The sequence below is a fragment of the Diprion similis genome, chromosome 2 (genome assembly GCF_021155765.1).
Source record: "Diprion similis isolate iyDipSimi1 chromosome 2, iyDipSimi1.1, whole genome shotgun sequence".
NCBI classification, from domain to species: domain Eukaryota; kingdom Metazoa; phylum Arthropoda; class Insecta; order Hymenoptera; family Diprionidae; genus Diprion; species Diprion similis.
Window position 1 is genome coordinate 15,306,020 of NC_060106.1, and position 51,496 is coordinate 15,357,515.

The 51,496-nt window shown below is 39.2% G+C and overlaps 2 protein-coding genes across 3 annotated transcripts; both read left to right on the top strand.

The window, feature by feature from the left end:
• The first annotated feature begins 14,935 nt into the window (after positions 1 to 14,935).
• Positions 14,936 to 45,382, top strand: LOC124415931 (substance-K receptor-like). 2 transcript variants are annotated; one of them, XM_046896685.1, is made up of 10 exons: positions 14,936 to 15,128; positions 33,347 to 33,462; positions 34,157 to 34,359; positions 34,849 to 34,997; positions 38,550 to 38,671; positions 40,408 to 40,625; positions 42,402 to 42,502; positions 43,362 to 43,452; positions 43,966 to 44,084; positions 44,882 to 45,382. In XM_046896685.1, the coding sequence occupies exons 2-10, from the start codon at positions 33,354 to 33,356 to the stop codon at positions 45,150 to 45,152; spliced, it is 1,383 nt and encodes a 460-aa protein (XP_046752641.1). In that variant the 5' UTR covers positions 14,936 to 15,128; positions 33,347 to 33,353; the 3' UTR covers positions 45,153 to 45,382. The 2 variants fall into 2 exon arrangements, with proteins under 2 accessions (XP_046752641.1, XP_046752640.1); XM_046896684.1 differs by having other exon boundaries at positions 44,867 to 45,381.
• A 3,460-nt stretch (positions 45,383 to 48,842) lies between these two features.
• On the top strand, positions 48,843 to 51,277 carry LOC124411578 (trypsin-1-like). The gene is made up of 6 exons (XM_046890784.1): positions 48,843 to 48,962; positions 49,187 to 49,257; positions 49,662 to 49,750; positions 49,826 to 50,078; positions 50,156 to 50,308; positions 51,047 to 51,277. The coding sequence occupies exons 1-6, from the start codon at positions 48,926 to 48,928 to the stop codon at positions 51,191 to 51,193; spliced, it is 750 nt and encodes a 249-aa protein (XP_046746740.1). The 5' UTR covers positions 48,843 to 48,925; the 3' UTR covers positions 51,194 to 51,277.
• Positions 51,278 to 51,496: the final 219 nt, after the last annotated feature.

The window sequence follows — 51,496 nt, forward strand, 5'->3', positions numbered from 1 at the left end:
AACGTGAGTGCCATTTACGAGTTTACGAGCCTTTATGCCTGGCCTGCACGTTGATGGATATGAAATCAGCTAGTTTAAAATAAGGTACAAAAAAGACGCAGAACGAATTCGTCGGTTCATGTAATATCTATCACTGCTGTGCCCATAAATGGGTAAACTGTTCATTTTCATTCGGAATCGTATTCCTTTTCAAAGACTTTAGTGAAATTACTATTCTCATGTTCACGGTGAAATATACGGTTTACTAGTTTCATCCTTTTTTCCACCCATCACGGTCGTCTCACGATTAGCATTCCGTAGTCAAGGTACAACGAGTTACTCAAGTGACGCCGAAACAAAAACCCTTGTAGACTTAAATTACACGTGCGTGCTTGTGGCTTTTGTATCTGGCACGGAGTATCGGACTATCTTGACTTCAAGTTCTAAAGTAAATAGTAAATAGTGACCAATTGTCCTTGCTCGAGATATAAAGTGTACCTGTATTTCTAATACGTCCCAATTTTCTGATTGGTTTATTTGCTTACGTCAGAGCCATACCACGCAGGCCGAAGAATTTAACAGTTGGAGGTAAAAACGTGAGTCACGTCGCACCAAAAGCACGCGTGACCATCGTAAAATATCCCGATATTCAATTAGTGTTCGAGCGGCATGCTGGGAAGTGATAAAAAAAATAATTCACCGTGAGGGGATGAAAACACAACGGTGTGTGAATTTTTGATAGGATATAGAATTAATGATAGAATAAATGAGTATTTGTTGACTCACTAATTTATCGAATCGTTTCAGGTGCGGCCAGCCACCGCTATAGATGACTGATTGTTGTTAAACAACATTCGTACAAACGAAACCTAATGACTCACGTGTGTGGTACATCCTCGACTATCAAAATTTGTTTGTAAATTAGCCAGTATGAAAGACTAAAATCAACGAATCACACCACGCATGATTCGATAATACGTTTGTGGAGTCTCCAGTTGCGAATATTGACGTTCGGTAGACAGGCTATTGAACGAATATGGTGAAGTGGATGAGAGAGTCATTATTTAAATGGCGTTCAGGTTTGACGGTACTAATGCGAATAATCGTTAGTTGTACGTTAGCGTGAATTTTGTAGAAGAAAAAACTGAAAATTGATGGCTGAAGAAAAGGAAAAGAACGATGTAGTTATATACAAAAAACTACTTGTTGCCGAAAATTTAGTTCCCGAATGTAGTTTGTTGAGCTTACAGCTTTATGCGCATTCCGTCTTCTTTACAACTTGCCCGAATGGAACGGTGTTCTGTGGTAATTTAAGTCTCCATGCTACTCGTGCTTCTCTTTTTTTGTTTTTATGTATTATTTTCTCTCCGGCTTATCTCTTTACGTGGAAGTTCTACTTTCATATCAGAGTTCCAATCTGATTGGGCAATTTTCTCAACAATTTATGAAATATCCGTAGCTGACGTTATTATTTGGGTTATCTGGCGGTATTATTGTTCAAGAATTCTGCCCGAAAGATTTTCCCTCATATCTCGTTTGACCAAAGAACCGTGAGCTTTCCCACAGGGTTGACATGTACGGACAAAGGATGTCAACCAAGGAAGAGGGTATGACGCATGAGGTGGGAGAATTCATCGCCTGCGCTAGATAAGGTACCTAATTGTTAGTAAAAAGGTTTGTAATTTGATATTTTACGTTTGCAGCAATAGAACTTGAAGTATATTGTAGAAGTATAATGTAGTGAATTGTAACGTGAAAGCTTTAACAATAAGAAAGGTCATTGCCAATACCTAATGGAATTTATTATAATTGCGGTTATTACTGGTTAGTGCGTGTACCGAAACCTTGAATTGTTTTTGTTATGGTGATGGAACAATTTTACATTTGTAAATTATATTACCGCATTAAATGGCTTATAAAACTAGCAGTGATAGTTTATACAACTCACGTCACAATAAACTTTTGAGACGTCGAACGAATCCGCTGACGACTTTCCTTGCAGACGAACATATTAAATTGTTTGAAGCGCTCTCGAGGCGAGGTGGAATGTTGAGAAGTAGAGGCAGGGGTTGATTACCAATTTCAGTCACCAACTTTGAGTCGATTAAGTTGACCGATTATTGGCATTGTTTTGTGACTATTGAAATGGCTCTTGAATTTGAGCTTGTACTCTCTGGTCAGAAGCTACAAGTTAACCCGTGCAGCTTTAACAAATTAAATTTCACAAGCGTGAAAGTTTGGAATCGCTTTCCGTTGCGTTGTGAAGTTGGTTAAATTGGGTACGTCTTTACTGGTGAGCGTGGGAGGGATTACAACTGCGGAAAACACGCGTTGCTATTGAATTTCCGCGGCTCATCTCGTGGACGTTAACGGTTCGATTAACTTGTTAGTTTCTGTAACGGGGAGAAAGGTGCTGACTAAGGGAGAAAGGACAGCTTGTTGTTGAGACTACCGGTATAAAGTTTCATCTGTCCAAAATTGGGAGAATAATTCGTATGTGAAATTCTGGTGAAGTTGCTAACGTGAGGGTATAATTTGACAGGCAAGGCCCTTTGTGAAGTAGCACAACGCAGCTGTCTTTCGTAAAGCTCGCCCTCTTCACCCGGGGCGTAGATTCGCCACCGGGGAAAGGAATTCCACCCTGAGTCTGTGAACAGCATAAGAACGCAGCAAGCTACCCTCAGTAATTAACATTCGCAAGCCTAGGTCATCCAGATGTTAGCCATGGCTTATAAGCTTTGTGTTGGCTAGGCGCACCCTCGGCGGGCACGGTTTGTTACACGCTAATGGTAATGCGATAAAGCCACCGCACACTGGCTACGATACATATAATGTTATAGTTCAAGAAGTCATGTGCTCGCACGTCTAGGCCAGAAGCAATTACTTACCTAGCCAAAGGAGGATTGATATACACCTAGAAAAACTGAAACTAGACGCGAAGACATTCGAGGCACATTGTTCTTCCAAGTTTTTCCACGATCACATTGCTGTCTTATTATAGCAGAGGTGAATGGCTTCGCAGAAATTTTGCTTTTCTCGAAGGCTTCATAACCGAATAACTATCTAGGCCTTCACGAACCTTTAAATGGTTTTTATGAGTCTGCATAAATTCCCTAGAATTAATAATATCTGTCTTAAATGGTTCTTCGAGCTCTGGATTAATAATAATAATAATGGTAATGAGAATGATGATGATGATAAGGTTAAAGGGGTACCCTGGTCGATTTCAACAATTGACGTTATGTATTTAGAAATATCGAAGTCCACGTACCTCAAACGTGGAAAATGGCCTAACAGAATGATAAGAAATGGATGAATTTTACGAATTTGCAACTGCAATTTCGTAGGAACCATGCGTTTCCTTTATTTCAGCGTCAAATAAAAATGTATTGGAATGGTTTTGTCCAGAATTGCATACAAAATGGGGCCGTTGAGCTCTTTTCTACGTTTGAAATACGTGGAGTTCGATATTTAGAGATATACTATACGACGACGTCGATATCCACCAGGCCATCCCTTTAACTTGAGTAGGAAGAGAAAATCCTGATCCTAATTCTTACCCTGATTAAAATTTCTTCTCAATGTACGCGTTTTCGCTAAAGGATTGACAGTTCATTTATAGTCTATTCTTCAGCTCGTTGCGTGAGAAGTTGAAAAAAATAACAAAAAATAAACTGCACACATAGGTTTCAATATATAAGTTCAGGTATTTTATGAATTGTTTAATGGAAATACAGTTCCGATATTGAAACAAAGACGCAATACGTTTCAGAGGACTTGATTATATGCGCCAAAGTGCAGGTCCAAGTTTTGCCCACGCGTACACGAGGTTGAGAATACTAAGGCGCAATCTACACGCTTCTTTAATGCACTGCAGGTATGCTGTATAGCGTATACGTTTGACATCGTGAATTGATAGATATTTTCGCCAACGATATTTATTTTATCTACTCGAACGATTATTATACGATTATAATTCAACGTCTGGCTTGTTACTAGCCACCGGTGCTAAGCCATTTTGAATGATTATTATTCTGTTAGAAACCATGTAACTTGCTCATCACTGTGATGAGTATAAGCGAATTTTTAAATAGCTTGCCACTGATAGATCATGCCGGCAATCCTCACTAATCTTCCAAAGTCCTGGCTAAACGGCAATTTTTTGACAATTTATCTTGATTATTACATTTCATTTGTATCCATTTTCGCTCTTTCACTCCCGTGAGTATATCGGCTGCAGAGTTCCGAGCCGAGTAGACCGGTAATTTGCATATTTTTCAAGAGTGGATGAGCTGGGATATTCGAATACTTCACTGTAACAAATCGTAGAATAATCAATTTGTCATTGTAGCCGGCAGCGCGGCATTCGTTTGTAGAAATGCCCGTAACATCGGAGGAAATAAAAGTATATGAAAATAAACTACATCGAACAAGGTTTAAAAATAGCTCGCGCGTTGCGGCCAAGCTTTGAGCAGATTAGCCTTCGATGGAAAATGAAATTAAAAAATTCATCCGGCGTGGCTCTCTTTGTGTAGATTAGTTAGAAAGTAGACGAAACCACTGTACCAAGTTAATTACTTTACTTTTTGTTTTCATTTGCTCGATGCGGTTTCAGTTTGTCGAGAACCTGTAGTAACCCATGACAGCAACACGTCAGGGTCCGTTTCAGAAACCGAACATACCGCAGCACATGAATTAAACGAGAAACTCGGCCTGAATATCATTTGAGACAAATATTTGCACCGGTTCTGGCTACGGTCACCGTTCGTATGTGTGCATAAACGCGAATAAGGTCGAGTAGGATACGGCGCAAACCTTGCCGGCTTGTAATAACTAACGATACTAAGTGTATCTTCAAGCTGGCACATTTTTCTCCCCGTTCTATCTAGACGCAAGTTGCATGTGCAGAGATAAATAAACGCGTTGCATACATTGTGGATAAATATGTACGCAAATTTGCCGACGCGTTAATCCTCACCCGAGTATCACGCGCAGTGCAAAGAGAGCCGGTCTTTAAACAAGCACGCGTAAATGCGGAGCTCCAACGAGTCTTATTAAGCTCGACCCAAAATTTGAATGCTAAGCTTCAATCTTCAATCTTCGCAGAAGCTGTAAGTGTGGTGACCGTGTAATTATTTATGCCTAAGCACCGAACAGAATGTAAGTTACTAATCTCAAGCCCGAGAAATGGCTCTTGTTTCTGAGCTGGAGATGGAGGAGTTGGAGGAGTTGGAGGCACTGAACCCCCTGAAAAGCAGCTAAAGTTCAAAGTACGTATCTCGAGTAAAAAATCTCCGAAGAACCAGTGTCAGGCTTGAAAGTTTGAAAAATCATTATATTTAGGAAAGCTCTGTAAAAGCGTGCTGAGCGCAACAACTTGGATTACGCTGAGCTGATAATTTCACAGTTTTTGGTCTGCATTCAGGCTGAAGAGTCTTACCGTTTGACAGGCTGCTCCAATTTAAGGAACAAGGGTGAAAAAAACAACGCGAGAAGACCAGCAGCCGGTGGTCTGTTATCGGGAGCAAATTGTATCTTTCAATTAGAAAAACAACAGGTTACCGAAGGTAGACAGGAATCAATTATTTCCATCCATTGTCAGAGAAGTCGACAACGACCCATTTTGTAATTACGATTATGCATAGTCTGCAGGAAATTAAGGGGACGCACTTGCTGTCTGAGTAGATTTCAAAGAATTTTCCACCTCAAAAGCGAGCTTCTGAAGATTATCGGCTCCGACTGTATCCGAAATCAGTAGGCGCTGGATAAATTCCTTGATTCAAAGACTCGTAGACGGGTCTTTTCAACAAAAAGCTATTATGGCGAGACTCGAAACCCGAGTATAATAGGTACTTTGCAATTCGTTTGTTTGGAATACTTTTCAAGTACGTACAAGATAAGCTCCCTACAAAGAATTCGATCAATTATCGAGGTATTCAAGAACCAGAGGAATGAAATCTTGCTAAGAAATACAAGCAACGTAGCGAGTTATAACTTGTTATTTTTTCCGAAGTCGTTCGGGTGACAAAAACTCTCATTGATGATCTGACATCAAAAACCTTGAGGTATAGAGGCAAAGTATGAGAGCAAATATGTGCTTGGAATTTGAAAATTCTATTTCCAACTCTTCTTAAAATTTAGTTAGTTTTCCTTCGGCTCGAGAGCTTGGCTCAATGGTCCGAGCAGGCATTATTCACGCAAAAAATCTTGTAAGTGCGCCCGCTCAGGCACATTATACCATTGAAGAGTGGTTGAACCTTTGTGGATGCAAAATGCGGAAATGTTGCCACGACGTGCAAGGCCGACCTTACGGTCCTGAATGTTCATTGGGGTCTTTCACGTGCGAGCTTAATATCGAGGGGATCTTGTGAAGACCCTGCAGGTATTCGCCGAGAGCATTTGAAACATTCTAAGTACGATCCCAAAAAGAACCCGGATGAAACCTTTCCTTCCTGTTTACTCGTCCCTTGATATTTCTGGCTCTGCGTATTTACTCCTACGGAAACCTTTTGAATTTTGATGACATCAATTCGTCCGTTGGTTTCACCTGAAAGCTTTCGTGAACTCGTAGAGAAGTTCGCGCAGAGTTTTACTTCATCTTAACTTAGGATTTACGCATTCAGAATTTGAAACGAAGAGATGATAGGCAGGCCAATATCATCAGTTTCAAACGACGAGTCCGTACCCAAGAAAAAAAACTACATTAAAACTTGTTCAGATTTCCGAGTAAGCTCGAATTTCTTCGCGCCTCTAACATCAATAAATTACAATTTTAAATTTGTTCATTGCTTCAGAAATTTCATCCATTTTCTTCGGAGAAGAAATTTCACCCGTAAGAATTGCTTGAGATAACGTATTTTCTGTCCCAGATCAAGCGCCAATTTGCAGAAAAAAATATTTTACAGGCATGAAACGAATGGTGAAGTAAAAATTAACTTAAAGGGAGAGAATTCGATATCATTGAGAAAGTACAGGAAAGCGCGGAAGGGGGGGGAGGGGGGGTGCAAAGTGGCCGTAACATTTATTATCCAAGTACCCATAAAGGGACCCATTAGATTGGGAGAAAAAATTTATTGGCCGTCTACACGAAGTGAACAGGTGTCGCGAACTGTTTTTCATATCGAGACAAGGTGCTGATCGCAGGATATCTCACTCTGAATTAGCCTGCCGAGTTCTAGCTTTTGTGCGGATGTCTGGCAAGCATGCCTTATTAATGTGCTCGAGTTTAACACGCGGTCTGCATGAGCTGTTTGTTTATTCGCAACTTGGCGTGCTTTACTGTTGAACTTCACTAATCTCTATCTCTCTCATTACAAACTATTTAACGATCTCGTTTCGCAGACCAAGGGGACGTAATGCGCATGGGGCTGCTTACGCATCGAAAATCCATACGGAGCAGAGGACACCGAATTGTCATGGGAAATCTAGTTATTTTCTGGATCTCCCTTTGTTTTCGGCGTTATTTTAGTGACCGAGTTTTATACTGGCAATGGCGCAGGATTGCACGGAGAAAGCACCTTATCAGCGATATCTGGTTATCTTCATTGTCATGCGCTCGCTCGGTTACGCCGCACGTAATCGTAGATACAGATATATCCGACTCGAGTGTAAGGAAATGTGGGCCATGGTGTTTTATGATATACGTGGGTATATTACCCTGCACGGATAACAAGCCTTTGCTCCGATTCCGCTTTTTATTTCACCCATGCAATTCGTATGCCTACTTCTTACATCACGCGAGATTTGCCGCCGCGAAGATTGTATAATTAATCTAAACAGCAAATACGATTAAACGTAAATATTTTCTGCAGCTTGAATTATTGCTGCCCGGCAAAAGTTATTGCATTATATCAGGTAAGCGAGTACATGTAAGATGCGATTAGCATTGACGTTATCGCCGAATTACGCTTGGTATAATAATCAGAGTTTTCACAAGTCGTGCGAGACTGTGAATATGATTAAATTCACTCGCGTGATATCTCGATCACTAGTTTTCTTTTACAAGTTAAATTTTGTGAAATCCCTGCGGAAGCTTATTTGTACGGAAACACGCAACGCCTGCCTTTTCACCCGGTGTGGATGGGATTATTTATAAACGGAAATACGACCGCGGGTAGTTGAGCAAGAATTCATGAGGCGTGGGCGTGTCTCTATTAATGCGTTACACGGCTAGATTTTAACGAAAAATTTTACTCCGAGTAAAACAGCTCTGGGTAGGTTTACCACGTACGAAATGCCCGTGGGCGAGTGATTGGAACGACTTTTTATGTACGTCCAAATGCACTTAAGTCCGGATCGATAGTCTTGGCTTGCATGATGGCAATGAAGCTTGGGTCGGTCTATGCGATGCGGTTAAATGAAGCTCGACTGACGAAGCGACTTCTCCAAGGTGTTGCTATTGCCGACGTGGGCGGGTGAGTCCTCCTTTGGGAGAGTCGACCGATAACGCGGAAGGCGATATGAGACGTTCCTCTTTAAAGCTGGACCTACGCACCTGGTATTGGTATGTAGATACACGGGTCTAAATCCAGATGTAGATTCTTGGGAGCCGAAACTTTCTCCGCCCGTTTAAGAATGTGGTACGTAATAATATTGCCTCACCGGAAGAGTGAAGGGCGCGATATTGCGGGATGTAAGGTAACTTCGTAACTTCGTTCTAACCGCTGTTTTATCGCTTAAGAACCAAGCTCTGCCGCCTTCTTTTGCCGTTTTTTCGCAATATGAGATGGGAAATTTGATGAAAATAGGTATTAGGTACGTGACATAAAATATACGTTTTATCTGATTTTAAGCATCAAGTTATAAAGGGTTCATCTCTGATCGAAGTGATCTCGTGGAAGAATTCACATCCAGTAGCTTGGTAGAATCTGTTTTTGATCTGACGTGCTGTAAATAAAAAAAAAACAATTATTAAAACGAATATTAAACGAAAATTATCTCTCAATTGCGTGGGGTTACGACGGATTATTCACATCGAGTACTTTGCTAACAGCGGCTTAAAGTAGAGGTACGCATCGAAGCTGAGAGTCTGTGTTGAAAATGGCGATGATGTACGATAATACCGTCGTTCTATAAGCTCATCTGCGATCTGTTTTAAGCCGCGTTAAATTCTAGACGCTTCTGTCTTAAAAAACTGGGAAAACAGTGAAAATTACCGGGCAAATCGAGTTGTGCGAAAAAGTGTCTCGACCGAGTTTGTTGCGTGGGTCAGTATACGACGTTAATAGATTGCTTAACGAAGTTGCGAGTCTTTGGTGAATACTTGTTAAGCTTGTGACAAAGCGAGGTGATCTTTTTGCCAGGTAAGAATAGTCCGAGACAGAAAGTAAACATGAATTCGTTAGGGGGAGAAAAGAGTGAGATGACACGATATGCAAACAAGTCTGCAGGTGCAGAAAATAAGAGAAAAGTTAAACAATAGTTTGCTTGGACTTCCAAACTGCGAGGGGAATCCGTTAACACAGAAATCTAATGCCGAGTTCAAAGGACGAAGGCACATCGGTATCTCGACTGAAGAATCCACCCTCCAACTGTGACACCGTCAAACACCTTAATGAGTTTGGAAAGTTAAACTTTGCGGGAGGTTTTGTCGACGATGGGTATTGTAGCGGGGGGAAATCAATGCAATTTCAGATTATGGGTGCAGATATCAAGCCGAACAATGCCTACGAAGACAAAGGATTTCGTCAAATATCCGCAGGATGAAAATAGACAGGCTTAACGGAAATTACACTGAGCGTAAGACATATATACATGAAATTTCAAATTACTTCGTACATTGTAGGTGGAGAATTTCAGCTTTTGTAAATTCGGGGTGTACAATCGGATCAACAATTTTCGTTTCGTTTTTTTATTGCGAAAATTCTAACCAGACTCAATTCATTTTGACGAACCGTTCAATCTGAATATTCTCCAACTTTCCTCATTTCGTCTTCAAACTTTTGGCACAAACTCAACATTCTACAATTTCTTATCACCAGTTTCATGAATCGTTTCATTTCGTAGGCGGCCTGAAATTTTGGTGAGTTCAGTTAGTTGTGAACGCTGACGAATCCATTCAAAATATGGATTCACTCGTGTTGTAACCGTTCCGTGACGAAACCTCGTACCAGAAGCACTCGCTAATTTCAACGAAGGTGGTAGAAGCAGTATGAAATTTATTTCAGCTTTTCGAACATCGGAAGTCGGAGGTAATTCTACAAGAGTAAACGAAGTTTCATTTTTCATGTGAATTCCTTCGTTGTCGGAAGGTTTCGACTCCAGTGTTGGATGAATTTCAATTGTTAGCGTCCTTAGGTATTCACACGGAAGAAGCCTTTGAAATTCAAACACAAGATATTCTCGTGGAAATTCTTTCAACGGAAATAATATCGTGTTTTTAGAAGTTTCCACCTATCGATTTCAACACCCTTAAACCTCTTTATCTTCCATTACCGCATACACAAAAGAGATATAGCTTATAGTCAGCCATAACTCTTCTATTGTGACTGAGATTTTTTATTTCATCTCGCCAAAATAAACTCATCGTACGCCACCTGCCGTGAAAGATATGTCATCGGAGGGATGAAAAACGGACGATCGTCGCACCGTGAATCGACCCTTTCGTTATTATTCGTTTCCCTCTATGACAGCTGTGTATTATTATTTCATGAGAACATATTGATGAAACGTTTTTAACGCATAGGCGTTCTGCGCAGTCGATTTTATGCATGGGAAGATAAATATTACAACTGGAGTGTCGTTTAGAGGAGATAATATCAAAACAAGTCTGCTTCTCAGTTTCTTAAACAGGATCATCGCGATCACGTGTCCGCTACAATTATCACCTCCAAAAGGCTGAGCAGCCGTCACGACGTAGGTATAACGTATAAGTATATATCAACCTAAGTAAGACGGTGTTAATTTTTCCTACTAATCTTTTGCAAAGGATCAAAATACTTCGTACATTATTCATTCGCAAAAAGTTAAACGTATCCACTGACATTCGTGTGTAGGAACAAATGAACCGCATATTTGCCTTTTCTGTTATATCTACAGTCGTTTCATCCCCAGAACACTTCCTTGGTCTATAATTGTGTGAACGACGGTATTTCATTCTAAATCAGTCAGTGAGTGTGGATAGAAAAATTATCACAACAATAATTATCGAAGTATCGAATCTTCTCACGACGAAGAAAATTTCAAATAAACATCCAAGTAACTGAACCCGGTGTATTTAACGCAATTAATCCATCACGTGATTTTTCGATTAAAGTATCTCCCTTTTGCCGTTTTGCCTGAATAAACCTTACCGTAGTTGAATATTCATTGTCAGTATTTAAATCGTGAATAATGTTGTACAGAAAAATCTCGCATTTATAGCAGCGGTATTTAATATGAAAATTGAAGTATCAAAATTGTACAGTTTTTGAACTGCATCGTCAAAAATTAAATGACAGCATGAATTGAACTAATGTATGTATTTCCAAAGCCATGTCGGTGGGTCGTTTTATTTCAAAACTCGCGTATGATTGCCTATCGCAAATATAATATATATTCCTATATCGGATGCAATATTCGATTCGAATCACGTCTGCAAACAGAATCCCGATATGCTGTCGATACCCGACGGCATCGGATTAACTGACCCTGGTCAACGCAACTGACATCATGAAATAAAGCCAATAAATAAACCCCGCGGCTCGCCGTATAATCAGAAACAGCTTGACGGCGAAGGATTATTTTTTCTCACTTGATTTTTAACCGTTGATTCGAAATTAATTCGAATGGATATTCCGCGTAACTTATACCTTTACTCCTTTATCACTACGCCGGAGGTCGTTTTGCGTAATGCAAGCATCACTCGCAGAATACCACTGCCTTTTCTATTTGCACGGATAATTTGAATTCCATTGTGTTATAACCAGTTTACGTCGGAGTCGTAGGTTGGGAGAGTCGCGAACAATAATTACGCCCTTACGTAAGCGGAGGAAAGTGCCTTCGTTAAAATTATGTCGGAAGAATTCCAATCAGTCAAACAGCCGCGATCGAAAAGAAATGGAAAATTTCACTCTCAACTTATGAATGTGTGTGCTAGAAATTTTATGTCCTTATACTTTGAATTTACCATTTTTTTTACGTCAGGGCTGTTTTTTGCTAAAAATTTGATTTCTCCATTCGCTTAGTTTGTAGCGGTCTTTTGAAAAAAATGTTAATATTCAGGGTGAAGATTCAAAATGCAGGACGTACCTAAAGACGTATATGTAGATGGATTATAGAATATTGGCGTGTCCCGAGATTCACTAGAAATGATAAGACTCAGGGTATCATCCACTATTAACAGTATCCGGCTCCGTATCTGATCTGACTGAATTTCCTCACGTAAAGCATTGTGTTTTGTTACATTGCTACGCTGATGAGCTTTATTTCAGTTATAGGCCGTCGGCAGACCTGGTTTTCGGTGATCTTTTTTTTGCAATATCCATCGAATTGTCATCGCGCTTGATTTTGAAGCGAACGTTATTGTCAGGTAATTAGTGGAATGTCGATAATAATAAGAGCACACAAAATGAGAACTTGTATAGAAATTTATTTCGATTCAAAGCTGCGTACATACGTCGAATTTTAATTTTCATAATCGTTGACGGCCATTAATTTCGGTATACATACAATATTCAATCAGCCCGAACGGTCAAGGACACGTGTCACACGACATGCTGGCCCTTGATTGGGATATGAAAATTTGGCCATTCAGGTTACCGCGTAATTTCGTATATGAATACGTGATCAAATCGCCAATCAAGAACAGTCCTCGCGATGATCATCCGGAAGTGTTTCCGCGGTATTTTGTTAGCTTAAAAATTCTGTCTAATCTTTTCCGCAGAGGCGATTCATGCGTATAGCACAAAAAAAGTAATTATGATTCACGTAAGGTAAGCGAAAATTTGACGTTAATGCAACGATAAATTTATGTTAAGGCCTAACTTGACTAAACAAGCTCGGTAAACTAAACAAACTGATTTTGCGTTGCAATTACCACAAAATGTATTACTGACAATTATAATCACGGAAAATAATTACAAGTACCTACCTTGATTCGTTGTAATTCCAACAATATTTAAACAGTTGTTGAAACAATATCTATTCGATTGAAATTTTCCAGTCACTATAACAAATGAAATTTTTTTCAGTAGGTATATTAAACCTGAAACGTGATAAATTTGCAAATTTATAGCGTACATAAATGTCGGATCAAAGTCACAGCCATCTGGTCTGAATGATTTTTCCCATAAGTATAAGACATCCCTCAAATATCCCTTAGAAAAGGATCAAGTTTAGCAAGTAGTAGCGACCGGAATACGGTCAGACCGCGTAACGCGCGTCCCAGGAATAGAGGAAGGGGGGGGGGGGGGGGGGGCATCGACCGACCGAATCGCAGGAAACAATTTGTACGAAGTCAGTTTAACCGCGATAAAGAAGCTGTCCTATCTCTACACGACAAGAGTGAACATCATATACGCCGCTCGTGTATCTGAGCTGGTTAGCAAGTTGATCGCGAAGCGCGCAGCCGCGTTGGTCAAGTGGCTGGGGGAGGGGGATGAACAGGGGTTGAAGGTATCGCCGTCAGAAGCAGCAATTGGCATTGATAACACCGCCGTCGATATCGACGTAACCGGGCGATGTCAGCTGCGAGAAAAATCCAAGTTCGAGGCTACGGAGCAGCGCTGCGCTCTGATTGTGGAGCCAAAAGCGATCAGCGCGCCTCGTTTGCGCGCGAATAAACGAGAAGCAGCGCGCACTGCTCGCTTCTCAAGTCGGCGGCATTTCGGCGCGAATCTCCGGGTGGCGCGGTGCTCGAATCGCTTCAACTTCCACACCGGTACAAAAGAGAATCCGCGAGATTGATCGGGGATCGTCTCGCCATGCCTTTCGCTCGGTTTCCGAGGCAGACAGGATCCTGGTGACCGATTTCCTGTTTCGGCGAACTCCGCTTTCGACTACTCCGACTTTGGGACTGGCTCGTAATCAGATCAGTCTGATGAGACTTGGCTCCGAGCGTCGATCTGTGGTGGATTGAATGAGGATCGTGAGTCGCGAGGGGGTCACGATGGGGCTGAAATCTTGTTGATCACTGATCTTATGGGACTCGGTGCAGTAGAGCGGGATGCAGAGAAAAGCATGAGAAGCCTTTTGTTATATTCAGTTGTCATATTGAGTGAAAAAGAAAGTATGCTGGAGATTTATATGAAGAAAATATTGAATTCGAATTTGACAGTGTCGAATGTGAAGTGACGACTGCGTCGGAACAATCGTCGACTATTACTCATATTCGACGTCTGTGCAGCGATGGTGTAAAAATAGGAAAACGATCGCCTATTGATAACGCCGCGAGAGTAACCAACAATAGGCGGAAGCTTCTCTTGACCTCTCTTCAGAGCGTATTGTGCGTGGGTGAAAGAGTTATCAACCCCCGGCTGACATTTTATGGATCTAGTTCGAAGAATGGGAGTTTCGACGTCTCGTGTCGTGCCGAAGGCGACAACGTTAAGTGGTGCTTGTAGAGGTTGATACGAAATCTATACGACTTAATTTCGAAAGTGAATTCCCATGAAATGGCCCTCGTCATTCCAGCAGCTGGCAGGTGTCTCATCGCAGTTATCATCTGCTAATTTGACTAGTGAGTGATCGTCTCGGGCCGCCGAATTCGAGACTAATAATACCCGAGAGACTCGATGAAGATTAGTCCGGTATGTCGGGTCCCAGGTGGAATTCTTAACAGCGTTGACGAGCTATTTCCACCCGCGATTTAATCAGGCCGTTGGACAACGTAGAGAAGATTTTCTAAACGCTATGCTGCGTGTGATTAAGTGCGAGACTTAATCGACGAGAGACGAGAATATTTTGTGCTGCATAAATAAAGTGTCGGGATATTTAATTGTCTGCATAAAAATAGGTACAGTTTTTGGGAAGCGTTGATCGAAAAGAAGTGAACGAACTTTCTGAGAAAGGGCTGTGGAAGAAGAGATTCCTAAGCAACGGTTCGAAGGTGAAAACAAGACGCACATGACGAGAAAACATTGACATGTGTAAGAATATACGGTTTCAATTAGATGTGGCTGATATGGTGATCGCTGCTGGTTACGCGAAATTAACGGTCATGTGCTAACTGGGTAAGTTACCGTTCATTACATTCAATTTAGAAAAAACGTTTTTAACGGGAAGTTGCGTCCGAAGGATTTGCTTGAAACGATCGTATCCCACGACTGTTGGGTATTTAATTTGAAAACTTCTCTTGTAACGAGTATACATCGAAAAACCTCAAATGAGTTCAAATTATAGGTTTAATCATACCCGACGAGGCTGGATCTGGTAACCTAAGCAGGCGGGCAAACGATCATAAAAAAGTTTCAAGTGCAACAACACAGTATAAAAGTTTCAGGCCAACAGTTCTATAAAAGTTTGAGCTTTCAACGATGTTTGAAAAACATTTTGATTGCTCGGTTTCACTGTTTCATTTCAATCAACATTAGCATATTCAACCGTTAGATTCAGCTTCATCTTATACCAGCAGAGAAAAAGCACTGCGAAATAAATATTCACAAAGTTCAAGTACTGGATTTAATTGTTGGACGAAATTTACGTACCAGGGGCGTATTTAGCTACAATTCACCCGGCCAAAAAGTTTATCCACGTAGTCGACTTTTTTTTTCGTGATGTGCGTAGGAGGAAAGTCTGGCTCATGTCGTGTGCTTATCGTTAACCACTTCCTACAATACCTCAGGGAATGGACCGTAATCTTTCCGTGATGCTCGGAATACGTGGCCAAAATTCTCCCGGTCGCATTTTTATTGAAGGTCATACACGACGACGCACTCAAGTACCTTGGGAATTTATTCGCTCGGAAAATTGCTTTGATATTGCTCGCACAATTTCGTACCCCAATTTATGTACCCTGATTTTCATCCTGCAGTGCCAGGAATCGACCGGTAGTTGACAGCAAAGTTTTTAATCAGTTTAGAGGATAATCAAACGCAGATACCGTAATTCAATTACCTATCTTTGTACTCCACGTACGATCACATATATACACTGTTCACGTTCAAGCCTCAGAATTTAATTAGTCTCTCTGTGTTTGGCGGTTTGCTGTTTATTCGCAAGCATGTACCGAGCTCCTTGATTTCGGTGAATGGGTAATCGGGATTACGGAGTGATAAAGCGTTCTTGGATTCTGTTTCTGTTCACCAACGTAGATGAGTATGCTATTTCAGATACACTGATTTAAGTCGAGTTTTATCATGTTTGTTTCAGGAATGTCGTCTAGCTAGTCGTCTAACAATAAGTCGTTTCTCACGAATTTCTTACATCGACGCCCCGGATGTTTGTCGATTTATCTTTGGTTTCGCATAAAGTCGAATTGTATTGTTTGCTAACGCAGAACGGCGGTCCAGCGGTTGAGCAAAACGAGTTGATGGTAAAAACGTGGCTACTGAATTTGTTTACGCTTACTTTCAACTCCCCTGAAATTTATTAGTTTGCTTTAAAATTTCGGCGAAGTTACGAAGACATTGAGAATCCAATTAAACATGGATCTTGGGCAATCTCTTGGATCTTGGGAAATTAGGCTACCGCAGATATTTGTGCAGAATTCAGCAATTCAAAACCAACTTGTACTTTGCTACAAGCATTATAGCTAATGATGAGCATACGAATTACCCTAATCATACAATTTTGGTTATACGGGGTTATTTCATCTAATTGTAAGATCGGATTCATTCCATCTTGAGAAACCTTCGGTCATTCATCTTCGGATGATGGACGCAAGACCTCGAACTTTAGGCGACCGAATATCAAGTTGTTTACATGTTAAATTAGAGAATTTTACAGCTGTAGATATACATGGTAGTTAATTTCGTGACAGAGCGATTTCGAAGACTCCTCGTTTTTTCGTGATTCTCGTTCTTAGAATTTATAATCTACGATGAATAATAATCATTCGAATCAGTTCAACCTTGCTTGTGTTTCTACTCAATAATTAACGATAACTGATCGTGAGTAAGACAATTTGGCGGGCTTGACTAATTCTATCCGGCATTCGCTGCTTACCGAAAAATTCACATCTGTGTACACACGCTTTAGCAATATTCTACCAGAGCAATCTTGATTCCGATTATTCTTTCAGCTAAAAATAACAAGTTGAAGTGACGTGCTACATATGTATAATACATATTATATACTTTATTCGACCTCTCATCTACCGAGAAATTTTTCAGATTAACTCTGATCTTCCCTTTCCCTCAAATCTCAAGTCTTGAACTTTTTTTCCATCTCATATATTATTGTTTAATGTACTGCAAAACTATGCATCACGGCACCGTTTACTCCTTGTTAACTTGATCGATGTAGTACAATCATTATTGGTTCGAAGACTGATTCGTTTTTTCTTTCACTAAATAACGTTCGTAATCGATGTGGTGTTGATAAAATACTGTTCGTCACTCGGGAATGGAAGAGTGAATTTATCCGAAAGTAATATTGAATTACCAATTCGGCAGTTTCGTGTTTTTATTTCTCGTTGCATTTCATCGTTCTCTATGTGCATCCGTGTTGGCTATCAGTCACCGAAGTGGAAGCTTGAAAAGCGAACTAAATCGTGTGAAATGTGAAACATGTTGGTAACGCTGTTGTTCTAATCCTCTTGTTGTTCTTATTCTTCTATTTTCCTCGTTTTTTTTCAACGATATTTACTTGGCCAGCCTGATTTCTGATTTTAGCAGCAAGCAGGATTGATTTTATAATTGCATATGGACCAACAAACTCTGGGTCAAAATGCGTGAAAATTTATTTTTTGCTTATTTTTTTTCCGTCGACCATATCGTGGTCCGAGTGATTGCACGTCAGACGCACCGTGACTTTCATTTAGGCTATAACTTCATTTCGTACACGAAAGCACAGCTCCGATGATTTTTGAATTAGTCAAAAAGCTTGCTGCAAGTGACGCACTGTAATGGAAATACGCGACGGATGCTTTTTCGGAAATACAAATCTGGTCGTCGGAGTGAAAATTGCGAATAACTGCGCAAGCTCGCATTCTGATTGTCGACGCTGATTCACTCGACCGTAGATTTCCCCCCACCTCCAACTCCAAAATTCTAATTCAAACTCCTTTGTATTGTGGAGTGAAATTTTCTCTTGTGGTTCACAGTCGAAGTTGAGCCTGTACGGCGTTAATTTACGGCCAGATTGTATCGTGAAAATTTACGTTGTAGTTACTTTCTTAGAGAAATGTAAGCGTATAAAGGAATGCCAAGAGAAAGCTTCCTTCTTTATGAAATCGCAGTCTTTAATCGAATTATGTGACTCGAAAAATTAGAAAATAAAAAATTCTTGCTGTATATATGATCGTAACACGATCAGCATTATAATTCAAAATTTTGCGAAGCAATTACGAGACTGACATAGTAGTTATACATTTTTTGTTTTTATTCGAAACAGCCGAGTTACAGAGTCATCAATCAGGCCTGGGACGAGCATTTGAATTTCTAATGTGCGAAGCCTATTTTCGCTTGTTGAAATGTAGGAGTCATAGCTTCTCGTAAATTCACTGTAACGATGAAAATTTTTTGGACTCAACTTGACGAACAACTATATACACCATCTGGACCGACCTTATTCATCATCTCATACATTTACACACTTACATGTGTATAACTTTTATGCTACTTTCGCACGATCAGTCTCGTGATACGAAACATCTAGAGGTGAGGTTGCCATTCGTGTGTTTCAGAGGTCGTTTGGAATCCTACCGCTAACGGTTGCCGATTTGTCAGGAAACTTTCGCAAAATCGTTTCAGTATATTGCCAGAAAAGTCTGATCCGGCGTAAAAATAGTATCAGTTTTCTATGTTTGTGCACGATACAAGCATATCGTGAAATTTCGCTACTTGACGTTGTTCAGTGAATTGTGAAAGTTGAGTGGACAAGATGCGATGAAGTGTGCGTGTGATTTTCTTTTTCTTCGTTTTCGTTTAGAGGTGAGAAAAGCTCTGAAGTTACCACGGAGCTCTTGTGTTCAATGGAGCGTTGGCGCATCGCAATGACGGGTGCACATTCGTGGATCCTTAGCTTCTCAAAGTTCAGAATAACGTGTTGTTTTCTCAGAAGTTAATCGCCAGTCCGCTCGTTCAATGGACTTGTTAAAGAAAAGAATAAGGAGATAAAAGTCCACGCATCAACTCAAACAACTCGAAGAAAATTTTGGAAACTTTTTCCAGTTACGAGTACAAGTGTCTTTTCGAGCCAACACACTTTAACTTACAGGAAAGCACAATTTTGATAACTCAAGCTACATGGATATGAAATAATTGGCCTTTGCTATGCGGCTGCAAAACTTTGGCCAGTTTATTCTAACAGCCTAAAAAAACACGAGAATCAGCCAAAACCAGAGATGTTCATGTTGTTTGTTTTTGTTTTCCTTCTAAATAAGGGTCAAGCTTGCTGCAACTTCCTTGACAGAGAAACCGATGGCTTTTTCTGTACTCGTGGTTTATCTATAATTTGTTTAGGCGAATGCCTTAGGTTGATACCACGAATTTCCTCGCAAAATTCTGGGTCCGGTAACTGCGTGGCTTTCGTGGGAAATTGGTCGTTCGTGACCGATAAAAGTGAATCATGCATCCTTTGCTGATATCGCGGGGCAATTGCACGTAACTGTATATAATCGTCCAACACGTTATACGCACTGTAATTTCATTGTACCTACGTCGATACGCCATGTTTTCCGCGTTCTATCGCGTTCCATGACGTCGGAAAAAACGAAGAATCGCGTAAACTAGGGGGAATTACTTGACGTCCCTTGTGAGCGGTTAATATCGGGGGGAGATCATTTCGGGATCGTTTACAATGATAGATTCTGAAGGAAAGAATTATCGTCGAGGCAAGAATTAGTTATATCACGTGCAGATAACGAAGTTCGGCTAAATGAATATCTCGGCAACAGCTTTTTACGGCGTTTTTACTGCTTCGTATTTAGGCCGTGTAAGCTCGAAGCTTGGTACGTGAAGGTCTGTTAAGGATAACGAATCGCGAGGCCAAACCGGGCATCAAATATTGACCTGAAATCTCTCGATAAGTGGTATTTGGAGGTAAGAAAACTAGAAGGAGAAGAAATAACAGCGCGCTTTCCTTCGCGGACCTCAACGTTGGATTGAGAGTAAATATTGATGGTGAAAATGCGGCTTTCCGAATGGCCATCATCACGTTATTACCCTAATTTTTTACTTCGGTACCTTCCAAGTGGAATGCCGCGTGTTGATGTAAAATTAATTAAAGCCTTGATAATTCGATTCGGTCGAAGTTGTCCAGAGATTTCGCTGATTTTGATAACCGCAGTGTGCTGAAAATTCAAGGTCAAACTTTTCGGGTCAAACCTCAAAGTGCCTCTCCTAATTCTTCCTCTGGAATTTGCAAAGGCATTCTTTGCGGGCTTGACGAGTTTCGCAGCGTTTTGCCTGACAAACAGAAAATACATTGACTCTTATTAAAAGCTGGAAAAAAGCTTTCCTTTCTTTGGAAGTTATTATTTTTTACAAGCGGATTCGCTCTCTCCGAAACTATTTGTCAAGCGTTAAATTTTTGCGGGGAAAATTTTGCGGGTCTCATTATACTTCCTTTCGTTCCTTTATTTTTTCTTCAGTTTTTTCCTTCTTGCAGAGTTCTGAAACTCAGTTAAAGATAAAATTATGTACCAAGTTTGATAGAATATAATCCTGAAGGAAAGGCAGTCCTTTACTGGATCTCGTGATTCAGACTCTACGTTAATATTCTTTCGGCTGTTTTAATTACTGTTTCAACATATCCACACGACGCTCGAATGCACTCTACTCATATTTGTAATACGCGTCTGACGCGTTTGGGATGGCTTTAGGATACACAGAGAGATAAGAAAACCAGATCATCGTTGCGAGTGTGTATGAGTGTTTTTTTTTTTTTTATTTTTATTTTTTTATTTTACTTCTGTATAAATATTTGTGCACTAGTTTACGATACTACGAAGGTTATTATAATTGCATTCGCGATCGGTCTATCTAAGTATAGAACAAACACATAGGTCTGACAGACAGGGTTTCTTAAAAAACGAAGACAGCAAACAATATGTTAATGGGAGTGAAATTCTGTCGATGCAATCTGGCAGAGAAGTATAAATGCGAAACGGCTATTTGACCTTCGGTTAAAATTGACGCTGCTGTTTAGATGTTACATGCGTCAGTTTAGTTTCCTCCGTAACGAAATCAAGTATAAATTCAGGATGTTTGGGGAGTTCAGACTCCTCAATATTGTTGCATTCGAATAACCCGGAAACAGGAAACGTTGGTTTTGACAGCCGCCGGCAAGCAGTAAGAGCTGCTGTACGGATCATTGGGCATGAGCTTGGAGATAAAAGAAACGAAGCGTGACGATGAATCGGTGGTATTAAACGATATCGAGAACTAGCATGCAGGAAAAATTGCTGAAATTGTTTTTTACCCTGTTACGTATTATGAATTGATGAGCCGTGAATAGAGCTTCGTATACAATATGGATCGAATGGTATTTTCTTGCCCTGCAAAAGGAAAAAGTATCTCACATCCGCATTTTCTCTTCGCTGTACCGATGCATGGACTGTACGTGCTTGGTTTGAAATTATGTGAGAAAAATGATCAAGGATGTGATAAAAGAATGACAGAACTATGATCCATCAGTTGAGATCGCGATTCCGCATGCTAGGCTTGAGATTCCTGAACCAATTGCTATTCGACGTTACTTAATAGAAAAAGTACAAACGACAAAGCTACTAAGACGATCAATTTTATGCAACCTCAACGCAGTGTAATAACCGTAGATTTTTATTACTCTCGAAAGAATATTACAGTATTTCTACATTTTATTACGTCGATTAACAATTAATATTATTGAAATAGACCATCCAGTTTCTCATTTCAAAAGATGTTGCGTAGCTGCACAGTAATTGGATGAAATTTGTGCTTCATTGTGAACGAAACGTGCCCGAATACTTGCAAAGAATTGACATAATTTTTCTTCTCTTCTAAAAGGTAAATAAACTAAAATTATAGTTTCATTCGGGAATTCAAATACGGCGAAACAACATTTTGTTTGTAACATCCGCGGCTGCTGGTGGGCGATGAAAAAATTTCATCCAGAAAATGATAGCTGGTACCTAAGTATCGCGGTAATTGGTTGCCCACATTTCTCTTTTTATCGGGTGTTTAGTTATTAACTTTGTTAAAAAATATACGAGGTGAAATTTTTGCGGTTGCATTATGTAAGGAAATTAATTTACATATGGAGCGGAAAAATTTTCACGTCTTCTAGCAAGATCTTCCTGCCCGAGGAACTCAGCGTTCATATTCTTCAAATTACAAGCGCGAAGGGCTGCTGAAAGTGAATTTGCGGCCGGAAATTTGATGAGTACCACGTGGTTTCGGTTAAAGTTTCGAAATTCAAGTCATGTCACCTCCTGTTATGCTCCTGACGTCAAAAACGAACTCCAACGCATCGGCTGTTTATTCGCCTTTTGAGTCTACACGCAATTTTAATTGCAATTCCAGACTCCTTACTTACGCTGAATTTAAATGATCCCGAATAAGTTGAAGCGCGATTTTTACATCATTAAAGATTGTTTCAAATGCATTATCGATTTCTAACGTTTCTGTCATGCAAATTTCTGAGGAGCGATGAACTTTTTTGTCCTCCGAGTATAAAGAGCGCGGTTTATTCTTCTCGTTCAACTTTTACTCCGAGGCACAGTGATTACCCATTTTTCTTTCGCCCGTCGCGTCGAAGCAAAAGAACGGCAATACTATCAAAGCTTTAGGTGATAAAGGCTAAGAACTGACAATAAGATAATTTTCATCAACAATGCCAAGGATGACGAGCAATCCTGTCCTCGACAATACTATTTATATTTTGGCTTCTGACCTCGATGCTTTTCGAGAATTATTGACTCCGCATTTTTGTCTTATTTTTGTTTCGTCTACTCGGGACCCGAAGCACAAGGTTCGACGCATTTTCTTCGACGTTGTATAAACGTAGGAACGTAACAATGCTTGGTTAGACGTTATTTATCTCCATGGTTATTTTCAATCTATATCGATACCGGGATGATAGATTTTCTTCAATAAGGCTTACCAACCGCTTTGAATCACCTCGTGTCGAGAAACTCCGACACCCTTGGTACTGAGACTTAAATTTCTCGCTGTTTCATCGATCCGCAAGTGATTCTGTCGATTCTACCTCGGGTGAACAATTTTCTCTGAATTTTATGTACAACAGCGGCTCGTATCGAAGGACGAGATGCAATCGGAGAGAATATGATATACTCATCGTCAATATTGCGAAAGAGACCGGGATTGAAATAAAGTCTATGCCGCGATAGAAAAATGAAAAATACGAAGTATCTATACGTATGAAACGCGCATAGCTCCTCGGTCGCAGCTGTTGTAGGTATAGGACTTGTGCATAAGTGTATCATTATTGTTTATTGCATTTTATTCGAGATGAAAAGATGATATCGCCTCGTGATCACGCTTTTTATCTCCACCTTTACAGGAACTTGAAAACGCGATCAATCTTTAAACTTACTTTTCTTTTCTTCCATTTTCGTTTTTGTTTTGTATTTTTTTATACCTGTGAGTGTGAACATGAAGTACACTCGAAGCTCAAAGGTCAGCCTGCAAAATCTCACCGAGTTACTCGAAGTTTGGCAATTGATTTCACTCCAAGCCAATTACAATTGAAACGCCTCGTAGCCTATAGATATCGCCGAGGCGAGTAAACAAGCTTTTAAAACGCGCAGAAAGCGATTCTGTCAGAGCCAGTTATTCATTGTCAACCCCAATTTTGTCGCCCATTGAATTAATGTTCGAATTATTTAAATTTATACCCTGCAAACTTACTCGCGCCAGCGATGCTCAGACTTTTCTCGGTCCCATTTCTGATAGCACCGGGTCAAATACCTTTCTTGCAAGGTCACTTGACTGAATTTTTTGCAAATTATCTGACTGCACTTCATGGAGGTTTTTATATTCTCATATTTCTACGTTTTTCACTTTTGTCCACTAATTGAATCCTGCATTGAATAATTAGGATCGTTTTGTCGTTGATGGGAACTTGCTTGCTGGAATCTCGTTGTTCGAAATTTCCTCATACATAAATGTATATAATTTATATGATAAATTTTGGGAATGGCGAATGATTAAGGAGGAGTCAAATTCACCCGGAAATTCCTGCAGGAACATCCAAAGTGTGTCACAAAGTGCCATCGCAGATCGCGGAGTCGGGTGTCAACTCAATTCATTTTACGATGAGCTCGCTAGCTCGGATCGCGTGACGTTTACAGTAAGTGCGTATGAAATTTCAAAAGCTTTATAGTGTAATGGATGTTCCACACCTTAAACTTTCGAGAAAGCGAGCTTAGGTATAAATATTTTACCTACTTTGGACGCGAAATTTCGAAATCATTTCTTACAATCAGATCTAACTTTTCAAGATTTATCCGACACTTTTTATAATTGTTAAAACAATGGCGCCGATGTTGATAAGAAAGTAGATCGATTTTATACATCGAAGTTCTGTCCCGTAGAATGATTTTAAAAAGTATAAACCTTGCGTGATCCATGCAGGTCGAAAATTCAGGGTCAGGTTGAACTAAACTGTCTTTAAATTCTCTCACTACGTCAAATGGCTTTGTTATTTTTTTTATTTTCAAACAATAAAGAAAACAGTTGGTTTCGGCGAAAAATCACTTTTTCTAATTTCACGTTCCCGTACCCCAAGAATTCGACAAACAGGATTTTAGAAAATTTCGTTCTCGAATATCTCGAAACTTACAGGATTTTACAATCAAATAATGGGAATCAAAATTACCATGTTTCGTTTAATCTCAACTTCCGATATTACCGCAAATGAATTGATTCTCAATATCTTACCGACAAGCCCATGATTTTTCCTCCTTAATACTTTTTTCAAATAAACAATTATGTTTTTCCCAATTTACGTATTTATTTTTTTAAAAGTTTACAAATCTTTTCTTTTTCACAAATTTTTTCTTGCTATAATTTTTCTTTCAAAACATTTTCTTTTTGCTGCCAAGTTTTATCAGTTTCACATTTTTCATTCATCCGTTTTCGGTGTCATCGCCAAAGTTTTTTGGATAGACCGACAGACTCTTCTCTTTTCATGGTGATGAAAAGTGTTGTGAAAAAAATATTTTTCCGGCCTGTTTTTTTCGATCAATAAGATTAGTCCCTGCGGTGTTACGCTAATGGTCTAGATTCCGGTCTAACTTCTGATGCCGGATGTTCGTTTGCTGCTTTTCTCAGCAGGGATGATTCTCAATTAACCATCACCCTGATAAATCACGTCGCCATCGGCTACTCCGTTTGTTTCCGGCCGAGCAGGTATTACACAAATATGGTTGATCCAAACCGGATACCAAGAACAGATAATTCTCGTAGTCTGTATCACACATCCTCACGAAGACGTGAAGCTGTTCCAAGCCGTTAATGGGAGCTCTTTTTTCGAGCTGGCAAGGTATCAAACGATTTTCAGAGCTTTGCGTGGATTTTGGCATTTTCATAAGCTTTTAACAAATGATGTGCGCGTATTTCGTGGGTGGTTAACCCCTCGCGTCGTGTCTATGGCTCATTCAGGCCGTTCGGTAAACCCAGCAAGCGAGCTTTTCACTCCTGACAAAATATACCTCGGGGTAAGTATTCTGCAAAAATGAGAATAACGAAAAACCGCTCTTCTTTCTTATCGAGACGTTTGAAAAACGACCAGTGATTCGACCTGGAGTTCTTCAGAATCAGGCACAAAAAGAGCGAATCGGCTGGAGTCGCATTCGTTTTGATTCGTTAGATTAAGTTTATCTCGTATTTATAAATAAAATAATATAATATGAAATATTCCAAACACGGAGATTATCTAGTTGAGAGAAACTGAATGTAGGTTCAGAGTTATATACGATACAATAGGCAGTCAAGAGAATAATTTCTCTTCGGTTTTTGAATTGAAATTGAAAGGAAAAAGATACGTTTTAATATTTCAAGCACTTTCATACGTTTGAACCTTGTGAGGATAAAGTTTTAACATCCAATGACGCTCTGATCGAATATTTGACGATCATTATTACATATCTAACTAACCACCAGCTATCATCTCGATTGAGAAACACACAAAAATTTTATGGATCTCTCGGCTATTTCGTACAATTATACAACTCGAAGATGTTTATGGATCCAAGGATACTTGACACCCATGCGGCTAGTAAGTCGGGTGAAATCAGCTGTTCGAATTTTACGATTACATCGGTAATTCCTAGTCTCTATTTATTTCGGCAATATACGAGTGATTGGCGCAAAAGGCTGGACTATTCGTTCGTTTATTCGCGCGGTGTTTATTTCACCTCACAGTAAAAATCGCCACGTAGATCCCCTCGTTTCGTTCGATCTTCGACACATTCATTTCGTACATCACTTGATCTATCATTAATCTGAAGCCTATCGTAATTGCATTTAATTTGATTCTGAGCTGCGGTGATAGACTCTGGAATATTAATTGTCAATTTGCATTTGTCGCCCTCAAAACTTTTCGCGTATTTTTTATACAGGAACATGTCACAACCGGCAGATTAATACTTATAACATCGTAATTTATATTCTTACGCACCATGTGTTTGAAATGATGAATAAAATTTCGCACTTATTGGCGTTGAAAATTTCTAATCTCAAGGGAATTAACAAACATGATAATAAACATTACTTCTCGAATCCTTGCTGAGAATACATCGTAACAAGTTTTATTCTTTCCTTGTAGACATATATAGTTACTATTTTACTACGATATTTTCACTTCTCAAGTACCCTCCGCAAATTCTATTTCAAATAAACCAGCGAGTCAATGCTGATGAACTATAAGTTAACCCGATTTTTTATCTTATCTGTCCAACAAAGTAAAACAAGCATCAGAAAATAATCTTCTCGAGATTCTATTTTCACGTATCTACATATTTCCAAGGCAGACTTTTTGCGCCGTAAAAAATTTGTGCCTCAAAGTTGTAGTAGTTGTAGTGAATTGACGTTGATTCATTTCGCTTTTGGCGTTAAGCGACCAGAGATAATAATATTTAGTACAACTGATAGATGACGAATTTTCGAAGAACCGTATGATACCAGCTTGAAAAAGATTTACGAACACCATCAGCTGAACGCTTATACAAATGTCGAAAAGTGGTGATCGATTTACCGGCAAAAAATACGAGATACGTTTTCCAAGAGCTGGTGGCAAATCTTAGTCGTTGATAAAAGCACTCGCCTCATTAGGTTTGAGATACTAGAAGACGGTGCGCAAAGAGGCTTTCATAAAAATGTATGAAAATGGGGCCATTAGCGACAATATTACTGGCAATTGGTGACGTTAAATCCGCGGTAAGTGTATTCGGCGTCGAAATAAAGTCCAACTTTTTCCCTCTTTCCTCTGTTATTAGCTGGCACCCTCAACTCCAACAATAACGACAAATCGTTTCTCGACTGTCGTACTCGCAATTCACAAAACCTTGGTTGACACGCGTCGAAGCTTGACTTGAGGAAATTTCCGAATTGGTATCGCGGAAGCTTGGAAGACATTTTCAGCCCTCCGTTTTCCAGAACTTTATACTTACGACTGAATGGAATTCCTGCGTTGGAAGGACGGCAAAGTCGACGAGAGCGAAGTTTATTGTTTTCGATATATCGTTCGACGCGAGCGAAGGAGAGAAAAATATTACCTACCAAGTAATTTCTCATCGGATGAAATCGTAGCCATTCTCTCATCGCCAGCTTCTATCCTGCAGTTGTAAATTGATTTCGTACAGGATATGAACTGGTATTGTTTTCGGAAGTAACAAGTGATTTCTCGAAAGTTTCCCTGAGATAATCGAGCTTTTTTATAAGAAACGCTGCCGCAAATCCACTCGAAGGCTGCTACAGACGTAGCTGTGAGCACTGCAAAGTCAAGCCATTTTTATGTGGATTTAAAGCTTTTTCCGAGATTGACGGTTCCGGATAAACATACCTTTTACTTCGCTTTTCACTAAATCAGCTCAGGACTGTTGTTTTTAGAGAAAAAAAAGTGTGAGACTGGAGATTTTCTTGAGAGTCTTGAGGTCGTCAAACGTGCAACTTTTCAGTTTCGACCTCAGTTTTTTCCTTTTCTTCTTTTCCTTACCAGATCTGCAATTTAGCAGACCCTCCAGTCTTCGCGAATATTGCCATGATTGCAGAGGCTAATAACCAAGCGAATTTCAGGCCATGCGTAGGTACACAGATCAAGTCTGGTGTAACAGATTGCGTCATAAAGGCAGGCTTTAATTTTCTCCACACCCATTTAGCTCAGCTCTCTGGCTGCAGTCGTGTGTATATCCGTAACCATTTTAGCAACACGCCGGTAATCGCGATTGCCACATTGTTGTTAATGACGGTACAACAATATTAATAAACCGATTTAACGGCCCATAACTCGGCCCACTGAATCATCGAATTGCCCGCGAAGTGCGGTTTCCTTTACTCGGCGAGAATTTCAATCATCTCGTTCAAGTCTGTAAGGGTTTTATGAAAACTACGAGTATATTGCACGATTTTTTACTAATTGCGTGATCCTCGTTAGCTCGTAATGCGATTAGAAGGACAATCAGCGAGATCATAAAAAGAAGTGGAAATCGTCTAACGAAAATTAATAAAAAATTAAAAAAAAAAAAATCACTCTGCCAGTGCAATACTTTCACTCTTTTCTTCAATCAGCCGCCCAAAGTGTCACTGATTAATAGTTATCGCGTTCAAAGGAAATGATCCTCGCAAAGGACCGGTTAAACACCTCTCGTTAGCGCTGTGCAAGAAATTCTCCCTTCGCGTCATGAAAGCTTGCAATCCGCGGCTCGAGTGTAACCTAGGATATCCAAGGTTCACTCTTGAAGATCGTTTGGCAAATTACCTCAGCCACTTGAGGAATGTTTTCATTGCTAATTAAATTACACTTGCAAGTCTTGCTTGCACCTGTAGTACTGCTGCAAATTTTGCAATATCCCGGGTGAAAATAATTGTCCGGATTGGTCGCAAATTCACGGTCTAAATATATCCCGTTTTTTTGCGAGACATCTTTCAACTTAAGGCGAAAACGCATCGTTATAAATAGTTCAATATGTGACGGAATTAGGCACAATTTTAGCGTCTGACGAGCGATGTTCACCACGACGATGAATGGAATGATCTCTGACTCTGCAGGGAAAGCATTGAATACAGTTTCATCAAGGCAATGGATTTGAAATTGAGCTGAAGACAATTGTCGGGTCCTGACTCAAGTCTAGGCTACTTATTATCCTAGCATGTCGTCTACGATTCAAAGCCGTTGACGTCTTCGAGAGTGTATCAAACGATTGAGCAAACGCGAAATTACTCAGGTTTCGCCCAATAGTTTCGCGTTTTTCTTCATCTGCACTGTCAGTCAGACGCAATCAAGTTCACGCCTTTGAGACTCATGACTTGAAGGACTTTGACACATTATGAATATTCTGCATCGAGGTCTGCAGCAGCAGACCTTACAGACCTTATGAACGAGGCAACATTCTATGGTGACGGTGACTGGCGACGAAAATATCTTTCAAACAAAAAATTAGCGCATATACACCTCGCGTGATACGTTATCTGTATGCGGTCCGGAAATTTACCCGAGCTTTAATCAACTCAACCTCATTTCTAACGACCCAGTTTTACGCGTCGTGTTTCTGCAGGCGACGTAAAATTCGACGGTTCGTGGCGCCCCAACTAATAGCGACGCTCCTGGAACATGAAAAGTGAGATAATGTTTGCTCGGGAGTCCGTTATGACTGGCTAATGGGATCAGGCCTTTTAATCTATTGAGAATCGACGCTTTACTCAACGCTGTTTTATTAATAGACCATCGTCAACCATCGACATGCCGGTTTTGCGGTTAACCGCGTTTATGCCGGATTTCGACAATGATTTCCTGCAACTTCCTGAATGTACGAACCATCTGCCGACGAAGTGCCGTCGAACAATTTTGGTAATTGATTAATCACACCCACTGGTCAGTTCGTATATATTAATCCCAATAATTGCTTGTTGACCTGCAAAAATTTATAGCTTTGGTAATGAAAACCACACGCCCACACGTTTGTATTTTAATACATCTTTCAGACAATTCGCAGTGAGAAAGAGTGAACTCGAATTTTTATATTAGATTTTTAACTATTTTGACGTAATACGAAGTGAATAATTTACATCTAGGCGTTTTTTATTACAATGCAATTCCAGTATTTTCTAGTTTTCTGAAACTAAACACATATTCGTAGTTTGCGAATATACATGATGATTTGATGAATACTCGATGTGCAACAACTCCTGATGAAATTACAAAAATTCTTCGATAATAGAAAAATTCTAGAGCTTAGAAAAATTATAGAGCTTTCGAGTTCGCTTGAATACACGATCACGAAGAGTAAAAATATAGACAATTTGCGTGAGAATTGGGCATCTTTTCATGCTGGTGTGACGATATATCTATTCATAATATAGCGAGGACAGACGATCGAAGCGGATCAGTAGGCCTACGACGTTCGAAGGTGAAAGTTCAATTTCAAAGGGTATAACCAAAATCCTGTGAAGTGCTTTATACGCGAAGCTTTTCCGAATTCTCATTCATTTTATTCCGGAGGTGATATCGACCGCTCATCGGCTGCATGGTATGTATCACATTATAGGCACAACACGTTTCACTGCCGAGAACTTTTAATAAAATCTTTGCAGCCACTGGCACGAATCTAATCTTCTTCACCTCGCTGTTAATTAACTCACACTTTAGTCTGATCAGAAAGAGATCGACGTATTTTCACCCGATTGAATTCCGCAATGTTGAGTTGATGTCAGAGCAATCATGCCTCAGTCGCCAATCTGGATTCTCATACCAGGAAGGCCATCGCATTTCCCAATAAAAATTTATCATCCGTATATCGTAGGTACAGAGAACAAAATCTCAGGGTTAACATTCTGTCACTAATAAATAATTCTGCCAGTTGCGTTATTAATCGGTGTGTTACAACAATTTTTTTCCACGATGTTGCCTTTTTGTCTCTCTTATGTTCTTCTCTGTACGGATCGTCAAGTCAGTGCCAAGTCTTTCGGGAAATTAATTTTCCTCATCCTTCGACGAGGTATCGATTCACGATTCTCCAATATTCCTCGTATAAAACCACACATGGTCTAGAGAATTTTTCGCTTCTTCACTATCACGTTATTTGCACGATTGAACAAAAGCAATTTATCTTCGTCGGTGTCCGGTATCGAATCATGGAAAATATTCTGCGTGAACAAATGCGAGGATATTGGGAATGCGCGATTAATCTATGGAATCGAGGAAGGTGGGGACTAAAGAAGATAATACTTATGACTTGTGATGACCCACCAGTACCCAGGGACCAATGGGATCCAATTAATGTTGGGAAGGCGGTGGAGGCGGGATGTAGAAAAAAGAAATTACACGAAATGCGGTTCTTTGACTGACGATTTTCACTTCTGTGTATCTTTATATTATACGTGCGTATCTCGGAAGTCAAATACCCGAACAGAAGCCTGCTTATTGTATATAAATCTTTTTCTCAGGCTTACCTATACAATATTTTGCAGGCTATTGTTCAGTCTGTCAGTACAACTCGAGTTTCAATCAAATTTGTTTCTTCGAGGCTTTCTTCGTGATTCCCGTTGATCACGGTCGTTTCGCGAACGAAAAATGTATGTATAATTATAATGATAATAAATTTATTTTCACCCGAAAATCAAATATTTTGTGAATTATTACAACAAATTCAAATCACGTCTATTCGCTGTTGGATACATTATGAGTTATAAGAAAATTGATAACTATACAGGTATTTAAGATACAATGCTCTTCTTTTTTAACCAGCTAACAATCGGTTGAATTTGAATATCCGAATTCGATTGAATATTGAGCTCGGTGATAAATCACAATGAGCTCATTCATTTAATGTATTCGATGGGTTATTTATTACACTCCGTAACTCAAGCGATTGTTTGAAATTCCCAGCCGTTATTGCAAATCGATCGGTTTATTATTTACTTCAGGTCTGCTAAAATGATTGAGCTACCTCGAAATCTGGGCGGACCAGAATTGAAATCGTTGTAATTTGGTGCGAAGGGTTCTTCATTTTACTGCAGGAACAAATAATTATACACACGCCCTCAAAGTCTTATAATACAGAAGCGAGTTATTTCACGGATTGTTGAACCGAATTTACGCCTGCTATATTATATATATTCAAGATAGATGGTAACGGGTGAAAATTTAAGCCGCTAAGAGAAGATTTATGAACGAGAATTTCGACTCCTTCGGAGATTTGAATAAAATCGCGATTTTCTGAATATGCGTTGTACACTTGCGCCGTTTTTAGTTCACGAAAAAAAGTAGATTAAATTCAAGCGCGGACATTACGACATCAGTTGGATTTAAAATTTTCCACACACAAGTCGCGTGACAGTTGAAACATGATTAAAAAATGAAGAATCAGCAAATTAAAGCACAATTCTGAGCAATTCGAGTATCGTCCTGTAAGCTACAGGAAAAGATTGAGAAAAAAATAAGCCACTTGGATTTTGGAAAGTGGATATAAAGTCGACAGTTTCCAAAATCGACGCTCCGGCTGCGGTGATGGAGCTTCTTTCTTATTTGCAGGGGCTTAAGTGCCTACAGCAGCAGCTGAGCTTTTCCATGCCTGACACATCGCTGTTTCTCATTCACGTTGTTTTGATACTGACTGCCTATGAAAATAACGAATCGCTGTTTGCAAGAAAAATGCACTAAAAATCCACGAGAACTTTTCAGTATTTTTGCTTGCCAAGTTCTATCTATAAAATTACGAAATAAAATTAATAAAAAATAAGCGTTGCTCAAATTAAGCCAGCAGAAAAAAAACACCAATGACAAAAAACAAAAAGAAACTAACTTTATTCCATGCTTTTGCCCCGATCTTGTTCTTCTCTAATCAATTGCCTGCCTGTCACTTTTAATCATTCCCTTGTAGATTCGATAATAAACGTTCTCTTTCGTTGACAAGGAGAAAGCGATAAATAAGTAGAATATTGCTTCAAGTTTATTCCATAATCCTTGCCCATAATGATTCCGCCGCCCGGATGTTTTGTTACTGAACCGGCGACAGATTAATTATAACGATTACGGTCGGAGAGACGTAAGTTTCTCGCTCTCTCGCGGTCGTGAAACATGGAAACCAGCTACCGCTAACTATCCGAGTCTGACTAAATCCTCTTAGTTTCAGAATGGACGTACCGTGGTCGGCCGAGGAAGGAGGGCCGGATGAGGTCTGGGTATCTGGATGGAACAGGACCCTCTGGACGAACGATAATGAATCCATTTACGACGTATACGGTAACCCTTCTTCCGAAGGATTATTACTTTCCAGCTACATGTCCCCATGTCCATTGATTCGGATATTGATGAATTGCTTCCAGTGGGTATCGCATTCTGGTCCAACTCGATAAACCTCTCCCCCCCCCCCCCCCCCCCCTCCAGTCGTGATCAATCAATCCCCGCTTGATCTCACGTCGCGGAAACTCTTCCATTTAATCGAATCTTGTGACCGAGTACCAGTTGAGAATGGAAAACAACGTTGATAATCTAAGAGCTGCAGCCTTCAACCGCTAGAATTTATGGGGCGGAATTTATGGGGACATAGGAACGAGCAGGAAAAAGCTGCAGTCGACGCGATTAACTGTGTCGAAATAATTTAAACGGCTTCTGGATAACGTCGAAGACAGCGTAAACTGCCGGGTTGTAACGACATTAGATAGACAAACGAGCTGCAAAAACTCGATGAGATGTAATTTTGTGTGTATTTCCAAACCATGGAACAGAAGGAAGATCTCAGCCGGAATTCGGTTCATCTCGATTCTTCAACTATTTTGATTTTCATAATACTGTGATTAGATGACGATTAGATGATTATGAAAGTATTACTTCACACAGTTTCTTTCTCATTTTATAAATATGACGCAATTGATACGTGAACTCGGAGCGAGGACGATCGTATTCTCGTTTTATTATGTGTCCTTTTTAATTTCAGACAACCTTTACGACGTGCCAGCTGGTCTGATAGCTCTGCTGAGTATCTGCTACGGAAGTATTTCCATCTTGGCGGTCGTCGGAAACGCCTTGGTGATGTGGATCGTCGCTACTTCCAGACGCATGCAGAGCGTCACAAATTGTTTTATCGCCAATCTCGCCCTAGCCGATATCGTTATTGGACTCTTTGCTATTCCTTTTCAGGTGAGACGATAATCGTTGATCGTAATTTTATGTGGCGAGAGCGAATCGGCCGGATATATCCTTCAACTGAGAGTTATTTGCATCAGTGATACTAAATATAAATAAAACTAGACATCTTCTAGTATAAAGAAAATAAAGTTGAACAATTTATGATTGAAAGTTTAAAACTGATTAAATTCCGGTGTTTTTCATCACATTTTCATTTTTTTTATTCTCATTGCTCAGTTATTATCAAGGTTTCAATCATAAAACTTTTCCTAATAAATTGTTTACATCTTAATATTAGCTTGTGTTGCGCAAGTTTCCTCAGATTCATTTCCATCACGTAGAAGGAATGTTGTTCAATCCATGTTCACCATCATTCGTGGAAATAACATTACTGGAAGTTTTTCCCTTTTCCTAAGCTTTTATTTAGACCAACAAGCTGGTTTGTCCTTAATGGTGCGACTCTCACCTTAAAGAGCTGACCCAAACCTTTTTGCTTCACAGTTTCAGGCCGCTTTGTTGCAGAGATGGAACCTCCCATACTTTATGTGTGCGTTCTGTCCCTTCGTCCAGGTCCTTTCCGTCAACGTGTCGGTCTTCACCCTCACTGCAATCGCCGTTGACCGTCATCGAGCGATTCTCAAGCCATTGAGGTAAATTTTAATATATTCCAAAGCCTGTGTCAAATCAAAAATCGTTTGGTGGGTACAAAATTTTCGCTCACAATCAGAGGAACAAAATTATCAGTTTTCATTCGACATACCTTCACATTTTCACAAAATCGTGACAATTATTTCCAACAATCGGCAGATATCTTTTTGCATGTATAAGTTCGTGCGTTGGTGGCAAATTTTTCATCTAAAGATTACTTGAGAATGGTTGAACCGGTTTAGGTGGGACTTTGTCCGCTGATTTGAATCCGTTTAACTAGGAATTGATATAAAATTTGAAGTCGAACGAGTCTCTCTCGATTTATTTGCAAAAGTGAAAGTCACTTTGTTTTCTTCTATTTTCAGAAATTCAGAGAACAGTGAAAAGTTCTAGAGCAAGTTTTTTGGGAGACTCAATTTTATCCGCTATTTTGTGCGACATATTTTCTATCGGTATCGTTAAGTTGTATAAAAAAAGAAAACATACGTGAATCAAAATTAATGACTCATGGAACGAAAGATATTGATAAATTTCTGTAACATTATCCAAATGGTGGAAGAACCGGAAAAATCTAAGTCAGCAATTACAGTCAAGTTTGTAAAAGGGTTTAAGTTTGTCTCCAAATATAGAATAAAACTCGACAAGCCTTTAGGCTAGACATGATATAAGACGTAACTATTTGCCAATTATCCTGAAGGCTTACTGGGACTTTCAGCGGAATCGTATAAACGTGAAAATAATACACATTCATACATATATATATATGTATTTATGGGTACTACTGAAAGCTTCAATGATACAGGATATTGATCTCGTGATAATAAAATTTTCAAGATCCAACTCCGCCATTCAAGTTCAATATTACTGCAGAGTTTCCGGTCTACCGTTACGTCCGTTTCATATCACGAGGAAAAAGCCCTTCTAGAACGGCTTTTCCATTCCCTATTGGTTATAATGTTTCTGTGGATATAGGTGTACTCTATAAAGGTGGTAAGATAGAGTCCGGGTATATTTTTGAAGGTCAAGCTATCGTACGTGATCAAAATGATGCGAGTGAGTGGAAAAAGCTTTTAGCAATTGGATCGAGGTAAATATGATACATAGTGCAATGGATGCGAAAACTTTCGTAAAAAGCTACTTACTCTTGCCTGAATAAGACCAAACCGAAAAAGATAAAATTTGACGCGAGAACCACAAATATTTACGATCCGGGCGCGAAATCATACCGCTTATTGTATCGTGACAGATTTTCGTGTCTAAACTGAAGGTAAAACCACGGTCATAAAACGAAGGAAAAGGAAAGAATAAAGAAAAAAATTAGTGGCGTGTATGCTTTACATAAACCGCATACGATTCAACCCTTAAAAAACCACATAACACCAAATTATTCGTTTTAACTTTGTGTACCTACGTACTGTTAGCGTTATTTCATTGCTTTTAACTCATTCGAAGAGTTTTACTTTTTCCTCTTCCCTATTTTTCTGCCATCCAATTAAGTCTGGATTTACCCTTTTTCATCATGAAAATCACCCCGGTGAGACAGCTCCGTTTTCCGCTAAGCTTCAGTCAGTATTAATCAGAAGGATCAGAGTGTTGGTCCAGAGGATTTAAATATACGGAGGCGGAGATTCATCGTGTACTCGATGTTATAATTTCCTGTTACCCTGAGCTTTTTACTCTCCTCCCTATATTTCAGCGTCAAGGTAACGCGTCATAACGATATTTTGATACAGCACACACTTTACGTATTATTTACTCTCGTTCAGATGCATGCATGCATCCACAAGAAATAATATTTTACCAAAATAATTTATTACTCCAACAGAGTATCAGTCAAGTTATCACTGTTATGATTACATCCGTTCAACGAGAAGCAATTACGGCCGTAAAATTATTTCAATTTCGTTACGGAGACAGATTGTTATTTAGGTTAAAATAACTTCAACCTCTCGTACTTGGCACTTCAAACGGGTTTATCGTACACACCCTCGCAAGGGTTTTAAAAAATTACGCACCAATACGCACGAGATGGATCAAAATATTTCTCGTAACCTCGAGTAACTATAATTCAACGAAGACCTTCGCCACCTTACTTATCGAGATGCAGCAGCCGTAGGAAAGCTACTTCGATTAATTATCGAGCTCGAGGTTTTGATTATACACTCAAACGCCTCAAAATGTACGATAATAATATTCCAAAGAGTCTGAATCTCGATTCATGTCCCTATTTTTTATTTTTTATTTAATTCTTACAGATAAATTTGGGTTCCGAAAAAACGATTCCTGCAATTTGATGGAATCTGTGTATCTTTTCCGTTTGTTTCAGTCAAATTATCCCGACTTTTCTGATATAAATCTACGGAAACCGCATTCTGTAAAAATATGAAGCAGCTCGAAACGTAACGTTTTATTTACACGGATTATTTACGACCGGATCTTCTCCGCACCCCTCGAGGAACCAGAATTTAGCTGACCAGTGTGCGACCTAGAAATTGCATCCATGCACTGGATTTACCTGGAAGTCTGAGCTGCAAGACGGTGTTTATTGATCGTTCAAATAAAGAGTGCGTTTCGATATTTATTTTGCTGCTGAAATTATTGCACAGCCTCAATCGCTTTTTTTTTTATTTTTGCCTCGATTTCACGATCTGGTATAACTGAAGTTGTGGACTTGTTAATTAAATTGCAGCGATAACAGATGAGAATTAGCGGGAACGAGAGAGAGAGAGAGAAGAGAAAAAATTAAAACTTACTCCATTAATGCAGAGTGAAAAATCGAGCTGCATTATTAGCTGTCAATGTTTTGCATGAGTTTTGATTGGGGAGAAAGTTTGATTGGTTTTAAAAAAGGATCGGATTGATTTGCTAGATGGCTTCGTTTTCAGCGGTTGATATGAAAAGCAGCTTGAATATCAAATTGCGTATTTCGTACCAGCATCCAGTGATTCTCTCTTCCCTGTAATTCCGTCGTTTTCATAATTTCATGAACTCGTCAATTTTTTCTGGTTGTAGGACGTTTTAGCGTTATAATTGCTTGGTGGAATTAAAAAAAAAAATTAAACCGAGTGTGAACTTTAGAAACTAAAGTGGGGGTCCATCAGGTTTATTCATTCAAAATAAATCGAAAAGACATTATCCTTGGATTATATACGCTGGTGAAATTCGAGAATTAGTACCAGCTGTGACCGGGATGCTTTAGATGATTATTATTGTTATCCTCGTCACCGCTCGTCTCAAGTCAAATTTTCATCTACCTAAATTACAAAAGTTATGTACCAGGTAAATGATCATTCTCACAAATCAAGCTTAATGCGCAATTTCAAAGTCTGTCCAAATTATCAGAAGAATTATTATTGTTTCAGATGGATGGAGGTATTACTTAAACGATTGCAATCACTCACCCATTAAAAGGCATAAATAATCATGCACTTTTCCGCTTTTTCAGCTTCAAAACTTTTCGACTGACTTGTTATACTCGTATTTTTAACCATTTCTGCACTGACGGGAAATTTATACAGTGAAAAATTTAACGCTATCTGTAATTTTCATTTCAGCGCAAGACCCAGCAAGTTCAGAGCTAAAATCGTAATCGCTAGTATCTGGTTCTTCGGTGGTGCTTTGGCCGCTCCAATGGCAGTGGCTTTGCGAGTGATTATGACGCCGGAAAACTCTGGGGGTGAGTTACAATCGCAGATTATTACCTTACGCATATCAGTGTGAAATTTGAAAAAATCTGGAAAACGAGTCCTTGAAAAAATAGGAAATCTAAATTAAATCTAAGATTCAATTAAATCGTTTTATTTTTTTTTTGCTGTATCAGTTCAGTTTAGATTTATGGAAAATCATTGCACTTTTGTCGCTTTAATACACGTGCGTGAGAATATTGGTCATATTTTTGAATCAACGCTTGTAGGAATAAAAATCCGTGATGTCATCCTTATTATTGTTATAAAATGAAATGAGAAAATGGTTTTCCGTACCGATTTTCAGCGAAATTCACGTACGGAACACATCTATAAGCCATTTTGTATATCGGCACTTGTAATCCGCTCGTACACGCTTCGTATACGAAATGATTACGATATTTAAAAGGGGGGACTAATTTACGTTTTTCTTTCAAGATACCTGTCAACATCCCAATTTCGCGAATTTAATGACAGTATCAGAGCGTCGATGTCGAATCAGTTAAACTCATCGCGAATTCGTAATTGACATTTATTTACTTATTCGGATTTCTGGTTTTGCAATCGTTTCCACTTGTTTGCAAATACCCACAAGGAACCACGCGGATTTTGACGAAGGAAATTCATCGTTCAAGTTCTAATTAAATTCTTCAGAAATCTGTTCAGTCGTTATTTTTCGGTAAGCTTATGCCGTGTTTATCGCAATGTGTACATTTTCACGTATCCACTACATTCACTCAACAGTCAACGAACGAACCGACCAACCGACGGAGCGTTAATTAAATTTAATTAAGCGTACGTACCTGAGTGACTTGGAGCCTGAAAAGTGGCTAATTAGCCAATCATCGCTTCTGCCATTCTGCAAGTTCCGTTACGCTGCACAAAATACAAGGGTTCTGTTATAAGGATATATGTATAGTGTCAGCCGAATTTCCATTTCCCACGTGGTTATGTGTATGTAAGAAATTTAATCGACAGAGTTAACGACGTAGCAAAGATTGCCAATTAATGACTCATCACAGAAGAGATTGTATTTTCCACTTGCCAGTGACACACTGGCTCCCTTCATTCGCTTCTAAAACTCTCCTGAACGCGTGCCTGTCGTGCCAGTGTATAGATCGGCTAAATATTCTCATCAATATTAAACTCGTGTTCAAATTCTAAATTAGATCCGTTGCAGGCTGTGCAAATAACTTGTCATTTATCGCCAATGCAGACTGAAGTACCTTACGTTTTGGCCTGTAGAATTAATTATCTACGAGAAATCATAAATGAAATTAAATTGCGACGTAAATAATGATCAATTTGTTTAACAAACGCTGCTCGTGTACGTGCATACATACTTGTAATTAAAAAAGTCTAAGGAAGAGGTTTTTGCTCTTTCTCCTCGCGGAAATTTTGGATGGTAGCATTTTGTATATTTGTATAAGCTTGAACTTTTCGAGTCTCCAAACTTTACTATAATGGAGTTAACTTTTGTTAATTGAAATAATAATAAAACTTGTTTTAATTTGAATTAAACTTTCCTTTGCACGCGGTAGACTTTGTGAATTACCGCGTGCAAAAATTCTAATGTATAATAATAAAAGTTGTTTACGATTCAACCGTTGTGGATTCAGAGTCCAAACAAAGAATCCCGGGTTCTATAAAGCAACCGGTGATTAATTTTTGAAAGGCATACGAAATCACTGTTTTTCGCACAGAACGCACCGCTGTTTTTTACTTTCAGCTGGCCGACCTCATCTCAAGCCCTTCTGTCGGAACCAAAACATGTCCGAAAGCTCAATGCTGATCTACAGAGCGCTGCTTGGCTTTCTTCAATATCTTACACCCCTTTTTGTAATATCCTGCGTTTACGCACGCATGGCGTTCAGGCTGTGGGGAAGCAGAGCACCCGGAAATGCTCAGGACTCTCGCGACGCCAACCTGATGAAGAATAAGAAGAAGGTGAGTTCCGAGACTGGATCTTTCCTCGATCTCTTCGGCTATTTTAGAAAAATAACTTCATCGTAATATCGAAAATGAAATTTTAAAGGAAACAGTCAAGCTTGCGTACTTAGTTTTCGTTTTTTTCTTTATAACTTTCCCGATAAATTTTTTCAAAAGTCTTCGAGATGTATACTCGATAAAATTCTTCTCAAACTCAACTCCACTCGCGGAGAGGATTCGGTACATGTTAAAGGTGAGGTATGTATGTATTCATCTTTCTACCAGACTTCGCTATACGACGTACGTTATACGAATACATATTTACTTACGTGTTGTCTGGTACATAAACGAAAGGGGATAACGCGAGATCAACATAATCAGATAACTTCGAAACTTTCGGAACTGAAAGAAGCTGAGTATATCTATATATGTAATTCGCTTTCGGGATAAGCCTCGGTAAAAACGTATGTACCAAGTTATACACATACGTGTCTACAAGTAAGCGATGTCACAAGGTATTACATACGCTACATACGTGTCGGGAAACGCTATATAAGCACGAGACGTTGGCTAAAAGTTGTTTACCAACTGCAAAAAGCTCCGAGTTTAATCTTCCGTAAGAAAGATAAGATGATCGTATTTATATATTATATATCTATACAGTATAAAAATCGAGACTGTTTTTTGATGCTTTATCCGGTACTTTTACAACAACAACAACAACAATAAAATCGCCAACGGTTATGTGTAAAACATTTTATGCAATATTTCACTCATTTCTTGCCTTGTCTAGTGAGCACAATAGTAGGTATCCTGTTCAAACTGATTATGACAGACATCCTTATTTCACCGTGCATGAAATGCTTTTCCATTCTGTCAGGAACGCGTGCATATAAATGCAAATTCCTACAAGGTACGTCGCGAAAGAAGTTTTTTTTTAAGTATATAGTAGAATTTTCAAAACCTGTGAAATTTTTCTGGACCGTGAAATCTGCAGGATAGAATGCGAAGAATTTCACAGGTACTTTGTAAGCATAATACCTACGAGGTGATGGACGGGAAGACATTCACCGAATTCTCCGACTTTTCCTGCCTGGTTCTATCACTGGAACCAGTCGGCGGAAGATAATTGTTGACGTATACGGGAGAGAGCAGGATATTTGAATACAATACGAATCCTGTCGACTTTGTAGCGCGTCCTCTTTTATTTACCTTCTCACGTGAAATGAGACTCGAAAATTTTCCCTATTTCGATCGTAAATACTTCTTGCGTATCAGTCGAGTCAGTTTTCTTTCGCAAAAATGCGGCTGGTGACATTTGGCAAAAGGACAAAAGTGGCGAAGCGTTCGGTAGTCAACCCAATCGATGTTGACTCCACGCACTTTGCTTTTTGTCCTGTGTATAACAGTGGAAGAGAACGTAACTTGGGAAGGATACAGTTACCAATTCGGTAACCAGATCCGTAGCTTTATCCTTGATCCCATCATCAACTCTATATATTACAACAACTTGTTAGTTACCCGGCTAATTAACACCAGTCAACTCCTGCACGGAGCGCGATTCAGCCGACGCGACGCTGTAATATCCGGCAGACTGTTTATCGTCGCTAAATTTTTAATTACTACCCTTCTGTTCTATCGCACTTAAGGGGAGTCGAAAGGTTACCTTATCAAAAAAGTTTGCAAAAACTGCAGGAAGGACGTGTTTTGCATCAACTTGCTTTGAACGCCATTCGTTTCAAAAAGTTCAGTTTATTCCAGGAGGTGCAAAAATTTTGTACTTTGTGTCCGCAGGTAATTAAGATGTTGGTGATCGTCGTCGCACTGTTCGCCGTGTGTTGGCTGCCACTCCAGACCTACAACGTACTGCAATACACTTATCCTGAAATCAACGAGTAAGTTGCATGAAGAAATTTTCGTGACATTTTGTAAATTACAAATATCAACTCGTGCATCACGTTTTTGCAAGATTGGATGCGTTATTGTGTCAATAACGTACCTGCTGAGTAACTTTTGTCCGTGTTGGTTTGCGAAAATTGCTGAAGGAAATTCCTGCAAGCTGATAACAATTAACAGACAATGTAATTCATAGGATTGGCGATGGTATGAAACACCGTTTTATGCTCTAGTCTTTTCGTGTTTCCGCAGGCCGGTTTAATAATGGCATAAAAAGCTAAAACCATCTACAGTATTTCATTTCCGATGGAAATCCCATTCTGAAAATGCATATATTGCTGCTGCAATATAAAATTCCTATCCATTACTGCTTGCACGTGTAAACATGCATATGTAGAAGCCAAATATGAATATTTGCCGAAGGCTATTCCCTCGAACATCGTTCCCTCCAAAGAGGGCGAATATTGAAAAACACTTTCGCAGTACTTTGGTATAGATTGAGAATCTCCTAGTATTCGAATATAAGTCGATGATAAGTTTTATAACTGACTGAAAACCTAAGAAGCTTTTCAGAATTGACCAATTATCATCATCATTATTATTACTCTATCTATTTTCTTCTATCTGCGATTTTTTTTCATTGACACAAAATTAAACACGTGTTATCCGTCGATTTCCAATAGTTTCTTTTTTTTTTTTTTTTTTTTTAGTTATCGTCGATTCCGTTATAAGGGACTGTGTACGAGGTATTCTGATTCAAGGAGAGGTAGTCTTGGGTATAGGATTGAGAATTGGTGATATCGTCGATGAGGCAAAGAGTTTGAATTCAACCTAATCTGATGATTACTCAAATTCCAGGTACAGATACATCAACATCATTTGGTTCTGCTGCGATTGGCTGGCTATGTCAAATAGCTGTTACAACCCTTTCATCTACGGTATTTACAACGTAAGTAAAAATACTTTATCACATACTCATTCCGGTTAGCACATGTACGATTTACGATCGCAAAGTACTTTTTCAATTGGCGAAAACATTAACCCAAGGACTTTCATTGCTTATGTATTCTTTTCGCCCTAAAAACAACAAACCGTGTATTCAACTTTTATCACAGAGAGTAACGACCCTCCGTTAAAAGCTTGATATCGTTTGATTAACGACTTGAGGGCATCAGCGCCTTAGCCTCGATCATAAAAGTTTGTTTTACGTGCGGTTTAGCTTTTGAAAATCCTCTCCTTTCGAAATTGCTGCTAATAACAATTTCTAAGTGGAAATTCCCTCTCGCGAAATTGTGATAAATGCTACGCAAAGTTGAGACAACACTAATGACTCAGCGAGGTTTCCTCATGGATAAAATTAATTTTATCGACATCGTGTATCGCCCTGAAATCACCGCGATATTCAAATGGATGTAATTCATTTAAGAAACTCATCAATTTTCGTTCAACATGTTTTTTGCAGGAAAAGTTCAAGCGGGAATTTCAGCAACGGTGTCCCTTCAGACATCGGCAATGGTCGGCCAGCCCACCAATGGATAGTCTTGATCTTGATAAAACGCAGTCCACCAGAACTTCGATCAGGTACATCCTCAGGTGCTTGTTTCATTTATTGCACAAAGTAAGGTCGCGAGGCTGCACGCTGTGTTTTCCACTGTAGGGATGTAGTTCTAATTAAAATTTTCAAAATTGTCTTTTCACTCAATTAACATTAAGTTTTCCTCCAATATTCCAGACAGTTTTAAGGTTAGTTACAAGCTTATGGTATCCTTCGAAATTGTCGGGAATCACACTAAATCTTAACACTTGCAATATCGTTTAGTAGGTTTAAAAAATCGCATCAAATCCTTCGAAATATCAAGTTTGAAGTATCCATTCTCTTTGAATATTCTCACTTCTTACTATAATCGAAAAATGCGGTTCTGGGTACAAAATAAAGACAAGTGCCGTAACTGTAATCGATGTCGAAACCTTATTTGGTTATTGAAAGAAATGTAAGAGACTAAACAAACAGATTTATTTTGCAACAGCCGTAAAATAGGTACAGTATTAAAAACTGTATAAATTACCTCGAATACTTACTTGTGACGAAAATTTTCTTGCAATGACAGCAGCATTCAGACTGTAATTGACAAATATAAATTCATTTTATTATAATTTCCGATGGCTACAATAAAAAATGAAGCATTTCTCAGTGTGTGCAAAAAACTATTGAATCCCAGGCAAGGTTTGGCAAGGCAATGTCTCTTCAAAAACGGCGAGCTGCGTCGCGAGCTGCGGTGCCTTTGGGGTGACCCCATAGATTTCTAAGTCATGAGAACCTTATGTGTAGGATTTTTAGAACACGTAATGAATTCCAAAGTCAGATTTTTCTTCGCAAGGTACGATTGGCGGCGACCAGCCTCGGGCGGATGTCCGGCCACAGCTTCCTTCTACCGCGGCGTGTCTGTTAGAGGACCGTCACGTTTACCCGGCAAAGGAATCGACGCCACAAATCGCACCCTTTCGGCGTCCAGATGCTGCGTCCGGAACGGAAACGGCGCCCTCGCAAACGCACCGAAAAGTCCGAACACCGCCGCTGAGCTTTACGTCTTCGCATCCGGGAGGCACAAGCACACCAGCGATTTCAGCTCGCAGGAACTCTGCCTCTAAGCCAGCTTAATTGCCATGCAGATGAATACGGGGCGCGATTGAATCTCCGAGGCATAATTATTATCAGCCGTAAACTAATCCCCGTCTTTAAGCCGGGAGCGCTCTTTAACAAGACCTTCCTTGTTACTCGCTGCGGAGTACAATTTTCCGATACAGGGTGCTGGTTCCAGTCTAAGAGCTTGCTAATTTAGGATTACGATTAGGCTTGTGTTTTAATGTGATGTACCTACAAGCACCCTTTGTTATACTCGTGTGAGAAAATTCATCTATTTTACGTATTCGCTCATAATTGTCACAAAGCAGAAAATGTCTTCTTCTTCAATTACTACCTACAGTGACGTCCTTTGTATAAATATATATTAATTAATTTATATATAATTTTGTTGTGAATGTGAACGTGATTGAAATAATTTTGTTTTGATCTTATATTTCTTCCGAATAAAATCTGCAAATAATATATTTTATATACATAATATACTGGGTGTCTCAGACCACCCGTCCACCCCTTCTAGAATGTGGAGAACTGATTTTTTCGAAAATTTGAAAATCCAGTATGGCTATATCGCATCTGCCTTACTGAATTTTGAATTGAAGTCCATTTTTTGAAAAAATCAATTCTCCAGAATTTAGAAGGGGTGGACGGGTGGTCTGGCACACCCGGTATATTATTTATATTAAATATATGAATTGCAGATTTTATAAGTAAGAAATATAAAAACGGCACAAAATTATTTCAATGAAATGGTGTGAAAAATTTCTTAAGAGTGAAAGTATGTTTTTCATTACATTTATCAATATATTTTCTATATTAGAGTACGTGATACTGTGTCTGTGTGTGTTTCAAGTGTATGGAATCTGTAAGGCGAGAATCGTAAGATGGGACGGTGAAAGAAACCGTTCGAGTAACTTAGGTCAGTTTTTCGAAGCTGATACGCTGAATATTAGTGTTCTGAAAATTGAGGTATATATATATAACATATGCCGGTACATTACGCAGTCTATCAATTTCAGACTACGAATTAATATGCCGGCTGAGTTCTGACAGCAAACTCCGTGTATATAATTCAATATCATGAGAATGAGTAACAGAGCGAGTACCTAATTGAATTGAGTCGCTGGTAAACTTGGGGCTCATGGTCTCGTGATCTCTCGCAAATTCTAACGTAATTTATGGGCCATACTTAATGGGGGGAAGTTCGTGGATCGCAATTTTGACTAATCGAATGAGTGCCTCTGTATTTAATCATCTCTGTGGAAATTTGGAAATTTCTTTCTGCAAAAATAGAGTTCTTGCTTCGTTAATTATTTTTTAGTCGAACTATTGAGACTTTGACCGTTCACTTGTAGTACCGACACTTTTTTTATTACGAGGGAAAAATCGGCCCAATTTGCAGATGCATTGCAAAGAACGATTTTCATGTTGACACATTTTCTTGAACTACATTCCAAGCAAGTTTTTAATTTTTAATTTTTTTATTCAACTTTAAGCCTCAGTGACACGAGATTTATTACATCCTTTAAAAAATGTTCGTCGATTTACTTCCGGACGTAAAAATATGACGGGAGAAAAATTTAATATAATAATCTACAAGTAAACTATATGTGTAATAAAGATATGTAAAAATGAATGTAAGGAGAATAATCGTTTAATTGCGGTATCTAGTTGTTGATAAATTATCTATTTTCTTACAGAAAAATGATTGAAATTTTCATGGTGGTTGGTGAATCAAATCTAATTACGAATTCTGAGTAAACGTAATTTGAATGTAGCCTCCTATGTTTGATGGAAAAAATAATTTACGCGAGTTCTTAAACATCGCCATTATCACGTTGATTATATACGTCGTAGATTTAACAACATTTGGAAAATTCTAGTCAACATAAGAACCATTGGGGAAAGAGGCGTTTAACTGTGAATATTTTAGTAAATAACTTATATGAATAAAATTATAATATGAAAATAGTATTAGAATCATGTAAATTTGTGTATCCTATGTTGTACATAAATGTATAAATACAGGTAAAACCGCATATTATGTATGTATAATATATTGAGAAATATTTATACAAATAAAGCTACATGCAATCTACTTAAGCTCTATAAATAAGGTGACGAATAAATTAAAAATTAAAGTTACGCTGACATCCAAGCGGGAGAAAAAAAATTCTACACCATGAGCTGGGCAAAATGTGTATGACGAAGAAGAAAAGAAAGAAAAAGGGAAACGCAACTCTAATTATTGTTGTTGAAATCTTGTGAAAATCATTCCTAGCTCCTAAATTATCTACGTGTATAAGTATTTATTTATTAATTTTCGCTCACTGTTATATTCTGACTCAAATGCTCCAATTTTATTCTGATGACATAGTGTAGTACATACTGTGAAATAATACTTAAGTACATGTAAACACTGATATGAATGTTTAAGAATAAACAATCCCTCGTCTCGTTTAAAATTCATTCGTTTCAATCACGTCGTGTGCGGATCGACGTACGTAATTCAGTTCTCCGAAACGCCGTGAAATGACGAATAATTAATTATTGAACAAATTTTCGTCATACTTTCGTTCTTAATTTTCATATTCCAAAATATGTAAAACGTCAATTTATAGGCTGTGTTAACACTTCTCGTCGGTCTTTCAACAGTGTGATCAGCAGGGTGAACATTTCATCTTAAAAATGAACGAAGCGAGTTTCGATCAATATCGAGAAGTTGTCTCAGTGACCGATCGACACGCGCATCCTAACAGTTGTGACTAGAAAATAAATGTGAGTTAGTCTCCATCACCGGCGTGATTCAAATTCATTTGCAGTAGTGAATAAAGCACGAATAAAAGAGTGGAAATTTAGTTGAAAAGAAGCCTCGGTGATTAATTTGAAAACTAAGGAAAATCTGAGTGGTGTGAACGCATCGCTTATTTTTTGTCGCAGCGACAGTATCTGGGGTAGAAAAAACTGTCTTACAGTTGTAGCAAAATCAGACACCCAAGGAGGGTAGAATGATTAACAGTCGCCTGCAGACGGCGTTTTTACTCAGGACAAAACACTTGAATTATTCCATTGTGTTCTTCTGGGTCGATCATAACTTGGCATGAATTAAAAAGCGAGATACTTTTTCACCAAGAGTCGAATTTACCAAGTGTTCGTTGCTAAAATTATGATCTTCGACTTGTGCTACACCTACATCGACATCAAACACAATAATGTACAACCTCGTAAATAATCTGGCGTTGATAAAGCAGAGGATATTCTACAGTCAGCGATGTCGACTTTGATTTTTTTCTCTTTATTATGAACAGTGTTTATTACAGATACACACAGTGCGAGCACTACGTGTTATTGCACGAGAACATTGTTATTATCGATAATTATATTACGCCGCACGAGCTCACAGGCGGTGTTTAGAAGTAAAGACGCGCAATAAAAGCTTGATTCTGTTTGCTGTTTGATTAAAATACGCACAGATTGCAGGTGAGTGTTAATTGCATAAAATTCAAATTCCAGACAAGAAAATAAAAAGTGTATTGTGCTGTTAACGTGAATGACGCAAAGTAGATGAACAGGTGTAGCTGATATATCAGAAATCAGAAACTCACTAACCTGATCAAATACGTGATTATAAATTTATCGACAGATTAGATAAACGGTTTAAGAGCGAATGAAAACTAAGATTGATTTCACTGCCAGTAGCCGAAGCGCCGATGTTGATTTCGAGTGACAAATCAAGCTGGCTGCGAAAGGACAGTTGAAAATAACTGGCATACGGCATTCGATGATTAAAGTTCTGTGCATCTTTTTGGCTTACGGTGGTAAGTTGTAATTCTGTTAATAGCACAAGAAAATAAAAAAGGAGGCCCCTATCGTGTCATCAACATAAATCCGTTGAAGCAAAACCTCGGCTTTGCGTAATTTTTTGTAATTTCAATCTATACGCAAATCGTCGTGCACAATCTTAGATCCACTCCTTTTTGAAACTAATACAACAAAACACTAATTGAAATACCCGCGTCTTAACGTGAGAATTAATTCGCAGCCATCGCCGATGCCGCGACTAGTCGCATCATCGGAGGCACTTCGATCGACATCAGTCTTGTTCCGTATCAGGTATGTGCTGGGTGCTGTTTCTAAAGTAAAAATATGGCACTAACGTGTAACGATCATCGTTTATACTGCTCTAAGTTATAGTCGCTTTATTCTAACGAATTCTAAATAATTCTAACGAACACACAAGCTGATATATTCTACGAGTACTGTCGAGCCTCACTCGAACTACCATTTTTGCGAAACTCTTAAGAACGCGAGTATTCAAATTCTTAAGAAACATTATACAACGAAATGCTAATACCTCAAGTACCGTACTTTCCATAATGGTAGATCCGCCCCGATCTCTGCCTGTAGAGATGAAAGTCTTGAGCTTATCCGCTCGTCGTGAACCTCTAAACCACAAATGTCTTTGCTCACTCCTCACCTAGTTGGCAAAAGTTAAAAGTTATTCGTTCTGAATACAGGTCGGTCTATCGGTAGGAGGTGACTTCAAATGCGGAGGCGTCATCCTAAGCACCACCGTCGTTCTAACCTCTGCCCAATGCGTCAAGGGGTGAGTTTTTCTCTATCGCCATAAGTCCTCCGAGCATCCGGAATCCGTTAATCGTTCCTCTTTTTCGATTATCAGAGTGACGGTGTCGACGATTACGGTTCGAGCAGGAAGCTCGTTCCGAAGCACATTAGGCACCGTCCACACCGCTTCGTCGGTCGTAATTCACCCCAGCTTCTCAAGCACGACTTATGATTACGACATCGCGATATTGAGAGTCTCGACCGCTTTCACACTGGGAACAACCGTTGGGGCTGCGACTCTGCCGAGTGTGGGGGAAACTCTAGCCGCTGGAAGTATCGCAAATGTCACTGGCTGGGGACTGACGGGGGTTAGTATGCGAGTTCGGTACTCTCGGTCCTTTGAAGACCTTCGTCTCTAACCCTTCATTTGATTTCTGACACGCAGGTCGGCGACACCAGCTTTTCCGGAAATTTGCAGGTCACCCAAGTCCCCATAGTCGCCACTTCCGTTTGCAACGCCGTTTTGAGCAGGATCAACACCATAACTGACCGTATGGTGTGCGCTGGATACACTACGGGTGGACACGACGTGTGCACCGTAAGTGATAGAGCCTTATAAAGGTCGTGGTCATCCTTTTTCAAGATGGCTATGAATAGTTAGGGTGCTACATCGATATCGGAAGGTTATATCGCTCGCACGGCTAAGGCACACTATTTTTATCAATGTTTTATGCTTTCAAATCGTAAAAATGGTCTCCCATTGCTCAATTGATTAATTGTCCTTCTTTTCCAAAACGACGTGTTTCAACACATGATTCACACGACAACTTCAAATCGATTGATAAAATTTTTATGAAATTTGTTTCGTATTCTATTGCGATACTTTGTAAGTAGTATTCGCAGGAAGTAGAATGATTCGTTCAAGTTCAAGTTGAACAGATGCTGAAAATTCGGTAAAATTATGAAGAATGTAGTCAAGGAAGAAAGTGGCATGACGAGATTGAAGTCTCCACTTCCGAAGACAAGTATGAAGAAGGGTTAGAAAGTGGTAGAACCTGTTTTTTCATTTCACATATGATGGACAAATGCATATTCATATTAAAGTGACGAGTATAAGTTCATCGAGAATTCTACTCCCTACTTAAAGTGTCGTAACTTAGTATATTACAGACTATTTCTTTGATTTTAAATCTCAAAGCAACGTTCATAATAGTAACTTTCAGTCGTAGAATCGTTGATTGTTTGCAAAAATCAACCGCAAAAGGTTGACCATCCCCCTTAACGAGGTTTCTGTAATTCCTGCCTCTCTGTAATCATAATAATTTCTTATCCGCAGGGCGACACCGGCGGCCCTTTAACTTACGGTGGCAAAGTCGTTGGTCTCGTTTCCTGGGGAGCTTCGTGCGGTGCGATTGGTAGTCCAGCAGTCTACACAAAAATCTCCACCCTTCGTGCCTGGATCAGTACAGAGGCCGGAGTTTAGTTGTGTAGAAAATACTGTGCTAGAAGAGTTGTGGTCCACAGGCAGCAAGATTATTGGAATAAACACGATATTTTGAGAAACAGAGTTTAATTGGTTTGGAAGTTTGGTATTAATAAAATTATTTCTGCTGTAATTCACAGTCACAGAGGGTTAGAAAACGATTGCTAAGAATCGGGGAATAAAAATAATAGCATTGGACAAGAACACGATAAACGTAGATTGAGATAATAACGTTAACGATGTTGTATTAGTGAACAAATTTAGGCGGGGTTCAAGGCTAATAGCTGAACCTGCAGCCTGGAA

Coding starts and splice junctions, on each gene's coding strand:
- LOC124411578 (XM_046890784.1), top strand. CDS start 48,926: ATGATTAAAGTTCTGTGCATCTTTTTGGCTTACGGTG. Junction 50,079..50,155: donor CTGGCTGGGGACTGACGGGG/GTTAGTATGCGA, acceptor TCTGACACGCAG/GTCGGCGACACCAGCTTTTC. Junction 50,309..51,046: donor GTGGACACGACGTGTGCACC/GTAAGTGATAGA, acceptor TCTTATCCGCAG/GGCGACACCGGCGGCCCTTT.
- LOC124415931 (XM_046896684.1), top strand. CDS start 33,354: ATGGACGTACCGTGGTCGGCCGAGGAAGGAGGGCCGGATGAGGTCTGG. Junction 38,672..40,407: donor GACGCCGGAAAACTCTGGGG/GTGAGTTACAAT, acceptor TTTTACTTTCAG/CTGGCCGACCTCATCTCAAG. Junction 42,503..43,361: donor ACTTATCCTGAAATCAACGA/GTAAGTTGCATG, acceptor CTCAAATTCCAG/GTACAGATACATCAACATCA.